The sequence below is a fragment of the Balaenoptera borealis genome (assembly GCF_965194805.1).
Source record: "Balaenoptera borealis genome assembly, chromosome: 13".
Taxonomy (NCBI): domain Eukaryota; kingdom Metazoa; phylum Chordata; class Mammalia; order Artiodactyla; family Balaenopteridae; genus Balaenoptera; species Balaenoptera borealis.
Window position 1 is genome coordinate 19,920,888 of NC_138870.1, and position 72,089 is coordinate 19,992,976.

Below are 72,089 nucleotides of genomic sequence, written 5' to 3' on the forward strand. Positions count from 1 at the left end.
TTTCTTCTGCAATAACATTTGCTTTTATCAAGTCTACCAGAGACCAAAGAGAACGGAGGCAGAATTTTCCTTAATAAAGTCTCACCACTTCCAGAATATTCTGATTTTTTTTTAATGAGAAAGAAATCAGGACTTCTGAGAATCCAAAATAAAGAAAATGAATAAAACAGTATTGAGAATTTCAAGAATCTGAGGGTTTAAGTTGAAGATAGGGTCATCATCTTTTTTTTTTTAGAATATTCCTTAGGTTGTATGGAACACAACTGGGGGGAAAGCAAAAGATATTCTTAACTGAATATCATTTTAAGAGATAGATATCCAATATTACTGTTTTGGAATTCAATCTTTTTATCTGGGTAGGAACAAAGACGAGCCATCCCTTAAGAATCCCACAATTTATTTGCTGTCGATTAAATGCTCTAAGCCTTAGTCCTGAAATGATATTGTTCCACCAGGGAGTAAGGAAAGAGAGTAGAGGAAGCCTCTGGGCACTTTACTGAAGTGAAGGTGGTCTTCAGCACCCTCCATCGCTTCCTATGTGCACACTTCCCTGTTAGCCCTATTGGAGTACCAGTACTATCAGAGGACTCTTCCTGGGCAGTCTAGTGATCAAGATTTTGCTCTTACCTTCCTCAAGGAGAGTGTCCCCCTTTGAAAGTTGCCCACTTTATGTCTAAATCCCTTAGAGTTTTACTGGAGAACAAAACTAAACTGATAAATTAACTGGATTTAAAATTTGAGTGGCTGGAAATGATTTTATCTGATGTTCTTCCCAGATAACCTGTCCATTACAATAAGAGGATAAGTAGCATGGAGATTTTAGGCATGATGGCAAAACAAGTGAGGGGGTATTTGGGGGGCAAGAGTTTCAGGGCCTATAAGATCAGAACAATAAAGAAGACCACCTTTGCAAGGAGTCACATTTTTTGCACAGATGCTGGGCCTTGAGGACGAGCAAGAATGCCAGTCTTCAACTCTTCCAGCCTATTGCTTTTGCTGTAATTCTAAGTCCTTATACACAGCAACAGCCCAGTTGACTCACCAGCTATCTCTTCCCTCTTAGAGTTTAGGGGAGGAAAGTCCTCCAGGACTAACTTAATGTAAAACATGATGGGCAACATCTTACTAGCAAGTTCTTGACTTCCCCCTGGCTTTAATTCCAATCCTGTATCATGAGTCTCTGCCTCCCTGCTTTGCCCTCTGAATACTTCAGCTTCGCTTTCCTCCCCTGAACTGCCTGGCTGGCAGTTGTCCCCAGAGGTTTGCTAAAAAGTGAAGGATGAACGAGCAGAAGATTTATTTTTAGACTTTTGCACGCCTTTAATGAGGAAAAGGGAGTTTTGTACCGCACCACAGGTCCACGTCCTGACAGCACGGAAGCATACCTCCATATGGCAGTGAATCCCTGCTGCAAGGAGGATTCTAGAAAAGAAGATAAGGAATAGAAGAGACAGTCGCTTTTACTGTAATGTTGCCCATCATTATTTTCTTGCTGGAGTTTAGAAGTGACATGCAGAGAGAAAGTCACAAAGTACAATTTCATGAAGACAACAGAACTGCTTTGAAGCCAAGTCAACTTCCGTAATGACAGCAACATATCTGCCTTTCAGTGTCAATGAAATGTGATATTAGCAAGTAGCCTTTAATTAAAAAATAAGTTCGTTTGGTAAGTAAGAAGTTAATTCTCAATCTGGAAACTGCAAAGAAGAGAGGGCCCAATTAAATTAGTCATTCATTTCACTAAATCTCAATAGAACATCTACTCTGTGCAATAAATACAGGCATACCTCAAAGATATTGTGGGTTCTGTTTCAGACCCACAACAATAAAGCGCGTCACACATTTTTTTTGGTTTCCCAGTGCATACATAAGTTACACTTACACTATACTGTAGTCTATTAATTGTGCAATAGCATTATGTCTTAAAAAACAATGTACATACACCTTAATTAAAAAATACTTTACTACTAAAAAATGCTGCCCATCATCTGAGCCTTCAGTGAGTCACAGTAGTAACATCAAAGATAATTGACCACAGATCACCATAACAAATATAATAAAAATGAAAAAGTTGAAATACTGAGAAAATTACCGCAATGTGACACAAAGACATGAAGTGAGCAAATGCTTTAGTAAAAATGGCACCGGTAGACTTGCTTGACTCGGGGGTGCCACAAACCTTCAATTTGTAAAATACACAGTATCTGTGAGGCACGATAAAGCGAAGCACAGTAAAACGAGGTATACCTGTATAATATGTGAGTGTTTATGATGAGTTTTAGATACACTAGCTCATTTAACTCCCAAGATAACCCTCTGAAAAATCAACATGAGATCCAGAGAAATTAGGTAACTTGCTAGTACTCATAGCTATTGGGGGTATACAGGTGTATATATATGACGTGTTTCTTGCCTTCAAGTATTTTCATTTCAGAAAAGTCTCATTTAAAAATTATGATCATTGGAGAAGCTGCGCGAGGGCCGCCCTGGAGGCATCGGCTGCGCTCGTCTCTTCGCGCTGCTGGGCTCGAGGCCGGGGGTCCGGCCCCTCCGCCGCCCCCGTGCCTGTGACGGGCCGCTTCCCTGATCCGCCGCACCCTGCAGTACCTGGGCCAGGGGGACGGACGTGGTGTTCAAGGACTCGGTGAAGGTCATGACGGTGAGCTACAGCACGCACGGGGAGCTGGGCGAAGGCGCCAGGAAATTCGTGTGTTTCAACATACCTCAGATCCAGTACAAGAACCCCTGGGTGCAGATCATGATGTTTAAGAACATGACGCTGACACCCTTCCTGCGGTTCTACTTCGATTCTGGGGAGCAAGTCCTCGTGGACGTGGAGACCAAGAGCAATAAGCAGGTCGTGGAGCACATCAAAAAGATTCTGGGGAAGAATGAGGAAACCCTCAAGAAAGAGGAGCAGGAGAAAAATCAGCTTTCTCACCCAGCGCACTTTGGCCCCGAAAGTGGGAGTGCGTCTGTGAGATGGAGGGGCAGGTGCCGTTGCCCAAGGAGATGACAGGGAAGTACAAACCATCTCTGAAAGCCAGTGCCCAAGACTGAGGCCCGAGAAAAGACCCTGGTCCTGTTCCCTGAGAGACTGAAAATCTCTTTGCAATATAAGGGTCCCCTTTACACACCTGTGTAAAAGCACGTGGCAGGGAAGGGAGGAGTTGGGCTGCAGCCAAGCTGCCCAGTGAACACCCTGCACCGTCAGGGCAATAAATGCTTCAGAATCACACAAAAAAAGAAAAACTTATGATCGTTGAAGATGGGTTATGCACTTCCTATCCTCCTGTCCTCACCTCCTGGCAGAGTACTTGGAAACTCATATATATTCAGAAAAATTGGGGGTAAGAGTAAAGTAATTAATATAGTAACTCATTATGAGAGGCGTTGCAAGCATCTGAGAAAGGCACTTGAATTGGTAAAGGGTCTCTGTGTGGGGAGTCAATGAAGGTGACTAGGACTCTGCCGTTTAACGTATCTATTACCTTCAGATTGTTTATTAAGACCCATTTTCAAAAATCGTATATTTCAAGTAAATGGGACTAATTTCAAATGCTTTTGATGGCATTGCTTTTTAAAAGCATCATCCGGTTACTCTGACTTTCAAGTTCCAGTTTTTACTTGAGAGAGAAGTCAAAGAATCAGACATGTTCTATTACAGGATAATAAAAGATAATCTAAGTAAAAGATAATCTAAATATCAAAAGGCTGGAGCAAATTTAAGAATAGAAAGCAATTAGAGAATAACTTAAATGTTATGAATTAAGTCGTGGGATCCTCTTATTCTCTAGCTTTAAAAATCACTGGTGACTCCTTTTTTTTTTTTTTTTTTTTTTTACTTTTTCCAACTTGCATGTGATTTGGGGAGCAAGTCTGGTCCTTCAGGTGCTGTCATGCTTGTGGAGAGAGAGCTTGTGTTCAGTCTAGTCATTGCCCCAGGCCAGGTATGTCTTCCTACCATTTAACAGGTCAGTATCATTTCATGTTTTACGTTCTATTTGGTAATACAGATGGAGATATTAAAGTTCCAAAGGTTAAGTCAATCCTCTCTTTTACAATAGAATAAAATCAGTGTCTTAGCTTAGGATTCAAGTCTACAATCTAATTCCATCATTCAACACCAAACTCAAAACCCACCTCTCCTGTAAAACCTTCCTAGATTCTCCCAGAGAATTAATTTTCTATGCCCACTTTGGCATAGATAAATTAATTAATGTAATATGTAGCATTTAATTAATATATTTTTATACTAATATAATACACTACCTTGTATTAGAGCATCTTGTATCATCTCCACTTTAAAATTTTTTATGTACAGCAACTAACACAACAAAATGACCAAGAAATGTTTGTTGAATAACAGGGACTTGGAAACGGGTAGATAGAAAGCATTTTTGAAGACATGATTATTTTTTAAAAACCTAACTATTAACTGTCTGTGTTCATGGTATATAAAGTTTGGATTACTCCAATGAAGAGAACAAATCTCTCAACCATTCATTTTGGGAAGGCTCTATAGAAGTAGAAATTCACAAACCAAACTGGTTTCAATTCAATGCCTTTTTGTTTTCACTTTCTGATAAAGACACTAACAAGAAAAGGAATGGTACTAGGGCACCCAAAAGCTTCAGGAAGTAATGATAATAGTGGACCAGAATAACCTACACACTGAGCCATGAGCCTCTGATTACTTAAAAATGGGGTCGGACTGTACTACAGAGATACATCTGAATGAGGTGAAAGGAGAAAATTGTAGAAAAGACACTTGAATAGGATCAGGACAGAAAGGAAACGACAAGAAAGAAGCTCTACCATGTCATTTTTCCCCCTTATATCTTGGGAGTTCATGTTTTGAACAAGAGTGGTTTCTATAACAATCAATGAAACAGGTACTAACCTTGGAGCCCCTGCTGTGTGGCAAGTCCTGTTTGGTTTTGAAATCATTGAAAGGTTTGACTATGAGGAAGATGTCATTTAGGTTCCATGAAAGATAACACGGGAATAGGATTTACTGAAACCAATTCTGCGATCAGCATCACTTCCTTTATTAAGGACTACTAAGCTAAATACAGCTGAATTTGGCAAGCACCAGTATGTAATAAAGTTTCATTGATACCTCAGAGGACAAAGAGAAAAAGTGTGAGAATGAACTCTTGGATAATTTTTTAAAGACACCTAATACCAAAACATCCTCTCAATTTTTACTCTAAGCCTCTTTTCCAATCAAAACACTACAAAAGTATTAAAATATTTAAATTACCTGACTTTGGCCTTGGCTTTTTCCTGTTCCTTTGGCTGCTTTTCCACTTTATGCCTCCATTTTTACTTACATAAAATGAGGATAATCTGCCAAATTGCATTATAGTATTGTAGTGAGACCAAACAAATATACATATGGGACTGATAAATTTTTAAAACACATGAGCAATTATTGTCAGTTATATTGTAATTTATTATTTAACTGTACTAACAGCTCCAAAAAGGAGCAATAGAGCAAAGCAAGAGATGTAATTTAGAAATTGATTGTTTCTCACTTTGTCTAGAAATAACATTACAAAGAAAGCAAAATATAACACTGTTTAAAGTTCTTAGGGCTTAGAAAAATGAGCTTCATCCTGACTCTAAATTATGAACCAGGCTACTTAAATACTCGTTCAGTTATTTGGAGAGGGGAGAAAAAAGCTTTTACCTTTTGGCTTCCCATTACATAGGGGAGCAAATATGGTAAGGATTCCCATTATGTATGGGAGTTAATATGAAGTTTAGATGGCTTCCAGAAAAGCATACCTTATGTATCTTTAAAGGAAAGAACAGACATAAAATGTTGAAATTATCTGTTTGTCAGAGGAAACTAACTTTGGGCTGAGGAAATCATTGACTGTGTTTACACATCGCCAAAACAGGGTGCTGGTTTTTTTTTTTTTTTTTTTTTATAAATCAGGTAAAACAGGTACTTAGCCTTGTTGTTTAAGGGAAAAGGAAAAGTTTCTTTTAGTTGGACCGATTAACTGTTTTGTTTATTTCACTTTGTTTCTTAATCCAGCCAGTTAGTCCCAGCTGCATAAGTGGAGTGAACTTGCCCTGGAAGCATGGTTGAGGGGTACAGCTGGGTGTCTCCCCTCAACACGACCTGTGATTTCACCCTGCAGGCAACAGGAGCCAGCTGTGTCTGGGGGATATTGAAAAAGCAAGAGTATTGCACCATAACAAAAGATAGAAAGAAAGATGAGGAACTGCCTGAGAATTGTCTTCAGTAAATTAATGTAGAAAAATAAAAGGACACCATTTAAGAAAAGGAGGAAATACCATAAAATTTAAGGGGAGGTAATGATCCTCCCCCTTGCATAGCAATTGTTACTTTAATTATTACATTTCATGCAGTAGAAAAAAGAATTGAATGATCTATCATGAACTAAGCAATTGTTGACATTATCTCTTTTTCCACAGGGTGGGTTTTGTTTTTGTTGGTTTTTTAACTTTTGTTTCTACTTTACGAGTTAATAGATGTGTGAGGAGTAGATCATATCTATAGATATCTTGAGATTCTCCAATATAATACGAATATACATAGTTACAAGATACATTATATACACCAAAAGAAACGTGTAAATAAAAGCAAATATATATACATTTTGGAGGGGGAGGGTACTTGACTTATAGTCTTGACTTTAGAATAATAGTTACCTTTTATCTAAATTTATCCTTCTTGGCCACAAGAAGGGTAATTTAGAAAAATTGAACTGAATTTTGAAGATGACACCCTCACTGATCTTGATGATTTAGGGAGGCTGGCTGATCCTTCCTTTCATGCAGGATTACCTTTAATGTTTTCCAGGGGAACCCAAGTGCATCCATGCAGGGACTCCCTAAATCTTCTGCTTTACAAAATAACCAGCCAAAGTTCTTGGAATGGGCTAGGAAAGAGGCAGAGACATTAGGATTCTCCAATGCACTAATTGATTAGCAGCATTTTAAAACAATGTTGAGCATTGTCAGAGATGTTCCTTTGAGGTATTAAATCAAGTTTCCCAAGATGGATTGCATGCTAACAACATACTATCTAAAAATCTCAAGGGCTGTTTATTGTTCTGCAATTTATGATCATCTTGTTAGAGGATTGCACATCAGCTTCCCTCGAGCCCAGGAAGAAACAGAGACAAATAGCATGCAAACTATATTGAACAATTCATTATATTATATTGTAGAAACCTAAGCACAGTGTGGAGATAACCATTTTATGCATGCTGCCTTATTGAACAGTAATCACTCTGTAATGCTTTAGATATTTAAATCATATTTATAATAACACATATTAATGTAACATCCCTCATAAAGTTCTCAAGGCATTTTATGGGGTATATAAACCATGGAAAAATACAAAATTTTAGAATGCAGATATACCTACCCTGGGGTCTTGGAGGCAACCTAATGAGGAATATATACAAAATCCCAGGCTGACAGTTTAACTATTTAAGTAGCATATAGAATAACTCAAACACATTTTAAGATATTGCTGGTTACAAATTCATTCTTTATCTAAATATTTGGCCAGGTTGTATAAGTGCTTATTTTCAGTTTTACTGTTATGAGTAGGAAGAAAGAGAGATTAAAAATGTTTAGAACATTTTCAATCAAAGTTTTCAAATTCATTTGCTGGAAAATCGATCACTGATTTGGGTTTACGTATTCTGTAAAGTTACCTTATTAGAGCAGTGGGGTTAATTTTAAAACAAACGAAGATATTTATCTTGGCATGGCTTGCCTAGATTTGGCATAGTGCTGTGCCTCTATGTGTCTGGTAGATAATTCAATAATTAGTTGTTGACTGATTAATCCTCAAAGAAATGGAATGGGGTACTTTGAGGTTTCATGAGGATATCCTATCCCTTTCACAAATAGGAGGTAAGCCATAGGGGGTCTAAATTGATCTAGTCGCTTCACTTGAATTTTTCTTTTAATATTTTACCCTTTAGTGGGTCAACATATAACTATGGAAAAGTTTGCAATCAACCTAAGAACATACAAGGCACTATTAGATGCTCTGGGGCGGGGCGGGAGGGGGAGGTGGGGAGGGTGCAGGGAGTTCAGCATTTTCTGATTCATAACATCCAAAGCAGGAATAATATGAGTTAAAGAATATTCTCATTTATAGTTATCCTGCTTTCAAATGAATGAGACATATAACATTTCATTTTCTTAAATGTAACTTGTTCAAAAATCAGATGGAGGAGAGAAAATCACAGAAAAAGAACTTTTCTGACTGTAGGCCAGTCTCACCATTAGCGGTTATACCACCAATTGCAGCTTTTCAGTTCCTTTTATTGCACTTGGTTTGATTCTACTGTGTACATACTTTATTCAGTGGCTAGGAGCACATCAAGTGTTCCAGGAAAGGAAGAGATAAATGCAGGATAACCAACTCCCAAGTTGTTCAGTAGTGGTTCCAGGGTCACAGCCCTTTCTTGACAACATCACCTGCAACACATTAATACAACTTCAAATGTTTCACGTGGAGGACACATGCTAGTGTGACTAAATGGTTTCCTTTTTGTTGGGAAAGAATTCAATCCAGCAGGAATCGGTTATTAGCACTGACATTCAATTGTTTAAATATAATGAAAAATTTCTCAGGAGTATCCTGCAGGCTGTCTGGTTGTGTGTTCTTAATTTTTAAGAAAGCTGTTAAATCTAGAAGTCTGCTCACTAGTATTGCCATCTTCTGCTTAAGTTGCAATGGATCCAAACCACTTTTTATGAAAGTAGGGCTTTCTGGAAACACGACTAAACTCAGGTCTAACTGCAAACGAAAGACTCTTTCTTTGGAATAGTTGAGCTGCTCCGCTGTTTTAACAGGAACTGTCTGGACCATTTATCTCCAATTTTCTTAAATTCTGAACTCAAGACTTTGGAGTCAAAGCATAAAGCAACAGGAAAGATTTAAAATATTTCCAGAAGTTCTGTAACTTAAATCTCAATTCTCTCCTGATCATCACGTTTATGCAATTCCTAGGAATGATTACCTATTGCATTTACTGTGCTTCACTCAATGACTATTTATTTATTGAGGACCTGCTAGGTGCAAGTTTCTGTGCTGAGTATTGAGAATTCAGCAATGAACACAGAATCCCTGACTGCATGGGATTTCCAGTCTAAGCACTTTCAATTTCCAGATGACTAGATGATTTGGGGGGGGAAAAATTGTATATGTGTGTTCAATCCCCAAAGCAATTTTATGCCTATTTGTTTCAGTAAACCTGATAGAAGCCTGATGTGGGCTTTCTTATTTTAAACAACTGGTCAACCTTACTCATGCTCTGGTAATCAAGAACACTCCGAATAATGTTACTACTTGAATTAGAGGGAGTGACACTTGGTTAAGAACTTTTCCTACATATGCATGCTAAGGATGCTGCGTGTGCTAAGGTTCCGTGGACGTCTCCCTGATAGATTTCACAAGTTCCGGCTTCTTTCCACTGCCAGTGCTGCTCTTACCCCTTTAAGAGTTCCCCCAACAACAACTACAGATGCACACTGAAAACGTTCAATGTCAATGAAAATAAATTAAAGGGACTTCTGATGTAGGTTTTCATCTGGTGCTCTGTTTGTGAACTTCATTCCAGAGAAGCTATGCATGATAGAACATTCACAGAATGATGGCTGATTAACAAATTAACTCCAAATCTGTCTCCACACTGTAACTTTTATTGCCGGGCCGTTATTTGCGTCTTTGGATCAACCCAGAGTCAGCCTCCTTCCTTTATCACATGACAGCTCTTAAAAAGTTTTAACTCAGTTGCAATGTTCCTACTCATCTTCTCTCTATGAAACTAAATCCATTGAGTCTTAAGAAAACCTGCATCATTTGATGTGGTTCAGAGATTTTCCAACATTCCAGTCATTTGCTTCTCTCTGTTTCATTGCAGGTACCTCCACATTCCTCTACTCTGGCTAGATGTTATTGATGAAAGTTCTGAGGTAGAGAATCTTCCATATTGCTTCCTTATTTTGTCTATTAATCTGGAATCTTACCATAAGTTTCCTAAAATAATTTGATCAGTAATCACAAAAGGTTATATGGTAGTGGTTAAAATGTGTCTCAGGAATTAAAGTTCCTATCTTCAAATCTGAGCACTGCTGATTACTAGCTTTGTAACCTTGAACCAGTTCATTAACTTCTTAAGGCTCTTTCTGAGTATGTAAAATGGGGACGGTAAGAAAAATACGTAGCTCATTTGGCTGTTGTGAGAGAATTACAATAAATGAGGTAAAGTAATAAACACCCACATAGAAATGGAAACACAGAAAGCACTGTTAGAACTGTTAGCTATTTTTACTAATACCAAGAACACTTCCAGAAATGGCAAATAACATGATGCTTAATTCAGGTAATCAAGTTCCTTTTTTTCTGATTATTTGAAATGTTATATTGTATCAGACGTTAAGGTCTAAAATGAGTGCAAGTCTGATAAACCCTTTATGAAATCAACTTGTGATTTACTTCGATACTTGGAAACTCCAATTCTGTTGCACTTTGAACACACTAGTTCATTCCAAAGGTTATAGCATAATTGTTTTAAAATGCCATTGTCCCAAATGTAGACAGGTTTGATTCATATATTTTAAATATATCTACTTTTTTTACAAGACTGAGAAAGTTTTAGAAACACAGTTTCATTTTTCTCAATATACTCTTTGAGTTTAAAATGAGGAAGATGGCAGTTATTCATATTTAGTAGATGGGGAAACTAAGGAATTGAAGGTTTGAGTGAGTCGTGAAAGACCACTCTGACACTTAAAAGTAGAATGAATATTATTTTTTTTAACATCTTTATTGGAGTATAATTGCTTTACAGTGGTGTGTTAGTTTCTGCTGTATAACAAAGTGAATCAGCTATACATATACATACATACCCATATCTCCTCTCTCTGGCGTCTCCCTCCCACCCTCCCTATCCCACCCCTCTAGGTGGACACAAAGCACCGAGCTGACCTCCCTGTGCTATGCGGCTGCTTCCCAATAGCTATCTATTTTACATTTGATAGTGTTTATATGTCCATACCATTCTCTCACTTCGTCCCAGCTTCCCCTTCCCCTGCCCCGTGTCCTCGGGTCCATTCTCTATGTCTGCACCTTTATTCCTGTCCTGCCGCTAGGCTCTTCAGAACGATTTTTTTTTTTAGACTCCATATATATGTGTTAGCATATGGTATTTGTTTTTCTCTTTCTGACTCACTTCACTCTGTATGACAGTCTCTAGGTCCACCCACCTCACTACAAATAACTCAATTTCGTTTCTTTTTATGGCTGAGTAATATTCCATTGTATATATGTGCCACATCTTCTTTATCCATTCATCTGTTGATGGACACAGGTTGCTTCCATGTCCTGGCTATTGTAAATAGAGCTGCAATGAACATTGTGGTACATGACTCTTTTTGAATTATGGTTTTCTCAGGGTTTATGCCCAGTAGTGGGATTGCTGGGTTGTATAGTAGTTCTATTTTCAGTTTTTTTGAGGAACCTCCATACTGTTCTCCATAGTGCCTATATCAATTTACATTCCCACTAACAGTGCAAGAGGGTTCCCTGTTCTCCACACCATCTCCAGCATTTATTGTGTGTAGATTTTTTGATGATGGCCATTCTGACCCATGTGAGGTGATACCACATTGCAGTTTTGATTTGCATTTCTCTAATGATTAGTGATGTTGTGCATCCTTTCATGTGTTTGTTGGAAGTCTGTATATCTTCTTTGGAGAAATGTCTATTTAGGTCTTCTACCCATTTTAGGATTGGGTTGTTTGTTTGTTTGTTTTTTTGATATTGAGCTGCATGAGCTGCTTGTATATTTTGGAGATTAATCCTTTGTCAGTTGCTTCGTTTGCAAATATTTTCTCCCATTCTGAGAGTTGTCTTTTCATCTTGTTTATGGTTTCCTTTGCTGTGCAAAAGCTTCTAAGTTTCATTAGGTCCCATCTGATTTTTTTTGTTTTTATTTCCATTTCTCTAGGAAGTGGGTCAAAAAGGATCTTGCTGTGACTTATGTCATGGGTGCTCTGCCTATGTTTTGCTCTAAGAGCTGTATAGTGTCTGGTCTAACATTTAGGTCTTTAATCCATTTTGAGTTTATTTTTGTGTATGGTGTTACGGAGTGTTCTAATTTCATTCTTTTACATGTAGCTGTCCAGTTTTCCCAGCACCATTTATTGAAGAGGCTATCTTTTCTCCATTGTATAGTCTTGCCTCCCTTATCAAAGACAAGGTGACCATATGTGTGTGGGTTTATCTCTGGGCTTTCTATCCTGTTCCATTGATCTATATGTCTGTTTTTGTGCCAGTACCATACTGTCTTGATTACCGTAGCTTTGTAGTATAGTCTGAAGTCAGGGAGCCTGATTCCTCCAGCTCTATTTTTCTTTCTCAGTAGCTTTGGCTATTCGGGGTCTATTGTGTTTCCATACAAATTGTGAAATTTTTTGTTCTAGTTCTGTGAAAAATGCCATGGTATTTGATAGAGATTGCATTGAATCTGTAGATTGCTATGGGTAGCATAGTCATTTTCACAATGTTGATTCTTCCAATCCAAGAACATGGTATGTCTCTCCATCTATTTGTATCATCTTTAATTTCTTTCATCAGTGTCTTATAGTTTTCTGCATACAAGTCTTTTGTCTTCTTAAGTAGGTTTATTCCTAGGTATTTTATTCTTTGTGTTGCAGTGGTAAATGGGGGTGTTTCCTTAATTTCTCCTTCAGATTTTTCATCATTGGTGTATAGGAATGCAAGAGATTTCTGTGCATTAATTTTGTATCCTGCTACTTTACCAAATTCATTGATTAGCTCTAGTAGTTTTCTAGTAGCATCTTTAGTATTCTCTATGTATAATATCATGTCATCTGCAAACACTGGCAGTTTTACTTCTTCTTTTCCAATTTGTATTCTTTTTATTTCTTTTTCTTCTCTGATTGCTGTGGCTAAAACTTCCAAAACCATGTTGAATAATAGTGGCGAGAGTGGGCAACCTTGTCTTGTTCCTGATCTTAGTGGAAATGATTTCAGTCTTTCACCATTGAGAAAGATGTTGGCTGTGGCTTTGTCCTATATGGGCTTTATTATGTTGACGTAAGTTCCCTCTATGCCTACTTTCTAGAGGGTTTTTATTATAAATATGTGTTGAATTTTTTCAAAAGCTTTTTCTGCATCTATTGAGATGATCATATGGTTTTTCTCCTTCAATTTGTTAATATGGTTTATCACATTGATTGATTACCATATATTGAAGAATCCTTGCATTCCTTGGATACACCCCACTTGATCATGGTGTAAGATCCTTTTAATGTGCTGTTGGATTCTGTTTGCTAGTATTTTGTTGAGGATTTTTGCATCCATGTTCATCATTGATATGGGCCTGTAGTTTTCTTTCTTTGTGGCATCTTTGTCTGGTTTTGGTGTCAGGGTGTTGGTGGCCTCGTAGAATGAGTTTGGGAGTGTTCCTCCCTCTGCTATAATTTGGAAGAGTTTGAGAAGGATAGGTGTTAGCCGTTCTCTAAATGTTTGATAGAATTCGCCTGTGAAGCCATCTGGTCCTGGGCTTTCGTTTTTTGGAAGGATTTTAATCACAGTTTCAATTTCAGTGCTTGTGATCCGTCTGTTTATATTTTCTATTTCTTCCTGGTTCAGTCTCAGAAGGTTGTGCTTTTCTAAGAATTTGTCCATTTCTTCCAGGTTGTCCATTTTATTAGCATATAGTTGCCTGTAGTAATCTCTCATGATCCTTTGTATTTCTGCAGTGTCAGTTGTTACTTCTCCTTTTTCATTTCTAATTCTATTGATTTGTCTTCTCCCTTTTTTTCTTGATGAGTCTGGCTAATTGTTTATCAATTTTGTTTATCTTCTAAAAGAACCAGCTTTTAGTTTATTGATCTTTGCTCTCGTTTCCTTCATTTCTTTTTCGTTTATTTCTGATCTGATCTTTATGATTTCTTTCCTTCTGCTAACTTTGGGTGGTTTTTTTGTGCTTCTTTCTCTAATTTCTTTAGATATAAGGTTAGGTTGTTTATTTGAGATGTTTCTTGTTTCTTGAGGCAGGATTGTATTGCTATAAACTTCCCTCTTAGAACTGCTTTTGCTGCATCCCATAGGTTTTGGGTTGTTGTGTTTTCATTGTCATTTGTTTTTAGGTATTTTTTAATTTCCTCTTTGATTTCTTCAGTGATCCCTTGGTTGTTTAGTAACGTATTGCTTAGCCTCCATGTGTTTGTGTTTTTTACCTTTTTTTCCCTGTAATTGATTTCTAATCTCATAGCGTTGTGGTCAGAACAGATGCCTGATATGATTTCAATTTTCTTAAATTTACTGAGGCTTGATTTGTGACCCAAGATGTGATCTATCCTGGAGAATGTTCCGTGTGCACTTGAGAAGAAAGTGTATTCTGCTGTTTTTGGATGGACTGTCCTATAAATATCAATTAAATCTATCTGGTCTACTGTGTCATTTAAAGCTTCTGTTTCGTTATTTATTTGACATTTGGATGATCTGGGTATTGGTGTAAGTGAGGTGTTAAATTCCCCCACTATTATTGTGTTACTGTCGATTTTCTCTCTTATAGCTGTTAGCAGTTGCCTTATGTATTGAGGTGATCCTATGTTGGGTGCATATATATTTAAAATTGTTATATCTTTTTCTTTGATTGATCCCTTGATCATTATGTAGTGTCCTTCTTTGTATATTGTAAGAGTCTTTATTTTAAAGTCTATTTCATTTGATATGAGGATTGCTACTCCAGCTTTCTTTTGATTTTCATTTGCGTAGAATATCTTTTTCCATCCCTTCACTTTCAGTCTGTATGTGTCCCTAGGTCTGAAGTGGGTCTCTTGTAGACAGCATATATATGGATCTTGTTTTTGTATCCATTCAGCCAGTCTATGTCTTTTGGTTGGAGCATTTAATCCAATTACATTTAAGGTAGTTATCAATATGTATGTTCCTATTACCATTTTCTTAATTGTTTGGGGTTTGTTATTGTAGGTCTTTCCTTCCCTTGTGTTTCCTGCCTAGAGAAGTTCCTTTAGCATTTGTTGTAGAGCTGGTTTGGTGGTGCTGAATTCTCTTAGCTTTTGCTTCTCTGTAAAGGTTTTAATTTCTCCGTTGAATCTGATTGAGATCCTTGCTGGGTAGAGTAATCTTAGTGGTAGGTTTTTCCCTTTCATCACTTTAAATATGTCCTGCCACACCCTTCTGGCTTGCAGAGTTTCTGCGGAAAGATCAGCTGTTAACCTTATGGGGATTCCCTTGTACGTTAATTGTTGTTTTTCCCTTGTTGTTTTTAATATTTTTTCTTTGTATTTAATTTGTGATAGTTTGATTAATTTGTGTCTTGGTGTGTTTCTCCTTGAATTTGTCCTGTATGGGACTGTCTGCACTTCCTGGACTTGACTGACTATTTCCTTTCCCATATAGTTTTCAACTATAGTCTCTTCAAATATTTTCTCAGACCCTTTCTTTCTCTGTTCTTCTTCTGCGACCCCTAGAATTCAAATGTTGGTGTGTTTAATGTTGTCCCAGAGGTCTCTGAGATTGTCCTCAATTCTTTTCATTCTTTTTTCTTTATTCTGCTCTGAGGTAGTTATTTCCACTATTTTATCTTCCAGGTCACTTATCCGTTCTTCTGCCTCAGTTATTCTGCTATTGATTCCTTCTAGAAATTTTTAATTTCATTTATTGTGTTGTTCATCATTGTTTTTTTGCTCTTTAGTTCTTCTAGGTCCTTGTTAAACGTTTCTTATATTTTCTCCATTCTATTTCCAAGATTTTGGACCATGTTTACTATCATTACTCTGAATTCTTTTTCAGGTAGACTGCCTATTTCCTCTTCATTTGTTTGGTCTAGTGGGTTTTTACCTTGCTCCTTCATCTGCTGTGTATTTCTCCAACTTCTCATTTTGCTTAACTTACTCCATTTTGGATCTCCTTTTCACAGGCTGCAGGTTCATAGTTCCCATTGTTTTTGGCATCTACCCACAGTGGGTAAGGTTGGTTCAGTGGGTTGTGTAGGCTTCCTGCTGGAAGAGACTGGTCCCTGTTGTCTGGTGGATGAGGCTGGATCTTGTCTTTCTGGTGGGTAGGACCACGTCCAGTGGTGTGTTTTGGGGTGTCTATGACCTTATTATGATTTTAGGCAGCCTCTCTGCTAGTGGGCAGGTTTGTGTTCCTGTCTTGCTAATTGTTTGGCATAGGGTGTCCAGCACTGTAGCTTGCTGTCTTTGAGTGGAGCTGGGTCTTAGTGTTGAGATGGAGATCTCTGGGAGAGCTTTCACCATTTGATATTACGTGGGACCAGAAGGTCGCTGGTGGACCAATGTCCTGAACTCAGCTCTCCCACCTCAGTCTCAGGCCTGACACCAGGCCAGAGCACCAAGACCCTGTCAGCCACACTGCTCTGAAAAAAAAGGGAGAAAAAGAAAGAAAGAAAGAAAAAGTAACTAAATAATGTAAAATAAAGTTATTAAAATAGAAAAAAAATATTAAAAATAAAAAAATTTTAAAGTAATAAAAAAAAAAGAGAGAAAGAAAGAAGAGAGCAGCCAATCCAAAAAAATTTAAAAATCCACCAATGATAACAAGTGCTAAAATCTACACAAAAGACAAACAAACAAAAAAACAGACAGTCAGAACCCTAGGACAAATGGCAAAAGCAAAGCTATACAGACAAAATCACACCAAGAAGCATATACATACACACTCACAAAAAGAGAAAATGGAAAAAATATATATATATAGATATATAAAATTAAAAAAGGAAGAGAGCAACCAGATCAATAAACAAATCTACCATTGATAATAAGCTCTAAATACTAAACTAAGATAAACATAAAACCAGAAACAAATTAGATGCAGAAAGCAAGCCCCAAGTCTACAGTTGCTCCACTGCCTCTATTTTGAGATGATTTGTTGTCTATTCAGGTATTCCACAGACGCAGGGTACATCAAATTGATTGTGGGGATTTAATCTTCTGCTCCTGAGGCTTCAGATTAAATTAAAGGGAGAAATTTCCCTTTCTCTTCTTTGTTCGCACAGCTCCTGGGGTTTAGCTTTGGATTTGGCCCCTCCTCTGCATGTAGGTTGCCTGAGGGCGTCTTTTGGGAAGCCTGAGGTCTTCTGCCAGCATTCAGTAGGTGTTCTGTAGGAGTTGTTCCACATGTAGATGTAGTGTTGTTGTATTTGTAGGGAGGAAGGTGATCTCCACGTCTTACTCCTCTGCCATCTTGAAGGCACCCCCTAGAATGAATATTATTTTTAAAAGTGTTTCCTATTTCCTGTGAAGTTTGTGTACTATTTCTCCTAAGACTATTTTGAATAAGAAATCATATATCTCTCATAAATCCTGAAAGATTAGCTTAGGGAGGAAATGAGCAAAACATCAGGTAAAGAAAGAAAGTAATTGGCATTGCTTAAAGCTTAAAGGAAATGGGACACAGGTTGCCAAAAATACAAAAAATAAATGACATAAAAAGTAGTTAAACAGGGATATTAAAATATCACCAGTAAGAGCGAACACACAGTGAAAACTGAGTGTGAAATTTGTGTGACTTTGAAGTGGCCAAGATAGTCAATTCATTATTCAAAAATCTCTTTAGTATAAAAGAAGAAATTGGGCTGCCAAATCATGAAATCTTGCAAAAATATATTTCAACCAAAAGCCTGTTTGCAAAGTGCATTTTCACTTGAATGTAGATCAGCATGTTCAGATGACAGGGATCCATGGGTATTAATGTAAATGGCAAGTGAATTGTCTAAGCTTCTTGCAATTATGTTAGAAATCTCATCTAGTCAGAGTATTCTAGGAACTGTCTTGCTTTCCCCCTCTCAATCTCTTATAATAAGTAGGTTGAAGTAGCTATTTGGGAGTCACCTATTGATTGTCTGAATAAAAAAGGTAGAAGGTTTAAGTAGCTCAGAGACTTTCATTTTCTAGATATTTTAAAAACCACACCACAGCAGTTTTGTTTATCCATAAAATTCCTTGTTAGCAGATCTAATTTTTGTTCACTTAAACCTCCAATACCACTATTCCTTTAACTAATTTTCCAATTCAATCAAAAGAACCAGTTATTTTGTATGTCACATCTAATACATGTGTGTTAAATCAGGGGCTGCTTAATTTTGAGGTTCTTGGAGAACATATTATTTGAGCCTGGATTGAAGTTGCAAGTCTAGAAGAGAAGCACCAGAAAAGTTGGTTTGTAACTTTGTTATGCCAATTTAAGCAAGTCACTTCATTTCTCCTAGTCTTTGTTTTCTCATCTGTCAAATGCTCTATCAGTCAGGCTAGGCTAGGCTATGCTACAGTAACAAATAATCACCAAAATGTAGTGATTCTTTATGGTAGTCACTCAAAGACTCAGGCTTATGGAGGCCATATTTCTGTGCTCTCATGATTGCTACGGGAGAAGAAAAATTACTTCATCAATTGTTTCTTCGTGGAAATGATATATGTTACTTCTGATTGGATTTCATTGGTTAAAGCGAGTCACGTGGCTATATCTAGCTTCAAAGAAGTGGGGAAGTGCAATCCTACCATATGCCTGAAAGGAGAAAAACTACATTACTTATAAATAAAAACTACATTACTTATAAACTACATTACTTATAAATATAAACTTTATTTGTTCTCTAGAACAAATAAAATTAATTATTTGAAACTGCTTGGAATACAATATGCTTAGTCAATGACTATATTTTTTTCTCTCTCTCTCTTTCTTTTTAATTGAAGTAGAGTTGATTTACAATGTTGTGGCAATCTCTGCTGTACAGCAAAGTGACTCAGTTTTACACATATTTACATTCTTTTTAAAATGTTCTTTTCCTTTATGGTTTATCCCAGGAGATTGGATATAGTTCCCTGTGCTAGGGATCTTTTTGTTTATCCATTCTAAATATAATAGTTTGCATCTACCAACCCCAAATTCCCAGTCCATCCCTCTCCTGCCCACCCTCCCCCCACAGGTCTGATCTCTAGGTCTGTGAGTCTGTTTCTGTTCTGTGCCATATTTTAGATTCCACATATAAGTGATATCATATGGTATTTGTCTTTCTCTTTCGGATTTACTTCACTTAGTATGATAACCTCTAGTTGCAGCCATGTTGCTGCAAATGGCATTATTTTGTTCTTTTTTAGGGCTGAGTAGTATTCCATTGTGTATATGTACCACATTTTCTTTATTCATTCACCTGTCAATGGACATTTAGGTTGTTGCCATGTTTTGGCTATTGTGAATAGTGTGGCTATGCACATAGGGGTGCATGTATCTTTTTGGATTATAGTTGTGTCCAGGTATATGCCCAGGAGTGGGATTGCTGGATCCTATGGTAATTCCATTTTTAGTTTTCTGAGGAACCTCCATACTGTTTTCCATAGTGGCTGCACCAATTTACATTCCCACCAAAAACTAGATTACTTATAAATAATACTATTGCTCTCTAGAATAAATAAAATTATTTATTTGAAAATACAATATGCTTAATCAATGACTATATTTTGTTCATATTTATTTTTATAGTAAAAGAAAAAGAAACTGAATATTATAAGAATGGTACCATATGACATAGAATACCTTAATAGTCTTAATCACATGGTAACTTCAGATTTTAGTATAATTTTACAAGATTCTTATGCACAAAGACTATGAGGATGCTTGAGGCTATCCAAAAGCACAAAACAGCTTCACTTTTTAAAATTAAGGTACATTTACATTTACATTTAATTTACAAAGTATAAAACTTTTATTTCAAAATTAAGAATGTTAACATTAAATAAAGAACTGAAAAACTTTTTTCTCGAATTTACCTGTATATGTGGACCTATTTCCTTATGATCTGTGTTTGTATCTATGAAAAACATTAGAGAATGGAGATCATTCAAGCAAATGTTACTTTTCCTTCATTTTCCTGCAGACAGAATTACCTGGATAAATTACAGCAAAAATAATCAGAGGTGCAGTGTTTAAAAATAAAATGAGTTGCTTTCCTTAGTTTGGATGACATCAGAGTCCTCCTATTTCTGTGCCTTCAATTTCCAGTGCAAGGAAAGCTCCAAGCATGTAGAGAGCAAAACAACAGGGCATCTCACCCAAAGAGAGTGACCCTCACAGCAGGTGAAGGAAGCCAGAGGAGCCATGGAGAAGTTCATCTCCACCCACTCATTCCTCTCCTGTCTCCATTCTGAGTTGAGGACTTGTTAATGAAGTGTTCTTAGCTTAGGGTGAAGAAAGCACGCCGATGCAAATTCTGTGCTTAGTAAGTCTTGCATACATTGTTAGCAAGGTGATTCTATTTCATGAGAAGCACCCCCTCTGTCGCCTACATAATGTGCAGCTTGAGCAAATCCCTAAAGCTGTCCAAACCTCCATTTCCTCACCTGTGAAATGGTTAAATATCACTTGCCTGTATACCCGGTAGGGTTGAAGAGAGAATCAAAGGATATGGTGTTTGTAAAAGTGATCTGCAGAGGGAAAAGTCAAATAAATGTCTGATTATCTTTTCTCCACCAATCTGCCCTCAACCGTTGTTTATTTTTCTTTCTATACAAATGGGATGATGTTGCTTTGTGTGGCACAATCTAAGTACGAGGCCCAGTGCTCAGGGCCATAGATAGCTGCATTCCATTCCATTCCATTGTCAAGGAAGCACAACATAAGTCAAGTGAAAAGGAGTGATATTATTACAGAACAAACTGAATTCCTGTAAATTCATGCTAAAAAATAAGTACTTTTCAAATATATGGACTTGTAAAGCATTAGTGGCATAACTCACAATAGATTACAACCCATCAAGGGACTCAGACTCTGGTAGAAATCTACATTTGCATTAATTTAAGAGAAAGATGGCATGCTTACAGATCAGAGGGCCATCCACCCTCTCTGTTGTGGCCCAAGGAGGTGGTATTTGGAACATCGATCATTGACTCAAGGGGTGAACAGCAGCAGAGGCCACAGTTACAACAGTGAAGGCAGCATTCCCACACACAGCTAACAGTCACTCCTAAGGTAAGCAGTGTTTACCCAAGCGTAAGAATCTGGCAGGTCTCATTACTGGTTGAATAAATGATAGTGTGTTAGAGAAGGCAAGGATGGATAACAGGCTTGTGCATGTCCAACTGTAGGTACCATTGGAGCTCTCACAAAGGGCAGCAGTCATAAGAAGAGGACAAATGACAGAGACATTCACCCATGGCTTTCCACATCATTTCCCCAACCCTTTTCACCTCCCATCAATTCCAAAGAAAACGACTATTTTAAATCCTAACCTGAATGGAGTGTTTCCCCCTCACATCTTGTTGTTGTACTTTTTTCCTGTCTAGCCATAATATGCACCAAAAACAACATGTGAGGACAACTTTACTTAGGATATATGCTGCAGCTTGAGCACACGGTTCATTATAGAGCTGCTAGCAGTCAGAGGTTGGCAGTCTTACTTAATGGAATAACAGATAGAGAGCAAGAATAATGGCTCCCTTGTCTCTCAGTCTATTAATAGTGGAACATTAATATTGCAAAATGACTGGTAATAAGAATATTTTAAGGGGGGAAAGCCTTGGCTATAAATGAACTTTTATAGCTAAAATGGTTGTGAGAACGTAAGTCTAATTCTTAAGAAAATAGAACCCCAGTTTACTGGATACACATATTTATTACTTGCTGTTATTGTTTGTTTACTATGTTATTCTTCCTTTCTAAAAAAGATGTTCAGTCACTTCCCTCTTAGCATCAGTGTCCAAAAAATACATGGCAACTCATGACCTAGGAATATATTTATATAACATCACAAACGTTTTCCATGGCAACAAGCCTTGTCAAGCTGTCAGATGCTGTGAGACAGACTTCTGAGCAGTTCCCAAACAAATATAATTCTAATATAGAAATGAATAGGATTCCTGCTGTTCTACAGTGTTATCTAATATTGAACCCACAAACTACAGGACTGCATGCTAAAAAAATAAAAGTAAAAAGGAGAAAGTGATTTCCTTTCCTTTAAAGATGCATGCCAGATTATGTTGCCTCCTTGAGAGATGACATTATCATCTTCTAAACGCCACTTACTTGGAGAGCAGTTTATTTTCAGAAGATTGTGACTATCGTCTTGAAGTTCTGATGATTTTTCTTAATCAACCATATTTTATGAAGAGTTAAAATTCAATAAAAGTTTTAGACATTCAACAGTCAAAGTCAAAACTGCTGCCATTGATATCCTCCTAATTAGAATTACAAAGACTTAAAATTGAGGTGACCAGAAAGACCAAACTTTGCCATTTTCATTCAATCTCTCTTGTATTTCCTGGTGGCTCAGAAAGCCACAGAGTAAAACAAATGTTTGATATAGTTCTAGTTCTCTGATATAGATTAATCAATAATAAATTGATGGATGGGTGGATGGACAGATGGACAAAAGGGCTGATGGCAAGATAGATCCATCTCATGGTTAAATAACAGGTAACTTTCATTAATCTCAGGATATATAGTATGTTTTAGTCAAGAAGTTCATTATACACATTTTGCGCTTGAGCAAACTGGGCACAAAGAAGTAGAGTTATTCACCCTGCATTCTTTATTAAGCTTTTGGGAAAGTTAAGAGGAAAATCTAATAGCATGAATTTCTTGCCCTAGATGACCTTAGTTCTAGAACTCTGAAGACCTAGATTCTTGTCCTCGTTCTGTAGTTGTTTTGATTAGCTATTGATATGTAATATATCACCCTAAAACTTAGTGACTTAAAAAATTATCTCTCTTATGATTCTATGGGTTTTCTGGACTCAGCCAAACCCAGTCTTGAGTCTTGAGGGTGATCACCCATTGCTGCATTCAGCTAGGGTGGGGGGAGAGGGGGAGGTCACCTGGGATTGGGACACTGGGTCAGCTGGACTTTCTCTCTCCCCGATGTCTTAGGTCATCTCACTCTCCATGTCACCGCTCCTACAGAATAGCCGGACTTCTCAGTGGAACTTAGGGATTCCAAGAGCACGGAAGCAGAAGTGCCCAAGTCATCTTAAGCCTTAGACTTGAAAGTAGCACAGTGTCACTTTTGTCAAATTCTATTCATTATAGGGAATCGTAGCTTCAAGAGGAGGGAACCGCACAAGTGTGTGACTATCAAGAGGTGTGGCTCATGAGGGACCACCAATATAACAAGCTACTTTATCACAAGTAGTGTGACCTAAAGAATTGTTTCCTCAACTGTCAGATGAAGAGGTTGCACTAGATTCAGGTGTGCCTTTAATTGTCCAAAGTTCCCTGAGCCATTCAATACAGTATAATATTTCAGGAAAATGGACTCCAAAACCCATACAATCTTAGGCTTATTTTCAAAGCCACACTGACCCTTTCTCATGTCTAACAGATTTGGCAGGCAGCTCAAACTGAGTACGTCATAATCATGACTTTCCTTTTATATGTCCCCCTGTCCCTAGAGCCCATATTGCAAATGATGGCACTCTATACTCCCAGTTATCCTGGTCAGAAATCTGGAAATCATTCTTGAAACTTCTTGTCAATAATGTGTACCAATCAGTGAGTCATAACAATGCTATGATAAATATACTATGATTATCCCCATTTTTCAGAGGAGAAAAATAAGACACAACTAGGTTATAACCTGCTAGGACATGCAGAACTAGTAAGTGGAGAAGTCTTAGCTGTGACAGTATACTAGGAATAAAGACCCCTGGCTCCCACAGTATGTAAAGATCTGAAGTTAGACAATGATTACAAAGACTTGAAGGTTTCTTGAAAGTACAGTATACACCCTTGAACTGTTTGAATGATAGATAATTTGTAAATTAGCAAATTTTTCAGTAGTAGTGTACCTCTGGAAGGATGGCTTAGGGAAAAGGTAAGTTGGGCATCTTAAAAGTAACTTGCAGCACTGTTATCTCACACACACACAAACACACACACACACACACACACACATTGGAAAACAAAATAAAAATAATTTTTATTTTTAGTTAACTCTTACAAAACAAATTATATGGATGCTGTAACAAATTCTGTTTTTTGGGTTAGGAAGACTAAGATATTCATATAAAATGACTCAACCCAGGGGAGTTGGCGCTTGAATCAAGTGTAGAAACTGCTAGCAATAAGTAGCTAATAATTAATTAGCTGAAGGAACTGGACATATGGCACAGGTTAAAATTATTCAGAAGGCCATCATTCTGAGGTCAAACTCTCAGTCACAGAATTAATCTGTTACTTTGTAACTATTTTAGTTAAAACCTCTGCAGAGAAATGAGAAATGTTAGGGAAGGATCATGTGCTACAAACTTGAAGTAACTAAATAGTTTTGAAACTATTTTTAATGCAATGTTTGTGTTGGGGGTACAAGATAAGATCCTTGAGACACTTGAAATATATATAAAGTCTTTTCTGGAAATAAGGACAACTATCCATGGAACTGTTTCTTCTCCTGAGAGTGAAATAAATCAACAAATTACTATTTAAAGCATGTGAATAATTCCCTTCCCTCAAGCTTTTCAAATGACTTGCTATGGCTTTGGATATTTTTTTTCCACTAATTTTCATTGCAGAAAGAAAAATACCACATTGGCAAGGATGAGGAAATTTTCTTTGAAGCCACTGAATAGTTACAGTTTGGCTGGTCACACTCTCTCCCTTCTTGTCTTCTGGCTGCTGTTTGACAGTAACATGGAGGGATCATCCCTTGGGACTGGCAAGGAATTTCTTCCATCTTCGGTGTTTCCTGATGGCATACATTAAAGACAATTAAGAAAGGAATTTACACAGACCTCATGTACACTGATCTGAACAGTTTCCTCAAATTCACGTGTGCTCATTTCACTCAAGGATGGGTTAATTTGATTACTATTCTTCAGATCTGCCCTCTTTCTGTGGTTCTCAATTTCTTCCGGGCTTAATATCAACTACCATTTGGTTTATATTACCCCCTACTCCATCCTAGCCTTCTGGCATTTCATAGGTCTACTACATCAAAATTCATCTATTGATTGCTATTAAACTCCTAAAAATTGATATGTCAAAAATACACATTAGTAACCATGAAAAAGGAGGGATATGGAAACCTCAGTTCCTCCCACTGCCCCAAATTAAGTGTGGACCATTTTTTGAACTTGCAGTGTAGTCATCTAAGGCCATGTCATGTGGAGAGAGCAGCAAAGGTTTATTAGGATGCTTTGGCCTCAGGTCTACACAACTTGTCCACTTTGCTACCCTATGCAAGGTGACCCAGTCAGAGCACTTTTCTCATGACATCTCTGACTCCATCCCAGGGAAACCATACTTTTGTACAATGCATAGTTCAGTTGTGTTTTCATCTAAGAGATGTAAGTTCCTTGAGTTTATTTCTGGGAAAGCAGAAACATTTTAAGAATATATTTCACCCACATTCTGAGACCCAAATAGGAGTTAATATATTGGTCATAGAATTTCAAGGCTGAAAATGACTTCAGAGAGTATACAGTCCAAGTTCTAATGATTCTTCCTCCTCCAGATCCCTCAAAATCCATCCTCCGCTGTCTTTCTTCACAGCCACTGCCTCCGTGTCTGTGGTTTTATTTTCCACGTGGGCTACCAATTCCTAGCCCACTTCCAGGCATCACACACACACACACACACACACACACACGCCTGCTGTCAAAGTAATCTTACTGAGACATAAGCCTGACCCACTTATTCCCTGGCTTAGAAATCTCCAAAGATTTGCCATTCCCTGTTGGATGAAGTCTATAAACAAAACAACATGGGCTTTCCCGTCTGTTCCAGCACCCCTCACCAGTCTTATCTCTATCCCTTCCTTTCTGTCTCCTTCTCACAGACTAGACATTTCACTGTTGCCCCAAAAGCATCACACTCTTTCACACCTCAACCTCTACACAAACTCTACTCTCTGTCTATATGACCTTCCTCCCCTTCTCCTCCCAGTGACCTCCTGCTTGTCTTTAAAAACCCAAATTAAATGCTACCTTCCTGGGAGCCTTTCCCAGTACTCACAGAGAGAGTTGGTATATAGCTGCTGCAGGCTTCGGTACCACCGTGTCCAGATATCTACTAGAGCAAACACCACACTGCAGTCCTCTCTCACCACTGGGCACCGAGCATGGAAGTCATATCTCATACATCTTTCTGTCTATTGTGCCTAGCACAGAGAAAGCACTTCAGTCATTATTCATTCATTTGTTGAATAAACATGGTGTTATTGATGGTTTAATATTGAAAAACATATTAAACATGGACCCTGCTATCATAGATTATAGTTTAGTCAGTTTTTTTTAATAATGCAATTGACAAGGAAATTTAGCTATTTCTGAGATATACATTTTAAAGTAATAACTAGAATTATGACATAACATTATACCACAACATATAAGATTTTTAGAAATTTCATGTAATGTCTGAAACATTTATATTAACATATTTCCATACAAATAACCCAATGAACATTTAGTATTAGTTGTTTTGTTTGTTTTTTTTATACTGCAGGTTCTTATTAGTCATCAATTTTATACACATCAGTGTGTACATGTCAATCCCAATCACCCAATTCAGCACACCACCATCCCCACTCCACCGCAGTTTTCCCCCCTTGGTGTCCATATGTCTGTTCTCTACATCTGTGTCTCAACTTCTGCCCTGCAAACTGGCTCATCTGTACCATTTTTCTAGGTTCCACATACATGCGTTAATATACGATATTTGTTTTTCTCTTTCTGACTCACCTCACTCTGTATGACAGTCTCTAGATCCATCCACGTCCCAGCAAATGACTCAATTTCGTTTCTTTTTATGGCCGAGTAATATTCCACTGTATACATGTACCACAACCCCCTCAACCACTAGATAAACACACAAATGAATATACAAGTCTTATCTATGGTATGTGCTTTGATAGAGAAGAACAAAGGACAAGAAAGAGAATAAGGAAGGGATGGAGGAGCTAATTTAGATGGGGGGAGGGGTGGGGAAGAAATCTCTGAGCATGTGACATTTAAGTAGGGATCTGAGGATGGGTAGAAAGTAGCCAGGAAAAGAGTGAGAAAAAGAATGAGTGAAGGTCTTAAAGTGGCAATGAGCTTGTGAAAGGACTTTGAAATAGGGCAGTACTGCTAAAACAGAGCAAGGGCACTAGAATGTAGAGAGGGACTGAGGGGCAGACAACGAGTTTGGGTTTTATTGGAAGTGCATTGGGAAGCTATTGAAGAGTTAATCATGTTGAAAGTAAGTTTCAGGAACAGACGGCACATTACCTTTGGAGTAACAAGAGGCTTTCTTCCTCGGGGATCCAGGATGAGAGATGAATTGAGCTAACACTGGGATGGAGAGCCCAGAGGAGGGAAGAGTGTCACTCATCCTTTTAGAGTAGAATTATTGACAGTTGCCTTCCGGGCAAGCTGACTCTATTTGTCGCCAAGAACTACAGTTTCAACTGTTTGAAAAGTTATGAGATCACTCCCTCATGACTGAGAAAATCATGGAATATATCCTCAAAGGAGTAATACTCTGATGAAGGACCAGGCTACAGTTGCTGTATAAAAAGTACATAACTGGCAGCAAACTATACACCTTCCCTTGGATTCTAAAACTCAGCTCAAACTCAACCTGCCTAAAATTGAACCTACCCATCCCAGTTTCCCATCCTCCCATCACCATCTATGGTCCTTATCTCAATAAGGCTCTTATCTCAATGCCTGGCCCTCCCATCAATCCCAGATATCAGCACTGACACCTTCCTCTCCCCCACCACCCAGAACCAGTCCATCTCCAAGCCCTGCTTATTTTGCTTCCTAAACATCTCTCAAATCTGTCAAAATTCCTCCATCTCCATGGCCTCACACAGTTCAAGCTATGATCATCTCTTGCCTGGACCTCCGTAATAGCCTACTAATGGATATCCCCTGTCAGTTCTGCAGCCCTCAAGTTTATTCTTTAGCCAACACTCAGAGAGAGCTTTAAAAATACAAACTGGCATACCTCCACCACTGTCAGTGTTTAAGGCAAATTTGGGAGAACAAAACTCTTTACTGTGACTTTGGATGCCTCAATTAACTGGTCTAGATTCTGCCTGTGCTTGTTCTGTATACTTCTTTAGCTGAATCCTGTGTCATGCTTCCCCTAGCCTCTGTAAGCCTGCCACCCTGGCTGCCATTCAATTTCATGAGGACATCATGGTCTACATGTAAGGCTCCACTGGTTTGAAAAGACTTATCCACTCTCTGCCTTGCTAATACATATGTGTTCTTCATAGGTCAGCTCGACCATCACTTTACTAAAGGAATCTACCCTCACCTCCTTAACTATTGCAAATCCCCTGTAATACATTGCCACAGAGACACATACTCATCTTTTACAACAGAGGATATTTTACATTTGATTAAGGCTTCTCTCTCCTGCTCTACTGAAAGCTCCAAAGAGCAAGGAATCTTATCTGCCTTAATTCTTTATTACATCCTGGATGCCAGAGGTAGGTACTCAAAAATACCTATTGAATGAGGGAGTTCATGCCCCAGGGTATGGAATCCGTTGTCTGGATGAACTGAAGTGATCCTCCCTCCCCTTTTGCTCCACCAACTTCCTTTTAATCCATTAACAATTTCTACTGATTTCCTCTACCAAATATAAGGTAATTCTTCTGCCACTACTGAGTTCATATAACCAACTTACCTTTAATTGCAGCAACCTGCAATCAGCTCTCCCCATCCCCACTCTTAACTTCATTCTTACTGGTTCTCTAGTTCCCTATAATGTAGCTGGAGTTATCTTCCTAAATTGCAAAACTAACTGGTTCCTCAATTTGCATTCGGGTTAAAGTCCAAAGTAATTCTGAGGCCTTTAATGAGTTGACCATATCCATTCAACCCCACTCCCTCCTACTGCCCTGCTCTCACTCATGGTGGGGATTTTAAAACACCTTTCCCTCCACCTGGGCTCTCTTCCCTGACCCGTTACCCATATCACAGGTCTTAACTTAGAAGCCACCTACCTCTGCCAGCCCTTCCCCATCCCCCAGACTTTGGGTTAGGTGATGTCAAAACTCCTATCAACTTTTTCAACAATACAGCTTCTTTCACACTTTCAACAATACAGCTTCTTTCACACTATACCTTTACCACGTAGCAGTTGCTACGTGGTAAAGGTAGTCTTGACTTGATTTAATTGGGTAAATCAGATGAAGTAATATCATTGGTAGCCCTGTAAGACATATTTATGCATGAGTTGAGCATGAGTGATTTTCTGCTGAAGAATGAGCAAAGAAGGGTGCGTGAATGCTTGAATAAAAACAGGATATTAAGAGGAAGGGGTATTATAGCATCCAGTTCCCTACGGGATTCATGCGTAAGTTCTGAGGCAGGGTTGCATTATGACTTTTGTGGGCTCTAGGCACTTTTGTCTCCATGCGCCCCTTCACACACACACACACACTAAGAAATACATTTGAATAAGTTGGCATAAAGATGAATATATTAATATTACATAATAAAGCATTTCCTCAACCTGATAGTTCTTTTTTTCTGATTTTAAAAGAAATTAAAGAATTTTCATGGACCTTGAAAATGTTGTAGGCCCTATGTGCTGTGCCTTCTTGATGAGTCAGCCCCTACTGAAGGTCATGCAATGCTGGTTTGGTATCTAGAGTGTTCTGCAGCTCTCAAGTGCCTCAGATGAAGGGGTGGTTACAGAAATGGTGGGACATCTACGGGAGAAAGCAGATGCTCTAAATACAGTGGACACTAGTGATTGGAAAGGGAGCCTGTTAGGACAACAGTAACCCAAAGGGCATGAATATGTTCTTGAAGGCTTGTGACATTGTCTTTTATGAGCCCCAGAAATAGAAAAGTGTTACTTTGTGTGATCATCAAGGTCCCAACAGGAAACAGATGGCACACTCAATAGGAGAGGGCATGGAGTGTTTATTCACAGAAGTAGTATTTACAAAGGTGTGGGTGTAGGAGAAGCAGAAGGCAGAGGGCATGGAAATTGTGGATTTATTCCACCCAGGTCAACCTCAAGGTCAGAGAGCAGGGTGGATGAGGAAGGAGAGTGGGTCTGCAGGGACAATGGGAAATCTGATTTCTTTTTTTTTTTTTAAACATCCTTATTGAAGTATAATTGCTTTACAATGGTGTGTTAGTTTCTGCTTTATAACAAAGTGAATCAGTTATACATATACATATGTTCCCATATCTCTTCCATTTTGCATCTCCCTCCCTCCCACCCTCCCTAGAAATCTGATTTCTTAATGCTAATACAATCACACTTGTGCTCACGGGCTGATGCTATCTGGGGTCATTCAAGTTAAGCCTATTTATTGTTTATATCCTTCACTAGATGGAAAACTCAATGACCAAGGAGATGATGTAGACCATCCATGATTGTATCTTTAGCACCTTGCACATCACCAGGCACAGAGTAGATGCTTAATGAGTATTTGTTAAATAGATGGATGAATGAATGAGTGAGTGAATAAAAACAAATTTCTGAGATTTTTCTCTTCTAAAGTCAGGGATGCCGAAGGATGACCAGAAAAAAAGGATATGTCTTCCAGAAGAAGATATGGACCCAGCTGGTCAGTGGAGATCGCGGAGATTGTCTGAGGGAGTAAAAGGTCTCCAAGACAAAGTTGCCTTTGCAGAGACAACCTGGGGGGTGGGAGTGGCCTGAGCATGGTGCCTTAAACTCTAGAGATCATAAAATGAAGGTGATTAATTAATATTCCTACTTGTATATTAAGAAACTATAGTACTTGTAGTCAACGTGATAGCTGTTGATTAATTTCACTCTTGCCCACTCATTCTAGCAAACAAGTCTGTGTTAGGGGCCCTGGATTGTCCAATAGGTTATACTTTAGAGGTTGCGTGGTTGGGGTGAAGGAGCGTGTGACAGCATCTTACCCACCCATACCCCACGCTAAGCGAAGTTCTCTACGTTATCTCTGTTAACCAACCTGGTTTGCCTAACATATCAACACATCCCAGTTTCATCACTGAAAGTCCCACAACCTGGAAAATCCCTCCATTGGAGGCAGACTGGGAAAGTAAGCCCTATTACCTCAGCATAGGAGTTACTGATTATTTCTCAAGATGTGTTTGATGAATGCAATTGCTGCTGCACACTTCTTTATTTTGTTCAGTAGAGTTTCCATTTTTCTTTCTTGTTTCTGTTATTGTCTTAGACACTATATTTGATTTTTAATCATTAAAAAGTTTTTAAATAATAATACTGGTATTACTGGCATTTATTTCAATTCTCTAGTATATTATCCTTGTCAGCCAAGGTCAGGAACTTGAGAAGAGAGTGGGCATCATGTCAATTGCAATCTATTTTATTTCCCCAATTTTGTTCTTGGAGTTGAAGCAGCGTCCAGGATCTCTGAAAGCCAAAGACAATCCCTCCTCTTCTCAAGGGGCATGCTATGCTTTCATTGGAATTGCTCACAATCAGATTTGCTTACAGAATGCAAGGTGGGCAAAATGGCTATCTAAATTTACCCTGTAACTTTCACATGCCTCAGAGAAAGTAAGTAACAAATGACATATATGCTTTCCTTCTTCCAAAGACTACTGGTGGGTGGAATCCTCAAACTCAAAGAAAAGGAAAACCATATGGGCATAAGATGGACTTTGTGTTAAAAGTGGATTTCTTTTCCTGTAATGAATTGTTCCATACTTTTATGTAAATAAAATTTTTTAAAGTTTCTCTAGGATACAACTATTACAGCTTGCCCACTGAGTGGGTATGTTGTAAAAGAAAGTAGTGAGAACATGAGCAATTTTTAAGTTGCTTTTAGCCTATGTGAAATTAAAGATGCCACAACTGATGTGTCCATGTGTGAATTAAATTCCTAGAGTCACTTACTTTACCTAAAGGCTGAATATCACCTTGCCTGATATGGACTCCATTCCAAGAAATGCTGAACTCCTGATGTGGGCTGAAGTGAGTTGATGATATTCTCCTTGGGTATCTGTTTGGGTAAATCTAACTGAAATCTCTTGGGCCAATGTGAGTCTTTGACATAGAACATATCTAAATGCTTTTTTGAATTTCTATTCTAACTGTGAGCAATCTTCTTTATTACTATTTCTAAACTTTTGGGTGTAATGCACATCAAATAATCACCCTCCTTGAAACTAACTGAGTGGCTCCAGTTCAGTGATAGAATGATCAAGAGAAATTCTTCATTAAGATAAATCAAGCTTTGTTCAAATAGGGAGAAATCATTATGCTTAGTTCCTGCTTAATTAGAGGGTAAAAATTGATTAATCAATACCTGAATTGTGACAGTTACCATATTAATGTTGATAATAAATAACATTATTGGTTCCTTACTCTTAAGGCATTAAATATTGTGCAAGCATTACCTCATTTAACCCTATGAGGTGGATATGATCATCCCCATTTTATGAGTAAGTAAACGGAGCTATGGAAAGATTAAACCATGGAAGTTCACATAGCTAGTAAGAGGTAGAGACAGGAAAGGATACAAGTGTCTGTCTGACAGAACCAACTCTCTTTAATACTATGAAAATCCAGTAAAACCACACATTTTTTAAAGCTTAGCTGCTGAACCAGGGTGCCTTTCTACAGGCAAAGATATGAAACAATCTAAGGACTTCCCTGGTGACGCAGTGGTTAAGAATCTGCCTGCCGGTGCAGGGGAAACAGGTTTGAGCCCTGGTCTGGGAAGATCCCACATGCCGCGGAAAAAACTAAGCCCATGCACAACAACTACTGAGCCTGTGCTCTAGAGCCTGCGAGCCACAACTACCGAGCCCACGTGCCACAACTACTGAAGCCCATGCCCCTAGAACCCATGCTCCACAATAAGAGAAGCCACCGCAATGAGAAGCCCACGCACCGCAATGAAGAGTAGCCCCCGCTCGCCGCAGCTAGAGAAAGCCCACGCGCAGCAACGAAGACCCAGCGCAGCCAAAAATTAATTAATTACTTTTTTTTACAAAAAGAAACAATCTAAAAAAGAATACTTTTGAATAATTGAGGGCAGTTTTCTAGGCAGCCCTCAGGCCATAAGCTATGCATTTCTCATATGAAGTGAGTCCTTTCTCAACAGAACTTCTACTTCATTCTTGGAGGGAATTTGCAGGTATTTAATAGCCAACTATTTTACAAAGGCTATCTGGTGATCATACTCACATTGGAGAAAATGCCTTTCTCCACACTGCTTTGTTCAGGCTCAAATAAAACCTATCTAAGTTCAGAATAATGTTGAAGTTTATACAGTACAAGGCAGAGGGTCTCTGCATTTAAAGTTTTTCATTATATCTCTTCATGTTTTCTTTCCTTCTTGAACTGGTCAACCCTAAAGCCACTGGGTGTGTCAGAACAAGGAAGATGATCTGGGTTAATAGAGATGTGCAGCCATGGTAGCCCAGAGTGGAATGTTGGAGCTCAAATGGAGTGAAGAGGGCCTTCCATGCAGTGGAAAGTGGACTAAGCACGAAGAAACACCCATGCCTGGGAGTGGCCTAGCATGGTATTTCAGAGACCAAGTAAGACGAGGAGGGTGTCCACACACCCTGGTCTGGCACACGATAAGGAGGGCATGCATGCTGGATGCAGACTAGCGGCAGAGAGGGGAGATTGGTTACCTACAGGGGCTTGACCAAAAAAAAAAAATCAAAAAAAAGATGTAAATGACAATGGAATTAAGTTTCTCATTGTTGAAAAAGATGTTACAAGTATTGAAAGTAAGATACTACAACAAGCCTTGTAGTTGGGATTATAATTGGAAGTATCTGTGTGAATATATAGGATGGGGAGATAGATGGATAGAGATGATAGATGGATAGATAGATAGATAGATAGGTAGGTAGATAGATAGGTAGATAAAGTGTATGTATACCCACAAACACATATACTCACATATATTCTCTAACTTTGTCTGCTGAGAGGACCTGGGAGCAGCACATCTCAATAGCAGAAAACACACTTATATCCCAGATCTTGGCTTCTAAAAACCATTCTGCACTAAAAGGACAAAGGATCTTTGGAGAAATCGTTTATTCCAGGGCTGTGGTAATAGAAACACAAGGTAAGTCTGGAATATCTTGTCGTGCCAGAAATCAAAGAAGTACAGGTCTCCATCATTCTTTGAGACCTGTCAAAAGGACATGGAGCACAGCTTGAAGGGCTGCTATTGATCAAATCTGGGACAATTTGTCATCAAAATAAATAATGTTTGTAGGGACTTCCCTGGTGGCACAGTGGTTGAGAATCCACCTGCCAATGCAGGGAACACAGGTTCGATCCCTTGTCCGGGAAGATTCCACATGCCGCGGAGCAACTAAGCCCTTGTGCCACAACTACTGAGCCTGCGCTCTAGAGCCCGTGAGCCACACCTGCTGAAGCTCACGTGCCTAGAGCCCATACTGCACAACAAGAGAAGCCACCGCAATGAGAAGCCCGCGCGCCGCGACAAAGAGTAGCCCCTGCTCACTGCAACTAGAGGAAGCCTGAGCACAGCAACGAAGACCCAACACAGCCCAAAATAAATAAATAAATAAATTTATAAAAAAATAATGCTTGTAAATAATCATAGCTCATTGAATAAAATTGGAAATCATGAATCCAGGCAGGTATAAAAGAGTGGATAAATTAAAATGATATAAATGAATAAATTTAAAGTTCAATGAAAAATAAGCTATTTGCACAGCTTCAAAGTACCTAGCCACAAAAGTACTTATTAAGTAGAAAAGGAACAAGTAACTTTAAGGTAGGGAAACCTGGGCAGGCACTGCCTTAAACAAGTGACCTAAATGAACAACATCAATAGCGGACCCATCAGATTTATGTGCTACTTTATAAGATGCAATAAAAACATGGCATCGTTTTTGTGATTTTTCTTGTCAAAAATACATAATCCATTTCTAATCATGAGGAACATCAGACAAACTCAATTTAAGAGATATTCTATCTGGCCCTTTATCTTCAAAAGTATCAGAGGCATTAAAGTTAAGACTAAGAAACTGTTCCAGAATGAAGGAACTAAAGGGACATGACAAATAGATGCAACCCGAGATTCTGGATTGAATCTTTCATTATAAATAATGTTACTGGGATAACTGGCAAATCTTGAATGAGGTCTGAGGATTAAACGGTAACAATGCATCAGTGTTAACTTCCTGATTTTGATGGTTGTACTGTGGTTATTTAGGAGAATGCCCTTATTTGGGGGAAATAACACACTAAAGCATTTAAAAGAAATGAGGCTTAGGTCAACATCTTACTCTTCAGTGGTTTTGGGAAAAAAAATGATCTTTGCATTATATTTGCAACTTTTTGTAAGTTTGAGAGCCTTTCAAAATTCAGTAAAATAGTTTAAAGTAAATCTTTTATTACAATCACCTCTGCAATTTACTAATTTGTAAATTGTGTCAGCTCTGACACAGGGTTATCACTAGATTAGGATGTCCGTATCACAGGACACAGAAACATATCAGAGAATGAGGATAAACAAAGTGAAGAAAGGAAAAGGGTCTACCTCAGAATCCCAGCAGCACTTGGAACTGAGGGTTTCTCTAACACCCTAATGGATAGGGATTTATAGTTACTGTATACTTATAAGTTACTATGAGACTACAGTTAAATAAACTGCCAAATGTATTTAATAGTGAAGTTCATTCTTCTCAATTTATTCCTTTTGGTGAAATCTTGAAGTCTTGTGTTTAGAAGATGTCAAATTGCAGGGATTCAGTGGTCCTTGCTCTTCTGGTTAACAACAGGTAAAACACGCCTTCACAGGATGATCTCTGAATAGGGAAAATTATTGTCAGGGGTTTGAGCCATTGATTTTGATGGAAGCCCAGTCTGCCTCATTTACAAAGCCTATGTGGCAAACTCTAGGATTTTAAGTGAAGTGCAATTCATTTTGGGAGAAAAATCAGCTAACTTCTAATTCAGTCTACTTTTAATTAGTGGAAAAATCACAATGCACTCACTTATATATGCATACTATCTATATTTAGAAGAAAAATAGAGTTGAGAGATTCTTGAGTTACCAAAGTCTGTCAAATTTCAGTCAAAAACTGTCAATAGAAATTTCTCAATTTCCAATTTACCAATATTTACAAATTTAAAGTAATAATTTTATACAATTTTATTTCAATGTAGAAAATTCAAATACCTTAGAAATTTATTATTCTTTAGTCCCTATTTTTAAACCTTTCCTTTAAGTTGATGTGCCTTCATTTCTTTTTTATTTTCAAATTCCTTCTCAATAAAAATAGGGTTCTTTTGGTGTTTCTCTTTAAAGGGATAAATATCAATATGAGTTTTCAGGAATATGATAACTAAACGTTTAGATATATGAAGTCACTGACATCCACACCCACAGTTTAATTTATTATTTTTTACACCAAAAGAAAAAAGATATGAGGTCCAATGTTATTTAATCTTCAATATAGAGTATAATGAAATACCTGTTTTATTTTTTTAATCTTATAATATTTATTAATAAGAATAAGTGAACATTTCCCTTTAAAATAAATTACATTTTAAAGGAGAAAAATAATTTTTTCCACATGGAACTCAACTACAGAATACTAATTTCACCAAAGGTGCTAGCTAGTTGTAGTTTTCCCCCCATTTTTAACCTATAAGTGGCTTTCCTTGGCATTAATCACATAGTTCCATGTATCTATATTTATAATTTTAACAGATACTTCATAAATATGGAATCAGGCTATTATCTTGATAATGTGCCACTTTTCTATAAATACAGAGATAGGGTAATTACCACTAGAACTATTTGATAAAATTCAAAAATAGATAAATAATGAATAAGTCTTCCATTCAGTCATTAAAATTCAGAAAACAAAACAAAATATATTTAGCCATTATCCTTTTGATGAATTTGGCTCTCTGCCTTCAAACCACTACCAATTTCAGCTGGCATATAAGGAGCATTTTATGAATACTGCCCAGTGTGCAATGAACTGAACTGGAGACACTAGTCAATAACAGCCCATTAGCATTATCCAAATGAAGAAGCAAATTAAGCATAAAGAAAAATTTTTAAACAATATAAAAGTTGACATGCAAAATAGGAAAATCTAAGAAATTGTAAGTGAAGTTCAGCCCGTCCTATAATCCGACTTATGCTTTGAAACTGAGAGGCAAGTTTATTCATAAATATAGGTCAGTTACTATAAATTCTGGGATCAGTAAGTAGTACAGGATGGTTATATGATTCTTTTCCTGTTTATGACGTTATCACTACTGTGTGACATGGCCATTAAGAAAAGATAGTATACTCGTAGGTTGCATTAGTGTTAAAGTGTCCAGTTTATGCGAATGAATTCTCAAACCTGTATATAGCACACTGTGTCCAGCCACTCATTTTAGAAATATTAGTTTTATTCTTGTTATGTTATGAACCTTCAATATTCAATACATTTCTCAGCAAACATTTATTTGGTACCCACCTACTATAGAATAGGACCTGTGATAATGGCTGCACTACAGTAATGAAGAAGGCATTGTTTCTAGTTGCCCAAATAAATAGACAATTTAAAAACCACAATAAGCTTATGATGGTGCTAAACAGTTTGTGTTACAAGAACATGCAGAAGAGCATCCAACTAGCTTTTGAGGAGTCAGGGGAGAATTTCCCCTGAAGGGATCACTTCCTCTGAGAAGCTTTTCTAGACTGCCTGGTGCAGGTCAGATTCTGGCAGGCACTCTTTATCTTTCCTTGAGACCAGATCTCACAGTTTGAAGTATCATGTCTATTTGGGAGATTTTTTTCTGTTTGGTCTCTTCCATTAGATTTGAAGCACTAGGACCACACCAAGTTTGTATACCATTGTCTCCCCATTCCTGGAACCTAGCACAAGTTTAATAGCTGACAGAGTGAAGGGGATATTTAAGTTTAAACTCCAAGGACAAGTAGAAGTGTGTTCAGTAAGGAAGGAAGGGGATTCATTTCCACAGGTGGTCCAAAGGCTCTAAGGTGAGAAAAATCATAGCAGATTTAGGAACTAAAGTGAATCTAATGTGGCTGAAAATGGCAAATGAAGGTGGATTGATAGGAGGTGGAGGGACATAAAAGAGGGAAGAGTTACAAGAGTTGAGGCTGAAGAAGTAAGCAGGAGTTAGAGGCTGGATCCAGGAAAGCCTTGAGGAATGATTAAGATAATATATGTAAAATGATTAGCAAAATATCTGGCACATGTAGGCATTCAATAAAAATGTTCTTTTATCATTAAGAATGTATTCTTTCACTTTTAATCACTTTTACATTGCAGATTAATTTTTTTAAATCTGATTCATCTTTTTTTATATATATATAAATTTATTTGTTTGTTTGTTTATTTTTGGCTGTGTTGGTCTTCATTGCTGCACGCGGGCTTTCTCTAGTTGTGGCAAGCAGGGGCTACTCTTTGTTGCGGTGTGCGGGCTTCTCATTGTGGTGGCTTCTCTTGTTGTGGAGCACAGGCTCTAGGCGCACGGGCTTCAGTAGCTGCGGCATGTGGGCTCAGTAGTTGTGGCTCACAGGCTCTAAAGCGCAGGCTCAGTAGTTGTGGTGCACGGGCTTAATTGCTCTGCAGCATGTGGGATCTTCCCAGACCAGGGATCAAACCCGTGTCCCCTACATTGGCAGGCGGATTCTTAACCACTGCACCACCAGGGAAATCCCCAGATTAAATTTTAATCAGGAGTTTTTCCAGATAAAGGAAATTGGCATTTAACAAGATACAATCATTCATGGTGTTTACATTCTGGTAGGTGAGGTTGGGAAGAGAGATAAGCAATAAATAACCAAACTAAAAATTACCAGGTGGTGATAAAGACTAAGATGAAAATAAAACTGGGAGATTTGATGTGATAGCTAGAAGGCTACATAAGATGGTTAAGAAAGAACTCTAGGAAGATGACTCTTAAGTTGCGATCTAAGTGACAAGAGTAAGGCAGCAGTATGGAGACGTGGGGATGAGCATTCTAGGAGCAGTTGGTGCAGTTGTGTTTTCTGGGGGAAAACAATTCAAGCTTAGAATTAAGGACTAGAAAAAAGACCAGTTTGGTGGGAGTGTAGTGAGCTAGGAGGAGAGTCACCAGCAGAAATGCTTTTGAAGAGCTAGGGAGGGGCCATATACTTTTCTGTGGGCTATGGTTGAGAGTTTGAGTTTTATTTATAGTGCAATGGGGAAATAGGGTTGTAAGGAGGGGAGTTATCTAAATAGAATTATGTTTTAGAAATATCACTTTGGAGTGAAATGAATAGATTTCACACTGAAAGAAATATTAAAAGATAAGTTAGCCATAGTACTTGCTCATTGGGGAAAAAGATAGGTAATGATGATATAATACTCTTTGGTGGGCATGTATTCATAAGGGAAGAGAAACATTTACCCTTCTGGATAGAAGGCTTATCAGAGATGGTCCAGACCATCATCATCTTTCACATGAACTGCTACAATAGAAGTACTTTCCTCACCACTTCCACTATTGCCCCTCTTCAGTCTATTCCTAAAACAACAACCAGAGTGATTCTTTAAAGCACAGTGACACTTTCTCATTCTGTTGCTCATAATCATCCCGTGTCTTTCAACTCACTCAGAGTGACAGCCAAGGTCTTTATTAACCACCAGTGAGAACATGTGTGAGCTGGCTCTCCTTCTGTTTATCTTTATACATCACCTAATACTCTCCTTCTCACTCCCTTTACTTCAGTCATTCCAGCCTTCCTGAGGTTCCTCTAACAAGCCTGACAAAGAAGTCCTTACCTCAGGGCCTTTGCATTGACTCTTTCTTCTGCCCCGGCTGCTCTTCCCAAAAACATTTTCCTGGCTCAATTCCTCTATTCATTCTAGTCTCTAAAAACATCACCTTTACCAGTGGTGCTAATACTCATAACTTGGATAAAATATGCATATTGTGGTAGGCTGATCATGGCCTCCAAATGTACAGGCACATCCTAATCTCTGGAACTTGTGAATGTTACTGTGTTTGGAAAAAGGTCTTTGCAGGTGTGGTTAAGTTAAGGATCTTGAATGGAAGAGATTATCCTGGATTGTCCCAGTGGGCCTTAAACACTATCACAAGTGTCCTTATACAAGAGAGACAAAGTTAGATTAAACACACACAGAGGAGATGATGTAAGATGTAGGCAAAGATTAGAGTGATGTGACCTCAAACCAAGGAATGCCAGCAGCCACCAGAACCTGGAAGAGGAGAGGAACAGATTTTCCTCCTAAAGCTTTTGGTATGAGTGCAGCTTTGCTGGCACCTTGATATTGGACTTGTAACCTCCAGAAATTCAAGAGAATAAAACTTCTATTGTTTTAGATACCAAATTTATGTATTTTGGTATAGCAGCAATAGGAAACGAATACATGTTTCAAACACCTATCCATTTTACCTTGCTTTATTTTTCTTCCATAGCATTTATTATCTGCCATAATATGCAATTATTTGTTGGTGGGTGCCTGTCAGTCACGTTCTACCAGAATGTAAGCTCCATAATGACAGGAACTTTTTGTGGTGTATCCCCATCTTAGAACAATGCCTGGGACATAGTTCTCAATAATTATTTGTGAGATGGAGGAAAGGAAGGAAAGAAGGAAAGCAGAGAGAGAAAAACAGAGGGATGGAAATTGGGAGGGAGGGAAAGAGAAGGATAAAATTAAGAGAGAGCTAATAGTGATAATGAATAATAGTGATAAAGAATTTCCTGAAATAACTTTCTTTTTAGAATTAAAATACTATTCAAAAAAAGCTTGAAGTGATTTGAAAGATGTTAAAAGCTTAGTAATTATTTAAAAGAAATCAAGAAATTTGGTTTTTGTTCATTTGTTGGTTTTTAGCATCAGGTAAGAAAGAAAGGGAGAGGAGGGAAAAAAGAAAATAACTTATCGAAACTATTTCAAGATAGATAAACCTGGATAGTCTTACAAATGTTAAATCAAATGGATCAAAATAAAATATTTTCCCACAAAAGAAAAGAGAAAAATAACAGGCCTAGATTTTTTGCAAGGGTGAGTTCTACTAAACAGTCAAGGAACAAACTATTCTGATCTTTACTATAAACTATACTAGCGTATAGAACAAAAGCATAATCCTCATCTAATCTGAGAAACCTAACATAACCTTGATGACAAATCCAGACTAAGACAATATGAGAAAGAAAAAGTACAACCTCAACTGGCATATAATTAAAGATGAAAAGAAAATTGCTAAAATTATATTAGCAAATGAAATACAGCAATGTATAAAAAAGATAATATCTCATGACCAAACTGGTCATATCCTGGGAATACAACATTGATTTAACGTTAGAAATTCACCAGATCAAAGGAGAAAAGTCATGATATTCTCAAGAGATGCAGAGAAAAATTAGATATAATTCAACATCTATTAAGTATTATTTTTTAATCTTAGCAAACAAGAAATAGTAAATAATTCTTTAATGGGGAAAAGAATATCTACAAAAACATATAACAATCATCACATTTCATTGCAAAAGGATGAAATTATTCTTTTGAACTTAGAAACAGGAGTTCTTGCTTTTCTCAATTCTATTAACATTGTACTAGAGGTCTAGGCAGTGCAATAAGGAAAGAACAGTAAAAAAAAAGAAACCAGATGTGGAAAAAAAGAAATAAAACTGTCATTATATAGAGATAATATGAATTTGTACATAAAAATCCAAAAGAATCAAAAGATACATTAGGATAATTCATAGAGAGTTTACCAACTTTGTTGGATATAAAATTTAATTCATATTTCTATACATCAGCAGCAACCAACCACTAGAAAATGTAACCTTTAAAAAAAAGACACCATTTGCAATAGTATTAAAAAATACAACACTTCTCATAATCAATCTCACAAAAGTTGTACAGTTTTAAAACATAATCCCAAAATTCTTTGACAATTCTCCCATCACACAGTGGGATTTATGCCTGTCCCCTTGAACCTGAGTTCTGTAACTGCTTGACCAATAGAATCTAGTAGAAATGACACTGTACCATTTTCCAAACATAGGTCTTAAAGAAATTGGCACTTCCACTTCCTATCTCTTAGAATGCTAGCTGTTAGGACTTAGTCACCTTGCCGTGAGGTGCTCCACCAGCTAGGCCTTGTGGAGGGACCACATGCAAAGGCCCTGAGACCACATGAGGAAAGACACAGGGCTATCTCTATCTGTCGCAGCTGCTCAAATCCTCCCTTCCCTAATCTTCCCAGAACCCTGACCACAGAAACCATTAGTGATAAGAATAAGATTTTTGTTGTTTTTAAGAACATAAGAAGTTTTGGAATCATGTATTACATCATCAATAGATAATCAGAATAATCTTCATGGAGAAATTTCTAAATTTTGCTGAATAACATTTTACAAGATGGATGGAGATACAGATTCAATGCAATTCCATCAAAATCCCAACAATCCTTTTGGTGGCACTCCTTAAGAATAAGATGGACTCTTTCCTTTTCCTATACCAAAACTTATTTTGAAGTAATAAATAGTTAGGTCAGTGTGGTATTGGAGCATAGATTAACAAGTTCACCAAGAAACAACACAGAGTTTGAAAACAGAACCACACAATGATGAACAATTTTAATATAACACTGTAGACTGAGAAAGAATGGCATTTTCAATATACATTGTTGGGTGGTTGTCTATTTACAATGGAAAAGAACTTAAAGTGGACCCATACTTCACACCATATACACCCATCCATTCCAAATGGAGTAGAATTAAATGTGAAAGACAAAACTAAAAACTTTTACAAAAACTTAGAGGAGACACTCTTTAAGACAGTCTACTAAAAATTTCAAAATTTAATAAGAACTGTAAAATTTAAGAAAAAGACAACTCAATAGGGGAAAAGGGCAAAAGTTATGGCCATGTACATTATAAAAGAGAAAACCCAAATCACCATTAAAATCATAAGAAACCTGAAAAGAGTGTATTTTGCCATATTGTAAATTATACCTCAACAAACAAACCAAAATAAAAACGTGAAAAATACCTAACCTTATGACTAATCTTAGAAATACACAAAATAAAATCACAACCAGAAAACATTTCTCACCTACCAAATTAACCAAAAAATAAAAATTCTGATAAAGGAAAGTTTTGGCAAAGATTTGAAGCAACTGGAATATCTATATGCTGTTGGTAGGAATACAAATTAGTGCAATTTTGGAAACAATTCAATATTAATAAGACAAGTTAAGAATGGCAAAGAATTCCACTGTTGATTTTATATCTTAGAGAAACTCTTACAAATGGGCACCAGGAAAATGGACAAGAATGCAGCACTATGTGAAATTGCAAAAACTCTAGAAACAACTCAGATCCACCAACAGTAGAATGATTAAATATACTGTGGAAATCAAATATTGGAAAATATACACCAGTAGAAAATTCAAGGAACTAAATGTACAACAGAGTATATGCAGTATGAGACAATTTATATAAAAATTTAAATCATGCAAAACAACTTCATGCATTATTTAGGCATAGGAGAGACATAAAATAATAGGAGTGACTGAATTACATCCTAATAATACAAAATCCAGAATTGTGGTTTCCTTGGAGGTGTGGCATTGAATGACATTATGGAGGGCACCCCAGTACTACACCTCTAGGTCTGGTGTCAAGCTTAATGTCCACAAAGTTGTTCACTATGTTATTTATTATATCTTTATTTTAACTGAAATCATCCATAAATAGGTTTAAATTTTTAGGTCAGATGTTGGCTGCCTGAAAAATTTATGATCTCCTGTAAATGTGGTGGGTCATTATGACAAGTTAGGGTATAGAATATGTATTTCAAAGTATGAATGTTGGTTTTATGAGGAAGTTGGACCATTATTTCAAGGAATATGTTCTGAGTTTTAGAGAGAGTTCAGAGGTTGACATTCTAATCTTAACTGAAAGCAGATCTCTTAGCCTATGCTTCTACTTCAAAAGTGTCCTTTCCAGATAGCAGCAATGAAAAATATCTGAATCTTGAATAAGGGGGAATTAATTTTCAATAATCTCTTATAGATAACTAAGATTAAGGCAATACAGGAAGGTTAAAAGATCAGGAACTTTGCCTTCATTCTCAACTCTGCAACTGTGATAGTAATTGAAAAATATAACTGAAAACAACCTCAAGGTCAAAATGATGTATCTGTTTGCTTTTCCGGGATTCAAGATTCATTTTGACTGAATCCCTTTGAACTCTTTGTACCTGGTTTATCTGCCTAAGATGAGATACAGGGATCCATGGTCACATAGAATTGTCTTCACGAGCTTTCTAGTCTTAGTTGGGGTTTTTTGTTTTTTAACTTGAGTAAAGGAGTTTAAAATATTAAAAGCAGGGACACATGTTGATTATTTCTGTTATTGGGCAGAATGAGATTAGATGAAGGCCAATCTAAGGAGCAGAGTCATCAACTGGGAAGAAATTTATAAATTAAAAATGAAGTAAATTTGAGAGTTAATTCCTTTTGCTGATGCCCTGGATATCTTGGGGAGTTGACATGTGACTGCTTTAAGAACAGTGAGGTGGAATTGTCCATGTCATGGCCTACATGAAGGGCCAGTTTACATACCAAATATTGTCGCCCTTTATTCTGCACCTTAATTGACAGAGCTCAGGGTTGGAGAAAGAGACAAGTCACATTCATCAGGGAAAAGATTAAGTGCAGACAAGTCATGAAAACCCTACCCTGTTAAACTCGCATCTCTTCAGTCAAATAATATTCTGCCTACAACTTTCTATGGCTTACATTAACAATTTTTTGTCTGACTTATAAATTCTCAAGGTAGTATTGTCTTTTTATGTCCGTATAGCATTTTCCTTTTCTGGAATCATAGCATCAGTGACAGAATTTTGTTGACATGTTGGGCCTTGATTTTGCCTACTTCTTGATGATAATATCTCTCTGTGACATTGTTTGGCATTTGCTCATGTACTAATCTTCCATATGATTTTTAATTATTTTATCCAGATCTCTAAATGTTTTGACAAGTTAAGCTGCTCTGAATCATTTTCAACAACCTCAGCTCTGAGAAAGAATGCCTTCAATTAAAATAATAACAAGTGAACAGTTCAAGGAAAATTTTACAGAAAAAACAAGAAAGGAAGGCATAATTCCATTGTCTGTGCCTCACAGTTGAACACAAGCTTTTTCCCATAGAGATGTAACTTTTGGTTTCCACTTTGCTGTTATTAAAGACTCAAGGGTCTTCATCAAGTCCTGTGCTCTAACTTCTTTTTCAAAAAAAAAAAAATTGTCCATTTGTGAGTAAAGTTCCAGCAAAGAAAAAAAAAATGTATCTTGTATGTTGCTAAGAACCTATAAATGTAAGATTTCGAGATGAGGAATGACCATGTTTTAATAAATTATATGACGGAGGTTGGCTGTCCCATTCCACAGGCTGTAGAATCAAAAACATTCCACTCACACAGGTATGCATGTTCCCATAAAATGAAACACAGTTTGAGGCAATGTGATCAACTGCAGCAAAATGAAATCTTGTCATTTACACGACTAGTGATATGAGCACCCCAAGAGGGGTTGGTTATTAGCTATTGAAATATGGTTCTACGGGAAAGCATGATCACTGAGAAGTAAGATCAGAAAATTTCAACTGAGAAGTTTTTTAGGAACATGGAAATCCTCAACTGTTATACATAACCCCTTTCTTAGGTTTTTTTTTCCTTCTAACAAAACCATGTACAAGATTTTTTTATATATAATTTAAAATAATGGTGAAACATATAGATAAGTAAAAAGTGTTATAAAACCTAAAGTTTTCTCCCCCAATTATTCATGTTATCGAATTGGGCCCCAATGTTCAACACTTACAAAATCAATACTCACAGATGTTGGTAGAAAGGAAAGGTACCTTTAATCAGAATGCTGGCAATCTGGGGAGGTGGTGGACTCAACATCCCCCCAAAACTACCTCCGAAGAGTCTGCTCAGCCATGAAAGTTTTTAAAGCAAAACAGGGAAGTAATCTCAGTTAATCATTGAGGTAGGGGGTCAGAGTCATCACCACCCTCCACTGTGTGCAGGCTTGTCAACTCCTCATGATCTTCCTTTAGATGCTATCTTGTTCACACGGTTTGTTTTTGAGATTACTGAAGGGGAAGCTAGGGAAGAGATCTGGTCATTGGTTAATTACTTATTCTTCATTTCTACTTCCTTGATCTACAGAAAGAACCGACAAGTTAGGCAAAGTATTGTGACCAAAAGATTTGAAAGGTGTGCTAGGGCCCGAGATGAGTAGAGCATGGGGGTGCCTGGTTTAAGTTTACCGACAAGACAAAGGGGTGTCTCCTGCAGAGATTTCTTTCCTGCAGAAAGCTTTTTCCTACCAAAAGCTGTTTACATTCATGCACAGATAGAACTTCAGAGAAAAAGAGTTACAATTTACTTTAAATGAAAATTGAAGTTCATAAGAACACAAGAAACACGTTGGATCAAACCCATGCTCTAGCAAGACCAATAGTCTATCTAGTATCTATCTACCTATTATCACACCAAAAGATGCCTAATGATTACCACCAAGGATGTTATTCTTAAAAAATCAGGACTTTCATTTCACATAATTAAATCAATGGTGTGTATATCAATGATTATTTACACGCCTCTTTATTCTCTTTAAAAATGTACAGATGGTCTCTTACTTTCCACTGCTTACTCCTATTTTAGGAAAAGTTGGGGCTATGCTCATATAGCCTCATGCATATTGTAGAAATATGATACAATTTGTTCTATTTGAATATAAAGGGGTTTGCAGACTGAATCGTTTAACAGCCTTGTCCCCCATCTTGGATTGCCCTTACTCTGTTTAGTTTAAACAATATAGACACAAAAGGTATGCCAGCTCTAGTCAGAGGGATATTTGATCACGTGATATGAGAAGTTTCCAAAAGCTGATAAGGATTGGTTTTCTTGTTGTACTCAGACTGAAAGTTATATTTTTCCAATGAAAGAGTCAGAAGAAACTGAAAAATCACAATCTGGAAAAGAGGAAGATACACAAAAAGGGGAAAGAACAGAAACAAGTTTGCTATACCAGAAAAAGCAAAGCAAAAGAGAGAAGAAAGTAATTCAAAGGGAAATGGAGTTAGCCAGCAATGTTTAAAGATGAAGGGTGGCTAATGAAGATGAAGGCCAAGGAAAAGTGTTGCCTTTAAATATTAAACAACATAATCATAAGGGCAGGAGGTTATGCCTCCAGTTTTTTGTTTTTTGGGTTTCTTTTTGAGGAAAACAATCTATTGGGATATAATAGAACTTTAACTTCAAAATCAGCAACGTAGCCAGTTATGATTTCTTCCTTGGTAATTGTGATTACTGAAAACTATATAAAACCTTTTCTTGTTCCCCTGAGAGTCTCTATGCTGGGAGTGCATCTCTGATAGCTCCTGTCTGTTTGCTATTCCTTCTCCATTTCTCTCACTTAGTTGGATGCACCTAATTAGCATTTCCTCCACCTGGTTAAGAGTTCATGAAAGAGGCTAGATGGGAATTCTCAGGACGTAGTATCTAGGAAGTCTGGCAAGGATAAACCATTGACCAGGGAAATATTGCCATCCTCCTTCTTCTTGACCCCATCAGAACCCCAAAAGTATCTACCTATAATTAGGTGATCATAGTAAACTTAAGAAGAACAGTAAATAAAATTTAAATGTCACTGGACTGAGAAGGAATTAGATGGTGAGTAAATAGAGGCATTAAATCTAAGAATTTTTCTGAGAAATTTATTGCTAAAGAGGGAGGCAAGGCAGTAGTTCTGAGGGTTTTGCAAAAGGACGTGCTACCTAGATGTTAGCATGGAGGAGATGCCCACCAGAGAATTTTGTGTATGGCTTGTGTATTATCAGTAGATGATTCCTTTCTACTTTATTGATTAATTAATGCTTCTGATAAAAATAATTCTGGTTATGCTCAAGAAGTAGCCAACCATTGGTTCAAATGTTTTTCTATGATCGGTAATCTATGCGTATCACTGAGATATGCATGATAGTTTAAGCAAACAAACCTTTGAAACATTCCATACTCTGTTTACAGACATTAAAAATCCATTACTCACAAAGTAAAAATTGTAATATTTCAGTTAGATTTACCAACTTTGATTCTATTACCAAAACCAGATTATTTCCCTTGTTTAATAGAAGTATATTGACTATTAGATTTCAGAAATGGTCATTTGGTGTCACTCTACTCTCATCCCCAAAATTATTAGCCTGGGAAAACATAGATACGGCATTATTACTTTGAGTGAGATTTTTTTTTCACCTTGGTGTGATAATGCCTTTGTTAAATGAAAGAGCTGGCATAGTTGTAGGGGTGGTAAAAATTCAGATGAGGAATACTTAAAGTAAAAATATTAAATTCATCCTTTGACAGGTTTTCCTATAGCAAGGATGAGAGAGAGACTTTAGAAGCATAGCCAGGACTCTCCAATGAGGCTTCGAATGGCCTTGTTTGGTCTGCATTGAGCTAATTACCTGGCTATCTGCCAAAAAGCCCCTTTACCTTGTGCTATGTAGACTCTAATGTTAGATAATATCTCATTTTTAATGCTAAGAAGTGGCATTTGATGTTGTTACTAGTATTTGGTGGAAAGCAAGGGACAGGAGGTCAGAAACCGTTTCCTGGGAAGTGCTCTTAAACTGCTTCCTCTGCAGCAGAAAAGGTGAACAAAGAGAAACCCTGTAGGCAGCACCTCCTTATCCTTCATAAGAATAAAGAAAAAGGAAAAGATTTAACATAACCTGCTCAGTGGTAACCTCAACTTTACAGTTTCAGAACAGCATAATTTGGGTATTTTATACTAGTCTATCATATCCAAGCGTTTCAAAAATAAAACAGGAACAGCTTTTAATGCAATCTGTGTTTACTAATATGAGCTAATAAAATCTCATAATATTATTTTGTATTGCATTAATGGGTCCTGCATTATAAGATATTAGTTAAATCACCCATTATTTCAGTATTTGATGGGTTATTCATAGCCATCAAAGTATGAGTATGAGAGATCTGGTGGGAAGAAATAGGGTGCAGAAGTACAAATGGACTTTTTAAAATAGGTTTTTATAAGAGCTTGGTGAAGAAAGGAGAGAAAGGGAGCAATAATACAAAGAGGGCATTTGGTTATGGAAGACCTAAACCTTATAGGAGGGGAAGGAGAGCTTCTAGAATTGCTGTGATGACTTGCAGGCTGCTCCAGTAAGTAGACATATTCAGAGATGACGGTGGTTTGATTGATGAGAGTGCTGTACCCTGAACTTGACCCTCGTTAAGCCTGCCGTCTTCCCTTATCTCCTTAAATCTAAACACATGCACTTAAGGACTGAGACTGCGTCAGATGGACAGTAAATATGTAATGGGGACCTTCCTCCAGGCTGTCTGACCAAGAGCCTGTATGTTACGCTGCCTCCTTATCATAGTGTTTTAAAAAAGACCACAACATATAACTCTGTGCTAAAGCAGATACTATTACTTACTAGAAGGTACTATGGACAGATGGAAGCAGAGATCAAATATTTATGAAAAACACCACGTGTTCTTGTACACCAAGCATAAGTATTAAGGCTAGACAAAGTGGATGGTCTGAAGTCTGGAGGCTGTCATCTACTTCGTGCATCAGTGTAATGAGAGATTATGGATTCTTGTGAGTGAGGTAAGTATATAGAATATTTGCGAAGGGTATGGATCTTGAAAAACCATTATTCTATGGTTTTAAATAGTGACTTCTCAAATCTATTGTTCCTTCAACAAGTATTAGTTGACTTTCTTTCATAAAATCTTTTCCAGTCATCTTTCTCCCTCCTTCCTACCTTTATTAGAATTTTTTAAAATTCAGTGTGTAATAATCCAGTACTGACTTTATTCATTTTGTTACTCAAACCAACCCAGATTTGGCCCTTGGCAAAGTAATGGAACCTCCCAAGAGGATCATGGGAACTCCCGATTTATAGCTCATCAGTCAGAAGCACAGGTAACAACCTGGACAAGTGATTGGCATCTGAAGCTAGTAGGGGAGAGTCTTGTGGGACTGAGCATTTAACCTATGGGAGCTGACGACACAGTGTCAGAATTGAGTTAAATTGTAGGGCATCCAGCTGGTGTCCCGGAATTTCTTGGTGTTGGGGAAGAAAAACCCATATGTGGTGTCAGAAGTGTTGTGAGGATGGTGGTAGTATTGTGAGAGTAAAAAAGAAACACAGGGGAAATTAGTTTTTCATACACAGAACTGTTTCTGAAATTTTGCAATTAAATATAAGGCAATGTTGCTACAATGATGCAATGAATACCTTGCACATTTTTTTCATATTAATGGAGATGTATTAATACCTAGGTGAATACCTAAGGTTTGATGGACAAAAGTAAGTGCAAATGTAGTTCTTTTAGATATTAGATCTTACCAAATTCCATTCTGTAGGAATTTCCACCAGTAATATACTAGAGTGTCTGTTTCTCCACAACCTCAACACAATAGTATGTGCTCAACATTCGAATTTTTGCCAAAGCGATAGGTAAAACTGGCATCTTAGTGGTTTTAATTTGAATTTCTCTTATTGTGAGTAAAGTTGAAAATATTTCCATATGTTTACAGGCTATTTTTATATCATTTTTTGTTAATTTCCTGTTTTCTCAATTTGTGAGAAGTTCTTTATATATTAGGAATATTAGCCTTCAATGTGTGACATACATTGCAAATGTTTTCTCCCAGTTTGTCATTTGTCTTCTGAATTTGCCTCTGATGATTTTTGCCATGCCAACATTTTTTTTTAGATATTTAAATTTAGCAATATTGAACTGGATTTTGAGTCGTAGTTAGAAAGCTTTTTCTTTCTCATCAGATTCTAAAGAAATTCACCTACTTTTTCTACACGTATGGTTTTATTTTTTATATTTAGACCTTCTATGCTTTCGGAGTTTATTTTTGTGTATGGTGTGAGGCATAAATCCAATTTTATCTTTATACAAATGGCTGTCCATTTGTCACAACAGCATTTATTAAAACATTCATCTTTGTCCCTGATGATCTGATAATTTTTAATATAGTACTAGATGTATAAAAAAGTCACGTTTCATTATCAATAGCTCCTTGATGCCAGCTGCTATTGCCATATTAATATTCCCAAACACAGTTGTTATTATATAACATTTACCCTATCCTAAATAACAGCACCCAAACCACCAATATGTGACAGTTTTTAAATTAAGTATGAAAGTTTAAGCTTCCTGCCGCTTCTTGCAATATGGCAGACAAGGTATTCTGAAAAAACTCTATTTAAAACATGTAAAAATTCTGGATAAGAGTCAATAAACAGCACTGATAATGCATTTCTAGGCTTAAAAGAAAATAAGTTAAACCAAAATGAAGAGAAAACTGAAATCTGATCAGGAAACAGGATGGGAAGCAGGAGTTGAGTTATTTGTCAATATCAGGAAATAAACTGCTGTGACCTTTAGCCCATATAAGGCAGGAAAACTAATCTATGATCCCAGAAAAAGCCAGATCTCTTAACAGTATTCCCTTAAAGAAAGGGTAGAATGTTTAAAAATCTATCTTGTGGCTCACAGGGAAATCATGGGCCAGCCAATCCCACTTCTTACAATATAGTCTCAAGAAATACTTGTATTGCATACATGTGCCAGGAGACATGTACAAACATAAAAATAAGTCAAATATCTAAGACTTTTAAAAAATTGTGATGAACTCATTTAATAGAAAAATACAGCATTAGAAATGAATACTCTACCCTAATATCAACACAGATGAAACTCACAAACAATGTTGAGCAAAAGAGTAAGTAAGATACATGTTTTCAATTTAAAATACATGTAAAGTAAAGGATGCATCTTATCTAGGCATGTCCACATAAGTAGTATACTACAAAGATGTTCAAAGAAATGATAAATACAAAACTCTGCTTCTGTTCAAACTCTGGAAGCGGAGAAGAAAGTGAGTGTAAGGAGTACATGGAGGGCTTCAAAGTGTTAATAATGTTTTATTTCTCAAGCCGGGTGTTGTTTTATTAACATCTGTTTATATCTTATATTCAGTTCATTTATTTACTCTACAAAGATTTGTCAATCACCTACTATGTGACAGGTGTCATTCAAGGCAACTGGCGAACAAAACAGATGAAAAATTGTGGCTTTGGTGGAGCTTGTGTTCTAGAGGAGGAATACAAAAATAAATTTTAAAGTACTATAAGTAAGTAAAAAACTATATAGTATGTAAGAGGAAAACGAATAGCAACATAAGTTGTGTTGGTAGTACAGGTGGTAGAAGGAAGGTTCATTCAGCATAATGTAGGGTGGGACGTCTCACTGAGGTGGCATTTGAGCAAAGACTTAAAGAAAATGAGGGAGGATAAGATATTTTGAAAGAAGAGCATTTTAGCAGGTACAACAGCTAGTGCAAAGCCCTAAGGCTGGCGCATGCCTACAGTGTTCATGGATTAGCAAAGATGCCAACATTGTTGTAGCAGAGTGAATAAAAGAGAAAGTAGCAGAAAATGAGGTCAGAATTGTAAAGGGTGGTGGTTAGAGATATTCTAGGGCCTTGACGGCAAGTGTAAAGGTTTTGACTTTTGCTCTGAGTGAAATGGGGAGTTAATAATACAAGACTATGAGCAGAGAATTGACTATTTTTTCTTCTATTTTTTCTTCCAGTTTTATTGAGATATAATTGACATACAACACTGTATAAGTTTAAGGTATATAACGTTTTGACTTACATACATCATGGAATGATTACTACAATAGATTTAGTGAATATCCATCATCTCATATAGGTACAACATTAAAGAAATATAAAAATATTTTTCCTTGTGATGAGACCCCTTAGGATTTGCTCTCTTAACAACTTTCACATATACCACACAGCAGTGTTATTTTTATCATGTTGTACATTACATCCCTAGTACTTATTTATCTTTTAATTGGAAGTTTGCACCTTTTGACTACCTTCATCCAATTCCTCCTGCCCCAATTCCAAGCTGACATTTTTTTTTTACTTCCTTTTTAAAGTATCAGTCCTCTGAGGTGTGAAGAATAGACTGCAAGGGGACAAGAATATAAGTGAGATAACCAGTTAAAAGGCCACTGCAATAATCAAGGCAAGAGATGATGGTGATCTGAACCAAGATAGTAGTACAAGAGCTAGTGAGAAGTAGTCAGATTCTGCTCTGAATTTAGAGACAACAGGATTTCTGGATGGACAGAACATAAAATATGAGAGGGAAAAAAAAGTGTCTAGGAAAACTCCAAAGTGTCTGGCCTGGGCAAAAAGAATAGTTATCATTATCAAGTTAGCACATCTTTTTCCTTGTAGTATTCTTTTGTAACTTACATTTTTTAAATAAAGGTATTATTCATACATATTATACTAGAAATTAATTTTCCCTTCAATATATGTCTTGGAGATCTTTCCGACTCATTACGTATAGGTCTAACGTGTTCTTTTTGGTGACTGAAAAACATTCTTGGTGATTCTAGTATTCACATAGGTGATCCTTCCAACACCCTGGTCTCTGTATCCTACCACTTATTCCCATGGTCATACTTTAGACCTGTGCTGTCCAATATAGTAGTCATAAAAAAAAAAAAAGAATAGAGTTATTATGAACGGACTTAGGAAAGACTGTGAATTTGAACAATAGAAATTTATATTCTCACGGTTCTGGTGGCTGGGAATCTGAGATCTAGGTGTCAGCAGGTTTGGTTTCTTCTGAGGCATCTCTCTTAGGCTTGCTCTATTCTCTTTGTGTGTTCACATGGTCTTTCTTCTTTGCACACATGTCTGGTGTCTCTCTGTGTATCCTAATCTCCTCTTCTTATAAGGACAACAGTCAGATTGGATTAGGGCCCACGAATAGGACCTCATTTTACCTTAATTACCTTTTTAAAAGCCCTATCTTCAAATACAATCACATTCAGAAGTACCGGAGGTTAAGACTTCCACGTCTGAATTGGGGTTGGGAGTGAGGGGGTCTGGGACACAACTGAGCCCATAACAGTGGGTAAGTAGGTTTGGGATGGAAGATTAAGTAGTTTAAGTAAGTACATGTTAATTTAAGATATTTTGGACATCTACATAGAGGTGTTGAGTAGGCAGTGTGACACATGGGTCTAGAATTCAGGGAAGAAATAATAGCTAAAGATATAAATTTTAGTGTCAGCAGTGAAGTTTAAAGCCAGGAGACTTGATGAGATGATCAAGGGAGTAAGTTTAAGCAGAGAAGAAAAAGAGGACCAAGGCTGGAGCCACTGGACTCCCTAAAAGTAAGTAATTGACAATAAGCAAGAGCTATCAAAGGAAACTGACAAAAGACTCTAAGAAGAAGCTTCAATAAGCCATGAAAAACAAGGCAAAAGTAGCAAGAAAGAGGGAATGATGCAGTAAATATTACTGAGAGGTCAAATAAGATGAGGTCTAAGAATTGGTCAATGAATTTGTCAATATGAAGGTCATTGGTGAAATTGTTAAGTGTTACATTGGTGAAGGACAGAAACCTGAGTGGAATGGGCTTAAGAGAGAATAAAACCAGAGAAACTGAAGTCAGAGTAAAGATAAGTGTTTCAAGAAATTTTGTCTTAAAGGGGAACAGAGGAAAAGGAGAATGGCTGATGAGGAATACGGGGTCAAGGGAAACTTTTATTTTTAAGATGGGAGAATAATGCTGATGAGAAAGATCCCATAGAGAGGAGAAAATTGATGATGGAGAGAATTGATAGAGCAATTTCCTCAAGTGAATGAGCAAAACTGTGATCTGCTAGAGGGATTATCTTTAGGTGGAAGGAGTAAAGACAATAACAGACTTATATACATTATGTATATATTATATATACCAGGTATATAATGTACTGTATAACGTATATATAATGCACTTATATATCATATATTATTTGCATATATGTAAAGTATTTCAGGCTTAAGTATCACTTAACTTTAAGAGTTAATGTTTTGCCTGCCTCTCCCCCTGTTCCGTTCTTCTGGAAAATGCCCACTCATACTAGGTGGGTGCTTGTGTAGAGGAATGTGGGCTGCTCATTGCCCAGAGGGATGAATATATATGATTCACAACAGTTTATAGTAAATGATTCAGGTATAGTCATGTGACCACTCAGTGTCCTTCCCTGAATTTTTCAAATAAGAGCTGAGGAAATGTTCTTCTTTCCTCTTTGATCTCAGTATTGCAAGGCTGTAAGCTTGAAACTTCCTGCCATATGGGTAAGCTGTTCTAGAGAATAAAGCCCATAAAGCGTCAAACAAAGAGAGGATGCAGAGAATAATTTATTCCTGACATTGTTTGTGTCCAGGGTTCTGGTTGTCATTAAGGTCGTCTCTACAGAGTCCTTCCCAGTAAACTGAACTGTGAATATCTTTTTTAGTTGAAGCTAAAAGAGGATAGTCAAGGTATTCAGGGACCTACAGAGCTGATACAAATCATACTTCTGGTCTTTTCTTTCTATCATAACAGTTGTTCTTTGGGTTTCATCTGCACGAAATTGTAATTGCAATCAAACTTAACTTTTCCTCATTTCTCACACCTTACATCCTAATAATCAGCCAATTCTTCAGCCTCCACAATCAGTCTTTCCTGAGTCAGAGCCTCACCTCTGCCATTTTAATCCAAGCCACCTGCATGTCTCACCTTGTTGAATGAACAAATGATTCTTGATTCCTGACTTTTTTCTAGGTTTGCTCATTCTGTTTCCTCTACCAGGGGTTCGCCATCTACTTAGCCAATACTGTCCCCTGTACTATGTAGGGTCCTGACCCCTCCAACCTAAAGTGACTTTTCCCTCATTAAAACTCCTTATCTCTCTTATGTGACTTCTTTCATTTTTGCTTTGCCTATAGTTACTTGGGACCCTCTTATAAGATGATAATCATATTGAGAGCAGATTCAGTCAACACTGTTTATCTACAACCCCTTGTATATACTATGTTCTCAACAAGTATATATTATGCTAAGTTATTAAAAATTAACCTCGTATTTTTTTGCCATTTAAGAAAACTCTATTTGATTGGGGGAAATATTAAGCAATATAGGTTATGATATACTCTGCTACTACTTACAAAGTGACTTTTGATACATTTTAAGATTAGTAACAATGGGTGGTGAAAAGATGAGACTTTACGCCTCTTGGTATCCTTCGTTTACATTAGTTTATGTTCCCTTTTCCACTCTAAACTTTGTTTAAGACTGAGAAAATTGATCTGCAGACCGGGCTGGAGGGATCCGGATCCCTGCGATCCTCCCAGACCGGAGAGCTGTGCCTGGCGAGAGGATGGTCATCCGCGTGTTCATCGCCTCCTCCTCGGGCTTCGTGGCGATAAAGAAGAAGCAGCAGGATGTGGTTAGATTTCTGGAAGCCAACAAGATAGAGTCTGAGGAGGTGGACCTCACGACGTCAGAAGAGCAGAGGCAGTGGATGTACAAGACCATCCCGCCGAAGAAGAAGCCTGCTCGGGGCAACCCTCTGCCACCTCAGATATTTAATGGCGACCGATACTGTGCAGATTATGACAGTTTCTTTGCATCCAAGGAAAGCAACACAGTCTTTTCATTCTTAGGCCTGAAATCACAGTTGGCATCAAAGGCAGAACCTTAGCGAAGACAAGTGGAAGAGGACGGAGATGCGTTTTGGAGCGCCCCTGGTACTCAGCACACACCTGCTTACCTAATGCATCACTGTGACAGAAGCCACATGCATTATCAGTAACTTTGCTTGCCGTGGAAAAGGTGTTTTGGGAAGACATGGGTCTAATGGGATTGCATGAGTGCTTTAAACCAAATCAGGACCATGGTGGGTTTTTTTCTTGTTTTCAGAATTGCCTGCAGTTGACTCACTCACCCGGAGGAGGTACTGTCACCTGTTACAGGTGTGCTTCCTGAATAACTGAGTGATAAGCGGGTGGCACCATCAGAGAGAAAGTACTGGATCTGTCCTGGGTTGTAGTTGATGCCAGGATTGCTCACACCTGCTTCTCTTCAGGCTGCCAAGGTGGTATCCTTGAAATTAGTCTGCCAGGCTATTAGAATATTTTGATCAGAAAGAAAAAAAGCCATGTTGGTTGACAAAGGGCTAAAGATCTTTGCTGCAGAGTCACAAACATCATATTCCAGTGCTTGTCATAACTGAAGAAAAAGTTAGATGTGCTAGCCTCCTTTTGGTAATGGAAATCCTTACCCCCATGAATCCTCCAAGCCTCTACAGTTGTTTCCAGAAATCAGGGTTGCAACAGTGTGTGATCAGAACCCAGTGACAGGGATGAAAAGAATTGCTGTTTTAAAAAACACATGCTTCTTTATCACTTACAAAGGAAAAGTTTCACCTAATGTGTAAGATTGCTTAAAAGATATATTTAAAGAGGTGCACTGACAGTTAATTTATAGGGACATAATCTGACTCGTACCTGAAAGCATTTCAGCTTTAGCAACTTATTTATGTGTAAGTGCACATATATTTTTAAACGCAGCTCCCCTAACTAATAGCTGCTTATATATTTTGTGAAGGGATCATATTTTTCGAGAAAGGAAGATCTCGGTTAAATATATTTTGTGAACCCTTGATGAGACAAATTAAAAATACTAATATTGCTGCACAATTTAATTTTTTTTCCTGTGTTACTTTTCATTGGTCCTCTGACTCTGCCAGCTCATATCTCTGGCCAATGCACAGTCCCGGATTTTCAGAGTAACGTAGCTACGTGTTTTCATTCCATATATGAACGCCAATGATTTTTCAGAACAGAGTACATACAAGAAAGGGGCTGTCAGAGACTCACTCTGAATTGTACTTGGCATGTGAAATCTGTCCTTCCTTTGGAGTGGTTGCTGATAAACACTGAACCTGTCTACTTCATTAGGGCAAAGGCTTCTTTTCTGCATCCTTGTCCCTGCTCACATTTTTAGAGTTTTTAGTTGCCAAACTTGGGAATAGAATAAATTCAGAGGGCTGCCTAAGATATTCTGCTATTCTCGCATCCTGATGGGCCTGAGACCTGCCCTTTAGATTCTGAGCAGGAAGTTTGTAAGAAATGGAAAGAACAGAAGAATTTAGGCCCTGTCACCTGTGTTCTCTCTCCCTCCAACTTGCTAAATGTGGACTATTCTAAAGAACTTGTTGAATGCTAAAGCTGACATCCCAGCCTGAGATTTGCATCCCAGGACTACAAGCAGAAGAAAAGCATGCCACTGATTCCTACGTGACTGGAACAGATACATAATCCACAATTTTCTCTCCAAGGAAAGCTGCTGTAAAATCATGGCTATGACAACTTAGTTGGCATTAAATACGATCCAGGTCAAATTCCACTTGATAAAGCCCGGGGACTATCCAGGAAATTTTTTTTGAACTGGATATTGTGTTAAAGTCTAAGAAGACTTAGAATTTCTTTTTTTAAGATACAGCAATTTTTTAAAAGTTAATGTTGCAATGGTCTAACTTACATTTTGTCTACTCTTGCCAGTGAGTACCAAGAAGCAACTTGGTAAGATTGAGTCTTGGGGCTGTAGGATCAATACAATACTTGCTAGACCGAGAAAGCTACTCAGAATTGTTTGTCTCAAAACTTCTGAATTACTCTGGTTGTAGTAGGCCCCGTATGGTTGTCCTAAACAGACTAGATGAATAGGGGAGCTAAATTATTTACCACAGTTACAGACCATCTACCTCACCCCACTTTTTCTTTCTTTTTTATTTTTTTTGGAGCAGCAAAGAAATAGGAGAGACCAGCTTCAACTGGTATTGTACTTGTTATGAGCGAGCTAGAAGCACATTGTGTGGCATTTCCCTCAGTACCCAGGCTCTGCAGAGTCCTAAGGTATTGCCCTCTGGGACCACACCATGTTCAGAAAATACTGTGTCCTTACTTGTGTTTTACCAGCTGAATTCCAAACATGTAATGGTTTTCTTCATCCCTTCTTTAACTAGCTGCCTTTAGATCTGGATAATCACAGTCTTAAAAATCTAGGAAAGAAGTGGATGGGAATTGCAGACATAGATGTAATATCAAGAGTATTTTAAGACAGAATTTTTATTTCCTATAGTAGGCTTGTTGGGGCAAAGAAAATGTGCTGCTAAAAATCAAATTATGCCATTTTAAAATGAGATAAAATACAGAGTGCCATCCTGCTAGGTATATGCAGACCAGAAGAAAATTTAGTTGGGGAAGTACTTGTTTTTCCAGATTCTGGTATTCTATTAAAATCAAAGAGGAGAAAATGAAGATTTTTTTTTCTCTCAGGCTCTACTCTATTTTAGATTTGTTTCTGTTTTATAGATTTATTCAACACTCCCACATAGATATTTTTATATTACATGAATTTAATAATAAACTAAACTTACTTTTGTCCTCTGTTGTTGAAAGGTACCAAAGCCTCTTTCTGGTTTGTTTTGTTTTGTTTTTTAATTTGATTTTGCTGTATAGGGTTTTGCTTTTTCTAGAAATGCTTTTCATTTAACATCTTTTCTAAAGTGTCAGAGCCCATTTTGATCTGCAAAATTATTGTTTTTAGATTTTGGTTTGTATGCATTTGTCTCTAAAGGCATTGGTGAAATCTCAGATTTTATATTCAGCATTAAAGAGGAATAAATTCCAGGAAAAAAAAAAAAAAAGACTGAGAAAATTGAGCAATAATGAAGGAAAAGAATGTGGAAATGTGGCATTTCAGAAAAGAACATGGATATGCCATTATTCTTAGACTGCAATATTTTGTTCCATGGAAATATATCCTGACCTTAGTTCAAGATAGCCTTTGTGAACAGAAACACATCAGTTGATACCTCCATATAATTGTTGACCTAGCAACTGCCGTCCTTGTTTTATAAATATTGTCTCATTTTCGAAACTTATTTGCTTAAATAAAAGCTGCTGCTATGAGGCTTATAGGTTAATTATGCCTATTCACAAAAAAATGTTTGTTTTAAATTTGTTGCTAAAAATTTCTGGATCTAGTAGCAAAATTATTGTAACATAAAAAATGCTATTTACCATTTGTAGTTAAGAGCTGATAGAGACCTGATTCACTGTGGGAGGGACCACACAAGGGTGTGAATACCAGGAGGCAAGGGTGATTGGGGGTCATCTTAGAGGCGACTGTCACAGTATATTATGCAGATTAGAGAAACAACTGTTTGTGAACAGTTTGGGGAGTCTTCAGGGCCCCTACGTATTCTCCATGGCCCCTGAATACCCTGAAGACAATGAAGAACAATTTGTCATTCTTGTGGGAAACATGGAATTAGTAGGCTGTGATCCTTGTGGCTCCTGAGCAAATGTCCCCAAGATCTGTGCGCCCTTTTCCCAGAATGTTTACATATTGCAACAAGGAAGGAGAATACGTAATATCTACATATTCCCTGTTAGAAGTTCTTCTTTGTTTAGAAACTATGCTCAACTGCTTTCTACATTTCAAGTAAAGAAATTGTCAAGAAAGTAAAAAAAAGTAAAGTAAAGTAAAAAAAAAAAAGAGCAGATAGAGATAGCCCACTGACTCATCAATACTCTTACACATTGAACAACTTACATCTCTTCTTTTAGTACCACATTTTGTCAAACACATCAACATGAAATGAAAGAGATTAAACATCTTATGACTGTGTAAGTAAAACCATCATTTTAGCATTAACATTCATACCAAACATTAGAACATCCTAAACTGAAGGGAATTCTAGCCCATGATCATCTATTCTAAAAATTTGAGTTTACAGATGGTGAACCTAAATAATAAAATGTATTATCCTATTAACCTATACTAAGAAACCCCCATCGCATGCAAAAGCTAATAGTTTGTCACAGCTACAAAAATGAAAAGACAGCACCATCAGACTAATAATGCCATATGATCTGCCGTGTAATGAAAATACCAAATGTTATATTCCTGAAAAAAATGGGAATTTTTTCTCTGGCTATGGAATGTTATGTTCCCTTTGGATTATCTTCTGTGGGCCCATTTTTACCCTGAGATAATAAAAGCTTTGTATGAGTAACCTAGGATAGACTACGGTCTTTTGAAACTAACTTTTTCTTACTGCCAAATAAATCTCTTTTAAATATGTTCTCTGTGAGGCAATCATGACATCCATTGGCCAACTGGATCTGGGGTTATGCCTGGATACTTTCCACATTGCACGTGGTTGTCAATTTGAATTGTGTATCAACTACCCATCATATCTGGCACATCTGTACTTAACATTGGCATTAATTTTACCCTATTGTTCTAATTGCAGTACTTTGATGTAATGACACCATTCAATTCACAGATGGTACTGGTGGGGGGTTTTCCCAAAAAAATATAATGTAATTTTAATTTGGAATGTGAGAATGCCAAAAATAAGAGCTTCATTGATTAAGTTATCCGAGCCTGCTAAACAGTTGAACATTTGAAGTACATCGGAAAAACTGGGAGAGAGAACAGCAGGTTTCAGTACCAACCTACTGCAAATGTTTTGTTTTTTTATTATAGTCTCTGGGGCTCATAAGACTTATCTGTTCACAAACTAACTTTGACATACTTAGGAAAAGCAAAAAAAAACCTATATTTTCAAAAAAATAAACTCCTTTTTTTAAAGGTGAAATCATTTGGTGAATTGAGAGGTCTGCAATTTGAAAAGTAATCATTTAATTTAAATGAATAAATTTTAAAACTATTTAAAGGATTATCACAAATCTGATGTCCATATACATATATACATATATATACATATATGGATATTCCTGTGACATCATGAAATAAAGCCTATTACAATTTGTATTTTATAGAATCAAATCAGGGGAAAATTGAGCAACTTTGCAAAGGTCACAGCATCCCTCATTGATGGAGGAATGACTAGAATACAGATCTCTCCTTCTCATTTAAAACTATTTTATGACACATTACCCATTTTGTTGAGTCAAAAACTGCTACCATGTTGTTTCAACAGGAAATTGACTACGGGGTGGCAAAGTGTGCAAAGGCAGGACTATTATACTTGGCTTTGGACTGGGGGCGGGAAGTGGGAGGGACGTTAACTGTATGAACAACTCATTTGAGTAATTTACCTAGAAATAAAAACAGAACCTGGAGGAAGTCATGAAGGGAATGAGAAGCATCTGATGGCAGTGTGAGTGAAAATCCAAAAGGCCTACGCCACTAATCATCCATGTACTTTAGTAAAAACAGGAAGTCAGGAGCTGATAAAATTCTAACATTGCTGGGTATGTCTGATGAAGTGATAGGGTGGACTCATTGATTTTTTTTTCCGTAGACTTTTATGGGACCAAAGGATTTCCAAGGAAGAGCTCCAAAGTTCTCCCCACTTCTGTGTGAAAGACAGAGTGACTTCAGTTCAGTGATCAGGTAGGAAATGCTGTTATTTGGCCCTATAAATATTGACGGTATTGGAAGCCCCGTACCTTGAAGTTTGAGTTTTACTTCATTATAAAATTCATCGGCTGGTATGTCTTTGGGATACTTGTTTTAAATATGCAACATTCTTAGGGCAGTGGTATCCCTACACCCTGGCCCCTGCCAGTGGTCAGAGGAAGCCCCAGCCCATTAAAATTGCCAACTTTTGTTACTTGGCATAAAGGATGTGTGAACACTGTATTGGGTTATGATAGGAGGCTGGCCTGGGAGGCTGTAGATTCATTAAATAGTAACGGCTCACTTTGAACATACTTTTGGAATTTTCACCTGCATCTCTCATCACCTGCTTTCCTCCAAGGCCCTCCCATTGTTGACCTAAGCTGTAGTTATTTATTAAAATGGCATCTACCATGTAAAAAGTTGTACTAAGTTCTGTTTCCATCTCTGTGTTCATTGTGGAATTTCAACATCTCCAAATTTATATCACCTTATCTGCAGTGATCAGTGTTAAAATGTTAGACTACACTTGATTTTTCTGAATTACCAGTAATTTAGGTATCATGAAGTCAGTTAGAAGCCTCACTTGGGAAAGCACAAATCTTACCCCATGGTGGCTTTTCAAATCTTTAAGCATTCTTATATGCACTGGGGTCCATGGAGAGCTAATTCTGGAAAGTGTGTGTGTACCAAGAACCTTGGAACTCAGCCTCCCCTGAAAGGTTGTGACTCCCAGCTCAGTGCTTTGATATACTGCACAGAATCATGGGAAGAAGGCCATGAAAGAAGTCCTGATAGCATAAAGCTCACTCTCCTCTTAGCCAATAAAGAGGCATCTTCAATTTAGACATGCATCCTTTCTGAGTAAATAAACAGTATTACGGAGCCACTTCACATTTCTATTTTTCACCACTTTTTCTTTCAATCATCATCTAGAAGTGATTTCTCTTCCACGGATTCCCTGCCATCCCTCCATTCCATTTTGGTTTATCTGTTTCCATATCCCGATTACCATAATTTTCTAAAAAGCTTTTCTCTCCAGGTATATATTTTTATTTTATGTATATGCTTGTATGTGTGCATATATACAAACTTCCTCATGTATTGCCAAAAGTAATTGTGTCCTAATTAATTTTTGAGGCTTGTGCAGCTGTTGATTGAAGTGGCCATTACAAGATGATTTAGCATGTAATTTTAGAATCACATACTGCAAGTTTGAAAAGATCTACACCTGTGTTTACCTGTGTACTAGAACTGGTTCTAGGGAAATCCAGATGAGACCCAGGTGCCCAACCCACTTTGTTGCAATATTTACATTTTTCAGTAAATATGTTTATGCCTCACATTTCTTGTTACACAGTCCTAATTATGATGAACAGCATTTCTATACCTCCCTCTGGGAAGTGGAATTCCTTTTTTTTGAGAAGTAGAAGTACAAAACTGACTTATAGTCGTGCCAATTTTTCAAGCTTATTGGAATGAAGATTCCAGAGCATTGCTCTTCAGTGAGCCTCATCTTAAGGCTGGTCTTTAGGTAACTAAAAGAATAAAGCATCTTTCACATAAAATCTGGGTGTAAGAGTAAAATAAATTATTAAGAGATTGAAGTGCAGAAGTTCAATGTATGATCAGATGAACTCAGAAACATTGTTACAGAGTGCACATGGCTTTTAAATTGACAATATGAAATATTTGCACTAAGTAACATTAATTTTTTTTTTTTTCTTGCAGCACTGAGGGTTTTAAATATGCTGCCTGCTGCCTTTCTTTTTACTTCATTCATTTGATATTCATTGTGATCAGAACTGAGAAATTCTGAAATGTGATCTTCCAGATGAAAAGTTCTGGTTGTTAGGTTATTGGGTTTTAAAACTTCAGGCATGTTTTAATTAATTTTCTGAAATAAGGTCTAGACCATGACACTCAGAATATTCAAATTTTAAATGACCTAGCAATTTTCCAAGTAGCCTAAAATATGATTGCCAAACTAATATAAGTTTGATCTCATTGTCTTAATCATCCCACTGACTCTTCTGTTGCTAAACCAAGAAATATTTTTTTCAGCTCTTCATGTGCCCAGTTGTTCATTTTCACTGAACCTGGGCTTCCTTTGATCAAAATAAGTAGCAAGATGTGAATGTATTTTTAATAAGTCTGTGGAGTTGTTGATTAGCCTCAGCATTTTCTGGTAAATGTGAATTGAAAATTCTTAATTTTTTTTCTTAATTTTTTTTTTCTAAGTTTTTTCTCCTGAGTTTTTTCTGAGTTTTTTTCTGAGTTCATAGTATTGACTTCTTAGCTTGTCTATACAGTAAGGATTTTTTCACACACAAGAGTACCTTTAAAACCACTTGACTCAGCATGCAATATTTTGAAAGATCTGAAATCATCCACTGGGCTGATAATAAGACCATGTATCATTTCTCTGCCATCATTTGTAAGTGGTATTCATGTGCTGAGATTTAAGAAAATATTTCAACAATTTTACAGCCTCTACAGTGTGCATGTGTGCTAATAATAACCAAACCTTGTCTATGGCTAATAAACTTCTTCACAGGAAACATATTTAACTACGTTAATTATAGTAGAAATGAATTAAGGCTACTCAAATAACTTCCTTTAACTTTCTTAATATACTAGGACAGTGGTGTTTCTCTAATAATGGTTAGCACAACATGAATGCAAAATATTCATTGTTTATTTTATTCCTTGCAAAATGAAACAAAACACAGTTTCCTGAAGTCACATTTTTTATGTTACTCTTTCTTTATTTAAAAGATGTTATGACATATAAATATGCAAAAACCTTGATTAGATTCCTGTTTTGTCATAATGACAACTCATTGTCCTATATTTTGATATTTGGATTTCCATCAATCAAATATTCTGAGAAATACGAAGAGTGGTTCTTTCATATTTGCAATGCAATGTATGATATAAATCAATTAGAAAAAGATAAATACGTTTTAATGAGACTTAACTGGCTTTAATTAGTGTCCTGAAGAAACAGAGAAGGAAACTACAATTTTTTGAGTGATTACTATGTTCTAGGGACTAAGCTAAGCATCTTACATCTTTCTACTCATTTGATCCTCATAAAGGATCATATAATAATTCCTATTTTATAATTAGTGAAAATAAACTTTAGAGGATTTGGGAAAATTCTCACGCATTTTCAAGTACATCCTTATGGAATTCCTTGAATATATGTATCTGTCTTTCAATTTTGAAATCACACTTAACTTTTGGGCAAAAATCACCTGCAAAATGTATAACAAATTTCCCATATACCTGATTTTAAGCTTCTCACACAAACATCAGTTACATCTATATGTCAAGGAACATCAAGCTAAATTAAAAATGAGTCAGCGTTTTTAGCATAATCACTAACAGATTTGTTAATTAACCTGCCAATTCTTTCGAAAATAGCGTTCACTTTTGCTTTATAAGTGAGAGTAGATTAAGCAATTTTTCTTCCACTGATTTTTTTTACTGATTGTAGCTATTAGAGTTTCACACAGTCTGTGACTACTGCATCATGTACGCAAACAAGGACTTGAAAAGTACTTCTTTGTATAAGTTCATCACTTCCATATGCAGTTGAGGTATGACCCAGATATTGTAAGCTTTTTTACAAATTGCATGGATCACCCATGTTAAGCCACTCTTCTGTGTATTGGGTTTGATCTACTGTCAAAGACTCTGAGTGTGGAAATAGACCACAGGAATCAATTGAAAATGGGAGGAAAGACCTAGATAATTTCTAATGTCCTTTACCAATTTTAATTTATGGCAATTATTTAATGCCACCTTGAGAATAATTCCCTATGCAGACTCATAATTAAGACTATGTAACTAGAAATATCACAATACACAATATAAGAGGAAAATAAAAGCTACCAAGTACGGAACATCTGCTATAAGACAGGCACTATCCTATATGCCAGGGGTCGGCAATCTTTTTCTGAAAAGAGCCAAATAGTAAATATTTCAAGCACTGAAAGCTGCATGGCTTCTGTAGCAACTACTCAACCCTGCCACTGTAGCATGAAAGCAGCATTAGAAAAAAAGCAAACAAAGGAGCATGGCTGTGTTCCAATAACGTTTTATTTATAAAAACCAGCAGTGGCTTGCATATGACTGGCAAGCCATAGTTTGCTGACCCCTGTTTTATACCATTGTCTGTAATCATTAGAATAAACATCAGAGTTAAACAAGGTCCTACTGTATAGCACAGGGAACTATACTCAATATCCTGTAATAAACCATAATGGAAAAGAATATGAAAAAAGAATATATATGTATAACTGAATCACTTTGCTGTACACTGGAAACTAACACAACATTGTAAATCAAGTATACTTCAATAAAATAAACTTTTTAAAAAAGAATAAACATCAGGTAGGAACCAAGATGGCACAGTAGAAAGACGTGCTCTCACTCCCTCTTGTGAGAACACCAGAATCACAACTAGATGCTGGACAATCATTGACAGGAAGACACTGGAACTCACCAAAAAAGATACCCCACATCCAAAAACAAAGGAGAAGCCACAATGAGATGGTAGGAGGGGTGCAATCACAGTAAAATCAAATCCCATAACTGCTGGGTGGGTGACTCACAGACTGGAGAACACTTATACCACAGAAGTCCACCCACTGAAGTGAAGGTTCTGAGCCCCATTTCAGGCTTCCTAACCTGGGGTTCCGGCAATGGGAGGAGGAATTCCTAGAGAATCAGACTTTGAAGCCTAGTGGGATTTGATTGTAGGACTTCGACAGGACTGGAGGAAACAGAGACTCCACTCTTGGAGGGCACACACAAAGTAGTGTGAGCATCAGGACCCAGGGGGAAGAAGCAGTGACCCCATAGGAGACTGAACTAGACCTACCTGCTAGTGTTGGAGGGTCTCCTGCAGAAGCAGGCGGTGGCTGTGGCTGACCACGGGGACAAGGACACTGGCAGCAGAAGTTCTGGGAAGTACTCCTTGGCATGAGCCCACCCAGAGTCCGCCGTTAGCCCCAACAAAGAGCCCGGGTAGGCTCCAGTGTTGGGTTGCCTCAGGCCAAACAACTAACAGGGAGGGAGCTCAGCCCCACCATCAGCAGACAAGCCGATTAAAGTTTTACTGAGCTCTGCCCACCAGACCAACACCCAGCTCTACTCACCACCAGTCCCTCCTATCAGGAAGCTTGTACAAGCCTCTTAGATAGCATCATCCACCAGAGGGCAGACAGCAGAAGCAAGAAGAACTACAATCCTGCAACCTGTGGAACAAAAATCACATTCACAGAAAGATAGAAAAGATGAAAAGGCAGAGGGCTATGTACCACATGAAGGAACAAGATAAAGCCCCAGAAAAACAACTAAATGAAGTGGAGGTAGGCAACCTTCCAGAAAAAGAATTCAGAATAATGATAGTGAAGATGATCCAGGACCTTGGAAAAAGATTGGAGGCAAAGATCGAGAAGGTGCAAGAAATGTTTAACAAAGACCTAGAAGAATTAAAGACAAACAAACAGAGATGAACAATATAGTAACTGAAATGAAAACTACACTAGAAGGAATCAATAGCAGAATAACTGAGACAGAAGAACGGATAAGTGACCTGGAAGACAGAATGGTGGAATTCACTGCTGCGGAACAGCCTAAAGAAAAAAGAATGAAAAGAAATGAAGACAGCCTAAGAGACCTCTGGGATAACCTTAAACGCAACAACATTCGCATTATAGGGGTTCCAGAAGGAGAAGAGACAGAGAAAGGACCAGAGAAAATATTTGAAGAAATTATAGTCAAAAACTTCCCTAACATGGGAAAGGAAATAGCCACCCAAGTTCAGGAAGCACAGGGAGTCCCAGGCAGGATAAACCCAAGGAGAAACACGCCGAGACACATAGTAATCAAACTGACAAAAATTAAAGACAAAGAAAAATTATTGAAAGCAGCAAGGGAAAAACAAAAAATAACATACAATGAAACTCCCATAACGTTAACAACTGCTTTCTCAGCAGAAACTCTGCAAGCCAGAAGGGAGTGGCATGATATACTTAAAGTGACGAAAGGGAAGAACCTACAACCAAGATTACTCTACCCGGCAAGGATCTCATTCAGATTCGATGGAGAAATCAAAAGCTTTACAGACAAGCAAAAGCTAAGAGAATTCAGCACCACCAAACCAGCTTTACAAAAATGCTAAAGGAACTTCTCGAGGCAGGAAACACAAGAGAAGGAAAAGACCTACAATAACAAACCCAAAACAATTAAGAAAATGGTAATAGGAACATATATATTGATAATTACCTTAAATGTAAATGGATTAAATGCTCCAACCAAAAGACACAGACTGGCTGAATGGATACAAAAACAAGACCCATATACATGATGTCTACAAGAGACCTACTTCAGACCTAGGGACACATACAGACTGAAAGTGAGGGGATGAAAAAAGATATTCCATGAAAATGGAAGTCAAAAGAAAGCTGGAGGAGCAATACTCATATCAGATAAAATAGACTTTAAAATAAAGAATGTTACAAGAGACAAGGATGGACACTACATAATGATCAAGGGATCAATCCAAGAAAAAGATATAACAATTTTAAATATATATGCACCCAACATAGGATCACCTCAATACATAAGGCAACTGCTAACAGCTATAAGAGAGAAAATCGACAGTAACACAATAATAGTGGGGGAATTTAACACCTCACTTACACCAATGCCCAGATCATCCAGATGTCAAATAAATAAGGAAACAGAAGCTTTAAATGACACAGTAGACCAGATAGATTTAATTGATATTTATAGAACATTCCATCCAAAAACAGCAGAATACACTTTCTTCTCAAGTGCGCACAGAACATTCTCCAGGATAGATCACATCTTGGGTCACAAATCAAGCCTCAGTAAATTTAAGAAAATTGAAGTCATCTCAAGCATCTTTTCTGACCACAACGCTATGAGATTAGAAATCAATTACAGGGAAAAAAATGTGAAAAACACAAACACATGGAGGCTAAACAATACGTTACTAAATAACCAAGGATCACTGAAGAAATCAAAGAGGAAATCAAAAAATACCTAGAGACAAATGACAATGAAAATACGACGATCCAAAACCTATGGGATGTAGCAAAAGTAGTTCTAACAGGGAAGTTTATAGCTATACAAGCCTACCTCAAGAAACAAGAAAAATCTCAAATAAACAATCTAACCTTACACCTAAAGGAACTAGAGAAAGAAGAACAAACAAAACGCAAAGTTAGCAGAAGGAAAGAAATCATAAAGATCAGAGCAGAAATAAATGAAATAGAAACAAAGAAAACAATAGCAAAGATCAAAGATCAAAACTAAAAGCTGGTTCTTTGAGAAGATAAAAAAAATTGATAAACCATTAGCCAGACTGGTCAAGAAAAAGAGGGAGAGGACTCAAATCAATACAATTAGAAAAGAAAAAGAAGTTACAACTGACACTGCAGAAATACAAAGGATCCTAAGAGACTACTACAAGCAACTCTATGCCAATAAAATGGAGAACCTGGAAGAAATGGAAAAATTCTTAGAAAGGTATAACCTTCCAAGACTGAACCAGGAAGAACTAGAAAATATGAACAGACAAATCACAAGTAATGAAATTGAAACTGTGATTTAAAATCTTCCAACAAACCAAAGTCCAGGACCAGATGGCTTCACAGGTGAATTCTATCAAACATTTAGAGAAGAGCTAACACCCATCCTTCTCAAACTCTTCCAAAAAATTGCAGAGGAAGGAACACTCCCAAACTCATTCTATGAGGCCACCATCACCCTGATACCAAAACCAGACAAAGATACTCCAAAAAATGAAAATTACAGACCAATATCACTGATGAATATAGATGCAAAAATCATCAACAAAATACTAGCAAACAGAATCCAACAACACATTAAAAGGATCATAGACCATGATCAAGTGGGATTTATCCCAGGGATGCAAGGATTCTTCAATATACACAAATAAATCAATGTGATACACCATATCAACAAATTGAAGAATAAAAACCATATGATCATCTTACTAGATGCAGAAAAAGCTTTTGACAAAATTCAACACCCATTTATGATAAAAACTCTCCAGAAAGTGGGCATAGAGGGAACCTACCTCAACATAATAAAGGCCATATATGACAAACCCACAGCAAACATCATTCTCAATGGTGAAAAACTGAAAGCATTTCCTCTAAGATCAGGAACAAGACAAGGATGTCCACTCTCACCACTATTGTGCAACATAGTTTTGGAAGTCCTAGCCACGGCAATCAGAGAAGAAAATGAAATAAAAGGAATACAAATTGGAAAAGAAGAAGTAAAACTGTCACTCTTTGCAGATGACATGATACTATACATAGAGAATCCTAAAGATGCCACCAGAAAACTACTAGAGCTAATCAATGAATTTGCTAAATTTGCAGGATACAAAATTAATGCACAGAAATCTCTTGCATTCCTATACACTAATGATGAAAAATCTGAAAGAGAAATTAAGGAAACACTCCCATTTACCATTGTGACAAAAAGAATAAAATACCTAGGAATAAACCTACCTAGGGAGACAAAAGACCTGTATGCAGAAAACTATAAGACACTGATGAAAGGAATTAAAGATGATACCAACAGATGGAGAGATATACCATGTTCTTGGACTGGAAGAATCAATATTGTGAAAATGACTATACTACCCAAAGCAATCAACAGATTCAATGCAATCCCTATCAAATTATCAATGGTATTTTTTAAGGAACTAGAATAAAAAAATCTTAAAATTTATATGGAGACACAAAAGATCCCGAATAGCCAAAGCAGTCTTGAGCGAAAAAAACGGAGCTGGAGGAATCAGACTCCCTGACTTCAGACTATACTAAAAAGCTGCAATAATCAAGACAACATGCTACTGCCACAAAAACAGAAACATAGATCAAAGGAGCAAGATAGAAAGCCCAGAGATAAACCCACGCACCTATGGTCAACTAATCTATGACAAAGGAGGCAAGGATATACAATGGAGAAAAGACAGTCTCTTCAATAAGTGGTGCTGGGAAAACTGGACAGCTACATGTAAAAGAATGAAATTAGAACACTTCCTAACACCATACACAAAAATAAACTCAAAATGGATTTGAGACCTAAATGTAAGACTGGACACTATAAAACTCTTAGAGGAAAACATAGGAAGAACACTCTTTGACATAAATCACAGCAAGATCTTTTTTGATCCAACTCCTAGAGTAATGGAAATAAAAACAAAAATAAACAAATGGGACCTAATGGAACTTCAAAGCTTTTGCACAACAAAGGAAACCATAAACAAGACGAAAAGACAATCCTCAGAATGGGAGAAAATATTTGCAAATGAATCAACGGACAAGGGATTAATCTCCAAATTATATAAACAGCTCATGCAGCTCAATATTAAAGAAACAAATAACCCAATCCAAAAATGGGCAGAAGACCTAAATAGACATTTCTCCAAAGAAGACATACAGATAACCAAGAAGCCCATGAAAAGCTGCTCAATATCACTAATTATTAGAGAAATGCAAATCAAAACTACAATGAGGTATCACCTCACACCAGTTAGAATGGGCATCATCAGAAAATCTACCAACAACAAATGCTGGAGAGGGTGTGGAGAAAAGGGAACCCTCTTGCACTGTTGGTGGAAAT

At 37.2% G+C, this 72,089-nt stretch overlaps 2 pseudogenes across 2 annotated transcripts; both read left to right on the forward strand.

The window, feature by feature from the left end:
* The first annotated feature begins 2,653 nt into the window (after positions 1-2,653).
* On the forward strand, positions 2,654-3,361 carry LOC309609902 (small ribosomal subunit protein mS25 pseudogene; annotated as a pseudogene). Its single transcript has one exon. The product of its transcript is annotated as a small ribosomal subunit protein mS25 pseudogene (transcript).
* Positions 3,362-44,910: 41,549 nt separating this feature from the next.
* LOC309609906 (SH3 domain-binding glutamic acid-rich-like protein 2 pseudogene) lies at positions 44,911-59,286 on the forward strand (annotated as a pseudogene). The gene has a single exon. The product of its transcript is annotated as an SH3 domain-binding glutamic acid-rich-like protein 2 pseudogene (transcript).
* The last annotated feature ends 12,803 nt before the right edge of the window (positions 59,287-72,089 follow it).